This window comes from Musca autumnalis, unplaced genomic scaffold (assembly GCF_047663935.1).
Source record: "Musca autumnalis isolate F117 unplaced genomic scaffold, ASM4766393v1 scaffold_1, whole genome shotgun sequence".
NCBI classification, from domain to species: domain Eukaryota; kingdom Metazoa; phylum Arthropoda; class Insecta; order Diptera; family Muscidae; genus Musca; species Musca autumnalis.
In genome coordinates, this window is record NW_027411644.1 from 1,263,548 (window position 1) to 1,335,636 (window position 72,089).

Below are 72,089 nucleotides of genomic sequence, written 5' to 3' on the forward strand. Positions count from 1 at the left end.
AGACGTACTATAAATAGAAACATTTATTGAATCATCCTGCACGTTCCCGAAGAACATCACTTTAGTTTTTTGTGTATTAATTGAGAGTCCATTGCGAGACAACCAATTAACCAAAATACTAACATTAAAATCAATCGACGACTGCAAAACATCCATAAACACATACTCTCCCTTGAACAAAAGCTGCACATCATCAGCAAACGCAAACGACATACAACTCCTACTACTAACACAACTCAGCAAATCATTAACATACATCACAAACAACAGGGGACCTAGAACAGACCCCTGAGGCACACCACTACTCACTGGCAGAGTACCAGAAACACAACTATTACAACATACATACTGCTTCCTTCCGAACAAATAAGAAAAAACAAGTTTACAAGCTGAGGTAGAAAACTTGAAAAAACGATGTAATTTATTTATACGAATAGGTGTTAAATCGGTCCACTCCTTTCGGTAACTCCCCTCAAAAGTGCAACAATTTCATTAAATTGGACGCAAAATTAGCTTGAACGGAGAAATCGATTTAGTCTAAACTTTAGATCTAATATTTTGTCCAAATTTAGTTTTGCTTCTAAAATGTTCCATATCGATCTTCTCCTCCCCCACAATAGTTGAACATTTTTGGTTAAGTGCATTTTGGGTTTGTTCGAAGATCCTTTAGAATTTTATACCGTTTTTCGTGGGCAAGTACATGCTTCCTGACATAGCAGCCCAAAAGCCGAGATATCTTCCGAAAAAATATGACTCCCAAAATGAGATTCACTTTCAAAATTGATCCATTCCTCCGGAAAAGTCGTATATTAAAAGGAACTACCATACGCAGTCTGAAGTTAGGCTGACTTCCGTATCGTGAGTTGCTTGGCAAATGACTGCAAATGTGTGAATTATTGGGGGTTATTACAGTTGGCGTAGTATGCGTTCAAATGTCGTAGGCGTAGTCGTAGTTTACATTTTTTATATGATGAAAAAAAAGTATATACTACTAACATTTTTTTATTTTATAGCATTATAGATCCATAAAATATCGAAATAAACACATTCCCTGGACGGATTTCTTCGGTTATAAATAACATTTATTATTATTATTATTTTTTTTTTTTTTTTTTTGATACGACAAATCGGTATCACGTTTGGCGCTGAAATACGAGGAAAGAGTCGTGATCGATTTTGTTAACGACTGCATATAAAAATAAAACCAAATAAATTTCAAAAAAAAAAAAAAATCGCAATGATTAATGAAATATATTGGAAAATAACTAAAATAAATAAAAATTTACTTCTTTTATTTATTTTCGTATGAAAAATTTCGTGTTTTTATCAAATGACAAACTTTCTATTGAAAATCTGTTACAGTCCTTGTATAACGATTCAAGCAATGCAAATTTCTTAGTTCCTGTTCAAAAGATGATTTCGAAGGAATTATTTTACAATTAAAAAATATATTTTTTTAATTTTGTATGAGAAAAAAATTGTCGTTGTCGTAAATTTTTCGTGATACCATAAAATAACCCTACGACAATGACTACGCCAATGACTACAAAAACGTTTACGCCAATCAATTATTTTGATTGTAAAAACTGTAGGGTTGGTTTTTCTTTTGGATTAAAAGATTAAACATGATCTACTAACAATTCTATTAATTTTTTACCAAAATAATTCTTTAAAATTTGATGTTTTAGCTTTTAATGACGAATATATTCATAATACCAATCAGTCGTTTCGTCACGTCAACTTACACTTTTGGATACGACTACGCCAATCGTAATAAGGCTGATTATGTTTCTTAACGCCGTAGTTCTTAACAACTGTGAAGCTACGTGTTTCAAAACGTCAAAAATACGGATTTTTAACACAGGTAAAAAGCAAACAAAAGAACTTTATTACATTAACACAAATTATTCATTGAAAAAATTCTCCATTGAATACAATCGCAACCATGCGTGTCTCCACCGCTCTCCATTTAATCCAATCTGAACTGTTTTTCCTTCATCCGCTAAATGGGTTTGAATATTGTCTTCCCATCACCAGTTAAGATTTCGACATGTACTCTAACAGAAAATGTTCTTCTCGTGACTTACCGCAAAAATGTTCGCAAATTATATAAATATTTTTTGTTTTATAGTAAAAAATGTTTGGAAATGTTTATAGCATGTTCCCACGTGCGTCTGAACTACGTTCTTCGCCTGTCGAACTACGTACACCAATTAACCAGTTGCTACGGCACCATTCGTCATTCATAGTAACATGATTCACTCTTTCTTGCTTCTAGAGTGAATGCTAAAAAAAATGTTTCAGCAACATTTAGTAAGTACGAAGACACACCTAATATGCCTACCCGTGTACTCGATAATTTGTAATAATTTGGTGTGTCTTTTTACTTACTAAATGTTGCTGAAACAATTTCTACAGCAACTTTTCCTTTATACAATTGTCAAAATTTGAAACATTTGTAATAATTATTACAAATTACCGAGTACGCAGACAGGCATAATTATTACAAATGTTTCGAATTGTGACAGTTGTATAAAGGAAAAGTGGCTGAAACACATCAGGTGTGTCTTTTTACTTACTAAATGTTGTTGAAACATTTTTTCAGCAACTTTCGCTTTATACAACTGTCAAAATTTGAAACATTTGTAATAATTATTACAAATTATCGAGTACGCAGACAGGCATATTGGTTTCCTTTTTGTTTCTAATTTTTTACGCAATTTTGAACTAATTGACAAGAAATTTGTGTGGAATTAAGTAGGAAATACAACATTCTTCCTTCTGCACCTATGTATATAAAAATTTAGATAATTAATTTTAATTCATCTTTTTCTTTTTTTCTGAAAAATTTTGTGTTTTCAATAAATTTTACCGAATTACTTGTAGGGACCTCTAAGCAAGTTCTAACAAAATGTTACGAACAGAGCGCCTTTGAACTTGGATGCTGTTAAAATTTGAGAAATGCAGTGCGATTGAATTCAATGGAGAATTTTCATAATTTCTGTTAATGTAATAAAAAGTTCTTAATATTTTTGTTTTATGCAAATAATAAATACATTTTATTTGTTCTGGGATATTTTGCAATGACATGCACACATTCCGCAGAATGTCTGTATAAAAAACGTGCTTTGGGATAGTTAAAATTCAGTGTCAAAGGACCAGTTAAAAGCAGTGCCAAAGGGTCAGTTAAAATGCAGTGCCAAAGGGTTAGTTGAAATGCTGTTCTCATGGAGTGCCTCTTTCCGGGGTCACGCTCTTGTAAAAAGAATAAGCGAAAATGCATAATTTGAAGCACTTCCAAATCACTTGTAAATCTGATTTAACTGCCTCTTTGGAGGCAAACTTTTTGCAGGGCCTCTATTGGATTGATGGAATTGAACACGAATTCTTTTGAACCAATGCAAAATCATGGCCTCGAATGAAACCCACTCATAAAATGTTTTTGGGTTACAATATATTTACTCTATGCAACAACATATCTAGTTTGCAGTCGTGATTCGCCCGGTTCGAGAATCTATACCTTCAGTTTTTCCGTGAATTTTTCCCAGTAATGTTGCTATGGTTTAAATGCAAATTATTCAATTTTTTAGATTCTATTTACTGGAAACAAAGCTTAAAATATGTTTATTTTTTGCTGGCGTAAAGTAAGAATTATAGATGTCTGACATTTACTTCTAGATAAATCTAATAAATATATTTGGACATTGCGTAGCAAACCACTGATGTCTCGAAGTATGTTTTATATTTACTTACCAATTGTTTTAACACGGATACAGTTGATTCTAGTTCCATTGATGAAGTCGTCGGCTGCGGCGAAGCAACCTCATCCTGGAGAAACCTTTCATTTTCCATCGGTTGTTTTCCCTGTTGCTTCTGTTTCTCCCTTTCCATTTTCTCTAATCCTTCCCTGTGATATATGCAACAAATTATTATTTGCTGGGATTGCAAGGACATTACATATACAACCTTATCCACGCTGGTAGAGCTTTTCTCTTAGCCGCATCCATTACATTAGAAGTGCTGTTCGAATCACTTTGTACATCGGATGAAGTACGTATTGCATTTGGATGAGGAACATTGATTTTCAACAGAGAAGGGATTTGTACTGGGGGATTTATAGGTCGTTTTGGGAGACAGTCTTGACCCGATTGCTTCGAAATATTCTGGTTATTCCACTTATCCCATTGAATATTTTGAGTTTGAGGGATGACAAAATCTGCAAATGAATACACAATAATACTAGTATCAAGAGTTTGTTTTATCACAGAACAAAGGAAAATTTAATTTACCTTTGTTCATATACCAAGGCGAACTAGAATCTGTCAATGCATGCTGTTGCATAATTGGATCGCTAACACTAGTGCATGGTGTATCCTTTTCCGTTTCCTCGTCATCCATATCCATATCAGCTTCGCCCTTTTCTTCTTCATACCTTGCTACGCCTGAGCCTGATGTGTCTCGCATTTTTATCCACTGCTGTGCTAGACTAGCCCAATCTATATTTTGACCCGAAGCCACGGCGCTTGTTACGGCTGCCTGGTTAATAAATTGATATGGCCCATTCATTGTGCCAGGGAATATCTTCAATATTTTCTAATAACACTAATAAAACTTCGAGTCGAGGTTTAATAATCTTCGCATGTATAAGAAAAATATTTGACGTTTGATGACAATTGTTTACAAGCCGTTATAACGTTGCCACACTTTGGTATATGATTAGTAAAGGTAGAATTAGACGTGACATAACCATAACGCCATCAGCTAATTGAACCAAACCTACGGAAATCAAGAGCTCTGTTCCTTTACGTGCAAGAATCCTCAAGTTTTACAATTTTTTACTCGAAAAGCGTTTCTTTAGAGGTAGTTTACACTATCTATCAATGTCATATGACACGAAATAAAAACATTCCATATCTACCCATGGATGCAATGTGGAGACGTAATTTTATTATATTTTTGTTGGGATGGACGCACAGAATAAATGACGTAAGGAAAATCTCCAATATTCCACATATTAGTGAATATTTAACGATGGAAAATTTCATGTCATATGACATTTACATATAGTGTAAACTACCCCTTACTTCAGACACCATACAATTCATATAGAAGCAGATTACAACTTTTGCTACTTTTGCCGGTTTTACCACTTTCAAAAGTAAAGGAACATACCAAATGTATTCGATTAGTTGTAACCATGGTACAAATACATAGGTATCCGCATCGGCAATTGTAGGTAACATAAGATGTCAAAATTTGACATCAATTCAATGCAATTGACACATTATGTTACCATCAGCTGGCTTGATAATGCTACCTGTATTATTGTACCATGGTTGTAACATAACCAAAGACATAAAATATAACAAGATGGGACATTTCCATTGCTACTATACATCGGCAGATGGTGCTGGAGGTCTAACATAATGTTATGTTCGAATATGGTAACATAAAATTATGTTATACTTGTTTTTGTTGCCGTCGTGTTCTGTTAGTTGTCTGTTATACACAAACACCCTCTATGGTTTAATAGTAAAATTGAACTGCATTATGCACTATGTCCAATCTTTACAGTTCTTTGTCTTTGACATAACCATGGTACAATAATACAGGTAGCATTATCATGCCAGCTGATGGTAACATAATGTGTCAACTGCATTGAATTGATGTCAAATTTTGACACCTTATGTTACCAACAATTGCCGATGCGGCTACCTGTGTATTTGTACCATGAACATAACATAATGCCATAGCCATAACCATAATGGGTAATTTACACGATATGTTATTTTACATATGTGCTGTCACTATGCATATACATGTCACGTCTAATTATACCTTAATGCCTTGTTCATACTAAGGCTCCCAGCAAAATATATTGGAAGTAGTGAAATGTGGACTAGTTCTGTCACGGCATGTTTTGATGCAGTTCAACCGGAGTCGTGAAAAAGGCACTCCAGTCCTCACATTTTAACCGCATTTGGATGCAATCCAAAGAATCACATCCACTTGTCACATTTTAACAACATCCGGATGCAGTTCAGCGGAGTCGTGAAAAAGGCACTCCAATTCCTCACAATTTAACAGCATCCGGATGCAGTCCAAACGGAGTCGTGAAAAAGGCACTCCGTTCGCTACATTTTATTCGCAGTTGTTAGAGATCCCTATATGTACATAAATCAGTTTGTACATCTCTACAGGCAGCGGCATACATTTACAAAAAGAGATAAGCGTGTTAAGGCACTCCATTGCACTGCATTTTAACTGACCCTTTGGCACTGCATTTTAACTGACCCTTTGGCACTGCATTTTAACTGACCCTCTGGCACTGCATTTTAACTGACCCTTTGGCATTGCATTTTAACTAACCCTTTGGGATAGAATAGGAGGCAGTCCAAAGCACGTGTTTTCCCAGCAAAATAAATTGGAAGTAGTGCAATGTGGACTAGTTCTGTCACGGCATGTTTTGATGCAGTTCAACTGCAGTCGTGAAAAAGGCACTCCAGTCCTCACATTTTAACCGCATTTGGATGCAATCCAAAGAATCACATCCACTTGTCACATTTTAACAACATCCGGATGCAGTTCACCGGAGTCGTGAAAAAGGCTCACAATTTAACAGCATCCGGATGCAGTCCAAACGGAGTCGTGAAAAAGGCACTCCGTTCGCTACATTTTATTAGCAGTTGTTAGAGATCCCTATATGTACATAAATCAGATTGTACATCTCTACAGGCAGCGGCTTTCATTTTCCAAAAAGAGATAAGCGTGTTAACATGTGCAAACATTTGTTAATACAAACTAAATAATATTTAATATTTAAATAATATTTAATTTGTGAACATTTTTCCGGCAACTCACCAGAAGAAAATTTCCGAATGGAGTGCTGTTGGAGTACGTCTCGAAATCTTAACTGGTGATGGGAAGACAACCCATTTAGCAAATGAAGCAAAAACAGTTCAGCTTGGAACAAATGCAAGCGGAGGAAACACGCATGTTTGCGATTGAATTCAATGGAGAATTTTCATAATTTGTGTTAATGTAATAAAGTTGTTAATATTTTTGTTTTGCACAAATAATAAATGCATTTTATTTGTTCTGGCATATTTTGTAATGGCTTGCACAATTTCCGCAGAATGCCTGTACCAAACACGTGCTTTGGACTGCCTCCTATTCTACCCCAAAGGGTTAGTTAAAATGCAATGCCAAAGGGTCAGTTAAAATGCAGTGCCAGAGGGTCAGTTAAAATGCAGTGCAAAAGGGTTAGTTAAAATGCAATGCCAAAGGGTCAGTTAAAATGCAGTGCCAAAGGGTTAGTTAAAATGTAGTGCTTTGGAGTGCATCTATCAGTAGTCACGCTCTTGTAAAAATCATCAGTGAAAATGCATAATTTGATGCACATCCAGATCACTTGTACATATCATTTAACTGCATCTTTGGAGGCAAACATTTTGCTGGGTTGATACAGGCATTCTGCGGAAATTGTGCAAGCCATTACACAAAATATGCCAGAACAAATAAAATGCATTATTTGTGTAAAACAAAAATATTAAGAACTTTATTACATTAACACAAATTATGAAATTCAATCGCAAACATGCGTGTTTCCTCCGCTCTCCATTTAATCCAAGCTGAACTGTTTTTGCTTCATCTTCTAAATGGGTTGTCTTCCCATCACCAGTTAAGATTTCGACATGTACTTCAACAGCACTCCATTCGGAAATGTTCTTCTCATGAGTTACCGGAAAAATGTTCACAAATTAAATATTATTTAGTTTGTATTAACAAATGTTTGGAAATGTTAACACGCTTATCTCTTTTTGGAAAATGTATTCCGCTGCCTGTAGATCTCTAACAACTGCTAATAAAATGTAGCGAACGGAGTGCCTTTTTCACGACTCCGTTTGGACTGCATCCGGATGCTGTTTATATGTGGGGAATTGATGTGCCTTTTTCATGACTCCGCTGAACTGCATCCAGATGTTGTTAAAATGTGACAAGTGGATGTGATTCTTTGGATTGCATCCAAATGCGGTTAAAATGTGAGGACTGGAGTGCCTTTCTCTGTATCAAAACATGCCGTGACAGAACTAGTCCACATTGCACTACTTCCAATTTATTTTGCTGGGTACGTTTGCATTTTATAAAAAGCTTTTTTATTATAATAATTGAAATAGTGTATAATTTATATCTCTATAGGGCAATACAAGCAGTAAACAACTTTGTTAATATAGGGAGAATATTGATAGTAAAACAATTGAATAATTATTGTGCTCTTTTAAATGTTTTAAGAACATTGTCAAAGAATTGAAGACTAATAAAAGTATAGACAAAGAAATCGTCTCATCTAAATTATCTCACTAAGTGTGAATTGAGTCAGTTGGATATGCACTCAATTTTTAAAATGGCAATAACTATAAATTTTTACACTATTTATTCTGGTAAAAGACAATATGTGGGTAATCTTGACCGCATCTACATCCTCATATAAAAATACTCAATAAAATATTGCAATTTATCCAAAAACATTGTGCAATTGAGTGAAAACGCTGCGCAGTTTCCGTGAGGGCGACACCTACAAAAACAAACACATTACAATTTCTCTTTCTATACATTTATTAGTCTATGATTGAATGGTTTCAAAGTTTTGTCGAGTATATTAAGAAATGCCATTCAGAAATCGTGGAATTGTTAATTTTTTCCTCTATTGGTTCGCATCAACATAATAGTTGAGGAACTAGGTATATTTTTGCTAGTAGTATTCTGATATGAAGCTGTATTGTTTAAATTGATCTGGGCGTTCCAAATGCCTTTGCAGCAGAAATTTGTGAGTCGTTTTGCTATTTAAGACGATTGTTAAAGACAATTCCAAGATTTTTACTTATTTTACCAGATTATTGTTTGGTTGTTCTAATTGATGCCATATTGCACCAATCATTAGGTATTCTTCATTTTGCCTTATGTTTTTGATATGATCCCAAATACCGTTAAAACATCTAGATCCAAAATTCGACTCCAATCGGATAAAACGGCGTTTTACCACATTTCGCCGGGTACCTTCATAACCTTTGACGTTAGCACTATGGAATCGACATTTGAAATCTAGTGGGTCCAATAAATGCAAACTGGGCATAATAAAAAAAAAACATCTGAAAATCTGATGTCTACTCATCAGTTTATGTATGGATTCCTCGCCATGAATAATGAAAATATGGATAATAAAACTGCAAAGAAAAGAACTTTTAATATTTTTTTCTAATCGCAATTTGTCGGTAGGTATGGTAAGAGTCTTTTCGACGAATAATGATAATAGATAAAAAAATATTTTTATCTCAGCGAAAAAAAATCGGGATTCAAAGTGTTAAATTAATATTTTTAATAAATTAGGCTTATACATATGTATTTTAAAATATCACAAGAGCACTATTAACTACATAGAAGGTTATTGTGGTGTAGTGCGCCAAAAAGCTTTAATCATGTCTGACGCCTTTTCGGCGATCATAATGACGACTGCATTTGTGTGGCCAGCTGGAATTGTCGGCATTATCGAAGCATCTACAACTCGCAGATTGTTAACGCCATGAACTTTTAGTTCTTGATCAACCACGGCGTATGGGTCGTTAGCTGGTCCCATTTTGCATGTACCTGATTGATGTTGAAGACTGGAGCCATAGAGTCGCAAGCAACATTTCCAATAGTTTCTACTGGCAAATGCGTGTTTTTCACAACCTGGAAATTTGTTCATATTGAATTGAGTACCGATACTTTTCATGGATTCGGTTTCAGCAATTTTTAGGATCTGGAAGTAATGGTAATTCATTTATATATTAAAATATAATTTTAACAGAATATACCGACCATCTCTATTCCTTCGATCATTGCCCTTATGTCGTCGGGATCCTCCATAAAATTGGGTTCCATTATGGGCCATTGAAAGGGACTGGTGCTTCTCAAAGATATGCGTCCTCTACTCTTGGGTCTCAGGAGAACGGGAACCATGCCGAACGTTTCCTAAAACACAGAATGTTACACCAATGGGATAATTGTAACGATTATGACTTGGTTACCTTTTGACGTAAGTCGTCAAAGACTGCGTGATAGAATGTGTCCGGAATTCCGACCAAATTTCTCATCGTCCCCATGTAGTCACCAACCAATGAACCAGCACCTAGTACGATTTCCATATCTGAATAATCGGAATCAAACTTTGTACTGGGGGTTCTAACAAATGCCAAGGCTTCTGCACCGCCGGGAATTGTGTATGGACCTTGTCCATGTAGTATGTACTGTAAAATGTCTCTTGTGTTTATAACCTTTTGATCATTAATTGTGCTGTCGTTAATGGAAAAAACTAAGCCATTCAAAGTGATGTGGTCCTGTAAATTGAAACCAACTTTGAGGTCCTTAATTACGGTGATATTTAGTTGCTGTAGATTTTCTTTAGGACCTATTCCCGATAGCATAAGCAATTGGGGAGATGCTATGGCACCTGCGGACAGAATAACCTCCTTTTTGGCTCGGACAATGTACCGCTTTCGATTTTTTATGAATTCCACGCCAACTGCACTGGGATTATTGTGGGAGTTTAACGAATCTTTCACAAGTATTTTGGTTACCCAAGATTTCATGGATATTGATAGATTCTTTCGGAATACAATGGGCTTAATAAATGCTTTACTGGTACTACAACGACGTCCATTCTTAATATTTGCTTGCGCCCTTCCAAATCCCATTAGACTTTCACCATTTGGATCGGTAATGTTGTAGCCCATTTCGAAACTCGATTTAAGAAATGCCTTTAACAACTTTGATTTAGGTGTATTAGAGTAAGCCACATTTAACGGGCCCTTTTTACCATGATATTTGGAATCTCTTAAGTTATCAATATCTATATGCTCAGACTTCTTGAAGTATGGCAATACTTCTTTATAGCTCCATCCATGATTACCCAAGGATGACCAGTGATCGTAATCCTTATGATGGCCCCTAGTGTACAGCATAAAATTAATAAGGCTGGTTCCACCCACACCTTTACCCTTTGGCCAGTTGCAAACTCCACCTTCTAGGCCTTTACACGCATTGGGTGTTGGTTCGCTTTTGTAGCCCCAATTGTATCGTGTAATTTGTGTCAGTGCAGCTGTCAATGGAACATCGCTTAGAAACGTTTCCTGATCCCCCGCTTCCAATAGCAGAACTGTGGCATTGTGTATTTCAGAGAGCCGATTGGCCACAACACATCCTCCCGATCCAGCTCCAACAATAACAAAATCATATTCATCTACAAACTTGTTTGTATCGGGTAATCTAGTACTTAACAAAGTTGTTTCAATATCCCTCACCATGTCTACAATATTCTGATTGCTAACGTAAGACAATAATGTTCCCATCACAAAAATCAGTTGTGCCGCAACCTAAAAATAAAAAAATATATATGTATATAGGTACATCAGGGTTATAATTTTTACTGCAAGTATAACATGACAAAATATAAAGAAATGTTGATTCACTTGTTTCGCTATTGTAAAAAAGTTTGCGTTCCAAAGTTTCGATATAAATTCTTCTGCCCTGTTTTTATAACCACCGAAGAAGAATATCCTAATTTATCTTTTGATAACATATATGGCCTGTTCCCGTACTTTATAAAGTGGTAAAAGTTGTAAAAGTCGTAAACGATTTTCATATAAATTTTGTGTACGGGAACGCAAAATGTGTAAAAGTGGTAAATGTTTTAAAAACTTTTTAGTTCTGGAACAGAGCTATACAGTCGGTCCTCGATTATCCCTAATGGTCGGGACCGGAGATCTTTAATACAAATTTAGTATTTTTTTTGTACAAAAATTTTAAGAATTTTTACACAGTACCAGAAGGGTTCTCCACTGCATACTTATTTCTTATGTATACAAATTGTATGGCCTGCTTCTCTAGGACGATTCTCGAATTCAAATTCGTTCGAAGTTCTATTAAACTCCAGTTGTTTTAGTAAAGTTTTGTTTGATTGAAAACAAAAATGAAACTAATATTTTGCCAATAACAGAAGTTTGGTAGTAGTTCGAACGAGTTTGAATTCGAATCGTGTTAGTAAAACTGGGCATTAAACGATGTGCAAAATTTGGTTAGAATCGGTTGATCCGTTCGAGAGTTATCATGCGCCACATCTACTATACATAGTTCCGTAGGATTTTCATAGCTTTCGGGCCATTTTCTCAGGAAGTATGGACTTGCCCCAGAAACAATTTTACCATCGTAATAGAGGCTGTGAACACATGTTATTGCAAAAAAAATCAAGAATGGAATTTTTCCAGAACCTGCATGAATTTACTATTTTTGATTTTTTGGCAAATAGTCAGTCATGAATACAAAAACGAAAACTATTGCTGTACTGTGCTATGAACAAAATCAACAGCATACTCCCAATTTACATTAGGCGAGTTTACTTGCGGCAATTGTCAGTTTGTAGGTGAGAGAGGGGGCTGAGAGGCAAAGGGTTACCATATGCCTCACCTCTCTCTCCATCAAACTGACAATTGCCGCAAGTAAACTCGCCTAATGTAAATTGGGACATATCATAAAACATAGCCCAGAAAAATGTTTTATGGCAAAGAAGTACATATGTAGTTGAATCGTGAGTGAAAGTGATCTTGGACAACATTTTTGCATAATACGTTCGAGTGACTATAAAATAACTTTGTATTGAGCAGTTAAACCATGACATTTTGTATCACACTACTATTAATTTGACCGTTACTATCGATATGTTCCAGAACCTGCAACAATCTAATATTCTATTTTTAAAATGTTGAAACTTTATAAATAAGTCAAAAAAAAAAAAATCAACAAGTAGAAAAGTATCAGTCGGCTTTGCCGACAGATGCATACCCTCAGCATGTGCGACAAAAAATTAGTGGATTAAAGATCAAAAAAGGAGTGAACCGATATGGCTTTTCTTCAACTTAAACTAAGTTTAAACAAAATATTACGATGGACTTGCCCCTGATGAAACTTATACCGTGGAGTGAATACAAGTTGTTACAACAAAAATCAAAGCGATCCGAGAGCAGCTCCTAAACTGAACTTTTCAGAAATTTTGTGTGGGAGGTACCCGAAGGAGTGGACCGATTGAGTCCATATTGGAACCTTATCTAAATCTGGTAGACATTTCACGATGTGCAAAATATGGACCAAATTGGTTAATCCTTTCAAGAGTTATCGTGCCCACAAAATGTCAGAACATTTTCGAACTTTTGTGGGGTGGAACCGATATCGCCCATCTTCGAACTTAAACTAAGTTTGGACAAAATATTACGAAGACCAAATTTTGGACCGAATCGGTTAATCCGTTCGAGAGTTATCGTGTCTGAAACATATTTCGTCCAAACATATTTGGGGTCTAACACTATTATTTCGATGAGGCACATTTTCATCGTACCAAAGTGTATATACCATAAAGGCTGAGGGTATAAAAATGGTAGATACTTGCAGGTTCTGTAGTGGAATTCTATAACTCATTTTTTGAGTTACCGACAAAAATCGGTAAATTTAAAACGCAAAATATTGAATGAGAAATTCAAATAAAAGTTGACAACACTCTTGCTATTGCTCGAAGTTTACGACTACTTTTTATTCGTCGCTAACTTACCGTCAAACATGGTTAGCGAAATTATAAAAAATTTTAAAATTTAACGATGTTATTTATGGAAGCTAATTTCGAAATTTTTAACTTTACGAAGTTACACGATGAAACTTTCATTCGAAACTTTTTCGATTTTATGGGTAAGAAGGGAGAAAAGAACTCCCTTTCATTTCTATCCCAAAAGCTAAAAAATTCCTGTGAATGTTTCAACGTGTAACATAGAATAACTTCTGAATGTTTGATGGCAAAGAAGTACATATGTAGTTGAATCGTGAGTGAAAGTGATCTTGGACAACATTTTTGCATAATACGTTCGAGTGAATATAAAAGAACTGTGTATTGAGCAGTGAAACCATGACATTTTGTATCACACTACTATTAATTTGACCGCAACTATCGATATGTTCGATATGTGTGGGAGGTACCCGAAGGAGTGGACCGATTGAGTCCATATTGGAACCTTATCTAAGTCTGGTAGAAATTTAACGATGTGCAAATTATGGACCAAATCGGTTACTTCCTTTTCCGAACATTTCCGAACTTTTGTGGGGGAGGTACCCGAAGGAGTGGACCGGTATGGCTTATCTTTGAACTTAAAATAAGTTTGGACAAAATATAACGAAGGGCAAATGTTGGACCGAATCGGCAGATCCGTTCGAGAGTTATCGTGCGTTCCAGCCAGCCAGACAGACAGACGGACATTGCTAAATCAACTCCAAATTGTCTGAAACGGATTTCGTCCAAATATACTTGGAGTCTAAAACCATTATTTCGATGAGGCACATTTTGCCCGTATGAAAGTGTATATTACAAATATTGTCAATTATTTCATATTCCATTTCAAAAAATGGTTAAATTTAAATTTAGCAAATAAATCCTGATAATGCGCTAAATTCGGCTAATGAGGTCATATCTAAATGAGGTCTATCCATAGGTCAAATGAAACTTTCTAAAAGCGAAACGACTAACTATAGATAATACTATAAGAAAACCCACATGCGAATATAACAGAGCTTTATGTCAATTTTGGCAACCATTTTTGTGGCGTATAAACGGACAATGGCAATAAGTGGTTTAATAAAAGCGAATATTTTACAGCATATTCGCTGTGCTTTTTTATTCATTATCTAAGTGCTACAATAGCTCTGTTCCAGAACTTAACAGTTTTTACAACTTTTACACATTTTGCGTTCCCTTACAAACAATTTATATGGATATCGTCTACCACTTTTACAACTTTTGCCAGTTAATAAAGTACGGAAAGTATAAGACTACTTTTGATAACACTGTGATACAAAATGGAACTCAAAGTCTGGGGTTAGAAAATTCCTTTTTGAGATGAAAGCCGTGGTGAGTATATTCATAACGGAAAAGGAAATTTTCGCTATAGGTCAAGTTTCTGAGATATCATGTGATTGAACTTTTTATTTTCCCCCTATAATGTCTCAGAAAAAAGCTTAATGTCTTGAGTCGAATCGAATGGCGAATCGTTCTCATTGGCATCTAATCAATATTGTCCCGTTTTCATTGTCCTTTTTGGCATTTACTCGGTTTTGGTTAGAAATAAACTATGTTTTGTATAGTCGTCATTGGTTATTTATTCATTGGTATGTAGACATACCAATTGGTTATTGCTTATAAAGACATCTGGGGTGCTTCTGAAATATTTACCAAAATAGCTCTTGTAATGACGAACACGTTAATAACAAACTTTCTTGGAGGATAGATCCGGTTATCTCAATTTTTGAATCGGATATTCCGACATTAAAACCGATTTTAAGTAACCTGTTAAACTTATATGTATACCATTAAAAGGCTTAAAGAGTTGTCAATCAAATGAAATTAATTCGCTTATTAAAACTTTGCTAGTTGCAGTTCTAGAACAAAAAAAAAAAACGGTTTTCTTAAACCGTTTTAAGGAAAAATATTAATATGGAGATCAAAGGCTGGGGGCGAAAAGTTCCTTTTGGCGATGAAAGTCGATGAAGATAATATTCCGAACGTGGAAGGACAGTTATGCAATAGGTCAAACTTTTGGGTTATGGCGTGTTTGAATTGTTGTTAGTTTTTTGTCATATATGTAAAGTTCGTCAATAAGGAATAAAATCACGCCATAACCCATAACTGTCCGAAAAAAAATGATGCGTTTTTTTTTTACCGGATAAGTCTTCTACAAAAATATGAAAAAATATTCTAGCTAATCATTTACTAGAGTACTTAAAATTAGTAATACATTTTATCAATTCAAATGTAGGCTTGTACTTTGTAATGGAAATAAGATTTTACTGTGTGGCATAAGTCTTTTGACAAAATTTTTCTATTGATTGTTAGACCTCAACAATTAAAAGTTTCTTATTTATATTTCCGATTTTTGTCAGTAACGGTAAAAATAATATATTTCACACACATCTGTACAATTATGGTCCAACTACGTATCGATATTCCAAGGATATCGGGATATTAAAGAGATTTATCTTTAAACAACATTTTCAATGGTTTTCTTTCATTATCTCGGAATATTTTGCGGATTTCGACTTTTTATGAGAGTAAGAATATTTGTTCTCTCAAATGTGATATTTTAAGGAAATAACTTAAGTTTGAACCCGAAATTAGCTCCAAACGTGCTCCACAAAATTCAGCCATAACATGTAGCAGTTTTCTGCAAATGAATACATAACACTTCGATCAGAGTGCCAAAATATTCATTATAGTCCACAGCATTAACGTTAAAAATTAATTATCGTAGTATTTTAAATAGTGGATCAGACTATTCTGATGCCTGGGAGCATTTGGGCATGGAAAGACATCAGAAGGGCATTTATTTCACAATGATACCCAACTTTTTGGCGGTTTTTTGACTCAAGCTTACCGAGAAGTGTATTTTAAGATGAAGTATGTTCAAATATATTTTTATCAGCCACAATTATTGTGAGGGGTAAATGATTTTAATTAAAAATCTAATTGACAATTTTTCTAACTATGCCTTATTAACAGATTGGAATAGCAAAATATGACTTCAAATTAATTGTATAGAGGTTCTAGTCTTAACAGAGAACTTATTTTGACATCGAAATTGCTCAGAAGATGACGATTTGTATGCATAAGTAAGCTTAGATTTGTGATTCTGCTCTATTTACCGGAGAGCAACGTCTGTAATTTCACATTTTCTGCCTAGATCGTGCATATTTACAGCGATTTCAGTATTTTGATATTTAATCGTTACAAAATAAACAGATAACTGCAGCAATATCTAATCATTAGCTACATTTATCACCGAAACTGTAATTTTAAAATTCGTGAAAACTCTGACACCAACATTCCCTATTTTAATTTAAAATTGATGACCGTCAAGTACATTTTTACTTAAATGCTAATAATTTAGCTAAAGCAATTAATTTTCGTACCAAAAAGTACGATTAAGTACCAAAAGTAACATAGTTATTACGTGTCAAAATACTTATGCCGTTTTGCTTTTGCCTCCCTATTTAAGCATCCGTCTACCTAATCAGAAATTAAGCTGAAATTTCTTTGATCCATTGATTTCTATTTAGCGGAGAGGTCAAAGAAAAACCCTAAGCTTCTATGACAAATGTAGATTTTGTCAAAATAATTATGCCAGGGACTGTATAAGCTTTTTAATGGTATACATATACATAAGTTTAATCGGTTACTTAAAATCGGTTCAAAAATCGGTTTTAAGGTCGGAATATCCGATTCAAAAATTGAGATAACCGGATCTATCCTCCAAGAAAGTTTGTTATTAACGTGTTAGTCATTACAAGAGCTATTTGTGGTAAATATTTCATGGCTAAATCAACTCCAAATTGTCTGGAACGGATTTCGTGCAAACATACCATTATTTCGATGAGGCACATTTTCATCCTATCAAAGTGTATATACCCTCTTTAGCCTAAAGGCTGAGGGTATAAAAATGGTAGATACTTGCAGGTTCTGTAGCGGAATTCTATAACTCAGTTTTTGAGTTACCGACAAAAATCGGTAAATTTAAAACGCAAAATATTGAATGAGAAATTCAAATAAAAGTTGACAACACTATTGCTATCGCTCGAAGTTTACGACTACTTATTATTCGTCGCTAACTTACCGTCAAACATGGTTACCGAAATTATAAAAAAATTAATTTTGCCGATTTTTTGCCGGTAACTCAAAAAATGAGTGGATAACCGCACAATTGGAACAGAGTAATTGTCGGTATACATTTCCAAACGATCTTCGAACAGACTATAAACTGCACTTAGACACAAATGTTGAACTTTTGTGGGAAAGGAGGACAAAATATTAGGAGATCTTAAGTTTGGACCAAATTTGTTCAAGAGACATGGTGCATACCATTTAAGCTACATTTTTTAAATATTCGGGGGAAGTACCGGAAGTTGTCAACCGGTATTGCTTTCAAACTAAAACTATGACAAAATTTGACGAAGGCTATTTGGCCTTTTTGGACCAAATCGGTTGATCAGTTCGAGAGTTATTGTGTGCTCTCCAGCCACTACATATGGTGCTATAGGGATTTTTTACACTTTTTGGGCTGTTTCCTCAAGAAGTATGGACTTGCACCTGAAAAACTTGTATCGTCGTAATTGAGGCAGCGAATGCAAGTTGCTTCAACAAAAATCAAAGTGATTCGGGAGCAGGTCTTAAAGTGAACTTATTCGTAATTTTGTGTGATAGGTACCCGAAGTAGTGGACAAATATAGTCAATATTCGAGTCTGATCTATATCTGGAAGATATAGTAGGATGTGTAAAGTATGGACCAAATCGGTCACTGCCTTCAAGAGTTATCGTGCGAACAATTTTTCCGAACATTTTTGAACTTTTTCTTGATCGAGAGTTATCTTGCGCTCCAACCACTACACACAAGCTATATTCTCATGATGTATGGACTTGCCCCTGATGAAACTTGTACCATCGTATGGGGGCAGTGAATACAAGTTGTTACTACAAAAATCGAAGAGATTCGAGAGCAGGTCCTAAATTGAACTTTTCCGAAATTTTGTCGGGGAGGTACCGGAAGGAGTGGACCGATATAACCCATCTTCGAACTTAAACTAAGTTTGGACAAAATATTACGAAAGCCAAATTTTGGACCGAATCGGTTCATCCGTTCGAGAGTTTTTGTGCGCACCAGCCAGTCAGACAGACCGACGGACGGACATTGCTAAATCGACGGATTTCGTCAAAACATACTTGGGGTCTAAAAACATTATTTCGATGAGGCACATTTTGCCTGTATGAAAGTGTATATACCCTCGTTAGCATAAATGCTGGGGGTAAAAAAATATAATAATAATGTAATAACAATAGGTTCTTGAAACGATGTTATTTATGGCAGCTAATTTCGAAATTTTTAACTTTACGAAGTTACACGATGAAACTTTCATTCGAAACTTTTTCGATTTTATGGGTAAGAAGGGAGAAAAGAACTCCCTTTCATTTCTATCCCAAAAGCTAAAAAATTCCTGTGAATGTTTCATAGAAAACTTCTGAATATTAAACCTACAACAAAGTACAAATGCAGGTGATTGCCACGTGTACCTATTTTAACATATGTACATTTCATTCCCGCTTCCTCAGTGTACGAAAACAATGAACAACTCTCAGTAGGTTTGCTGGGTTAATATGAATGATGCTATGCTAGGCTAGAGCTGGCAAACCATCGATATTCCAAACATTAGATATTTTCGATATAATAGTTTAAAATATCGATTACTATCGATATTATCGGTAAGCTATCAACACCATTAATTTGGAGATGAAAATGGCGGATATGTCAATGCTTTTCTTGAAATTTTGCAAAAGTAGTTCACAGAAATGCAAAGGAGAATAACAAATTGCTTTTATCTTATAAAAATATTAAAAAAATACATTTTACCTTTCCGAAAAACATGTACGTGTGACTACGGGCTTATTTTCTCACACATACAAAACCGAAAAGCAGCGAAATTTCCATTTATTTTAATGAGTTTTGGGTTGGGGGTTTTGTTCCGATAATATCGATAGGCAAAACTATCTATCGATATTTAATTTTTAAAAAACAATCGATTTTATCGATAGTGCCATCGATTTTTTGCCAGCTCTAATGCTAGCACATCAATCGTTTTTTGATTTCATGACTGTTGCTTTGTCTTATGCCAGACTATGAAAATTTTCATTGAAAACGTTTTGCCATTTTCTTCCAAATTTTCATTGGCGTCCACACACACATATGAAATCATATGAAAATTTTGATATTTTCATTGCTTTGCATTGGTTTGAGTGTTACGAATTTAAGCGCAAAGAATAATTTCAGATTACAGAACCTTGTGTACAGAGTTTCACCCCCTTCACACCTCTTGCCTATAAACTCATTTTCACGTACATGAACATTTTCATAGTCTGACATAAGTCTTTGCTGTTTGTGCTATACTGTGAAATTTTCATAGCCCTAGTATAGTCAAAAGCATTTTATGTAAAAATATTCGTAGCACAGCACAGCAATAGTTTTCGTTTTTTATTCTCATGACTATGCTATGTGCTGTGAAGATTTTACAAGCACAGCTCTGGTAGATTATCGGCGGATTTAGCAATTAAATCCTGATAATGCGCTAAATTCGGCTAATGAGGTCATATCTAAATTAGGTCTATCCATAGGTCAAATGAAACTTTCTAAAAGTGGAACGACTAACTATAGATAATACTATAAGAAAGCCCACATGCGAATATAACAGAGCTTTATGTAAATTTTGGCAACCATTTTTGTGGCGTATAAACGGACAATGGCAATAAGTGGTTTAATAAAAGCGAATATTTTACAGGATATTCGCTGTGCTTTTATTTATTCATTATCTAAGTGCTACAATAGCTCTGTTCCAGAACTTAACAGTTTTTACAACTTTTACACATTTTGCGTAGCAAAAGCATCACAAGATGAGATTTTTCAGCATCCAAATATTCTACTGTTCTCATTGGCATCTGATCAATATTGTCCCGTTTTCATTGTCCTTTTTGGCATTTAATCGGTTTTGGTTAGAAATAAACTATGTTTTGTATTTCTGTATATTCGACATTGGTTATTTATTGGTATGTAGACATACCAATTGGTTATTGCTTATGAAGACATCAGGGGTGCTTCTGAAATATTTACCAAAATAGCTCTTGTAATGACGAACACGTAAACAACAAATTTTCTTGGAGGATAGATCCGGTTATCTCAATTTTTGAATCGGATATTCCGGCATTAAAACCGATTTTTGAACCGGTTTTAAGTAGCCTATTAAACGTATATGTACTCCATTAAAAAGCTTATAGAGTTGTCAATCAAATGAAATTAATTCGCTTATTAAAACTTTTCTAGTTGCAGTTCTAGAACAAAAAACCGTTTTTTAACCGTTTTAAGGAAAAATGTCAATATGGAGATCGATGAAAGTCGATGAAGATAATATTACGAACCCGGAAGGACAGTTATGCCATAGGTCAAACTTCTGGGTTATGGCGTGTTTGAATTGTTGTTAGTTTTTTTGTCATGTATGTAAAGTTCGTTCCCATAACTGTCCTTCCGGATTAGTCTTCTACAAAAATATGTAAAAATATTCTAGCTAATCCTTTACTAGAGCACTTAAAATTAGTAATACAGTTTATCAGTTCAAATGTACGCTTGTACTTTGTAATGGAAATAAAATTTCACTGTGTGGCAAAAATTGCTTATGTCTGAAAACCCCCACAAAATACCTATAACTGAATTTCTCACAATTTTCAAAATAAATATTGAAATAACCAAAAAAACATTATATTTTTGAAAATTATGAGAAATTCAGTTATAGGTTTTTTGTGGGATTTTTCAGACTTAAACCACTATAAGTTAGCCATTTGTTAACCGATTTAAAACATGATAGGTTATTCAAAAGATATTATTCACCCCTTTAAAAGGAAGAAGCATCAAAAAAATCCGTTGTGGAAAAAATAAGATATGCCCGCTTAAATTTGAAAATATAAGAAACCCAGATTTTCACTACTTTTACCGTTATAAAAAAATAAAACGAAATTACCCAAACGAACTAAAGGCATTTTCGTTCTCCATGGATCCCAGCACGATGGAATTTTGCATCAGAACGCTTGAATATTTTTCTGGTCAACTTTTGTAGCACTGTGTCATTTATCGATATTTTCCGAAAAGTTTGCACTTTTTCAAGACCAAAACTGCCTGAAAAAGCGTTCCAATGCTTTTGCGATGTATTAGAGAGTTCTTAATTACTGTCTTTTTTGTCTTTGTGTTGGCTCGAAAATCTCAATGGTTTGGCTGTTATATGCCAAGATGTCAAAAAAAACGTAGATAAAAAACTTAAAGTCAAAATCGGGAGGCTCGATTTTCATCGTAGACATATCGTCCAGTAGACTTTTTGCTCAGTTCAATCCCAGGAATCAGAAACGCGAAGGGCCTATTAAGGTTTTTTCCTTCCACACAAATCGCCCCGGCCTAATGTCTACATACCAATAAATAACCAATGACGAATATACAGAAAAACAAAACATAGTTTATTTCTAACCAAAACCGATTAAATGTCAAAAAGGACAATGAAAAAGGGGAAAATATTGATTAGATTAGCCAACGAGAACCGTACATGAAATCTTCTGAGCAACATTTTTTTAGAATATTTGGATGCTGAAAAATCTCATCTTGTGGTACTTTTACTATGAACAGAATTGAGTTAAAAAGATGAAATATTCTACGAAAAGATTCGCCATTCGACATTTAATCTCAAAACAAGACATATAATCTCAAAACAACGCTACAATAACGCCAAACAGAGATATTAAGCTATTTTTTCATCACATGATACCTCAGAAACATGACCTATGGCGAAAATTTCCTTTTGCGTTCTTAATTTACTCACCAAGGGCTTTCATCTCCAAAAAGAATTTACCACCCTCCAAAAACGCTTTTGCACTGTGTAATAAAATAAAAATATAAAATAAATACCACACCCATATCACTGAGCTATACTCGGAATAGTAACTGGAGTTGAAATCTACCCGGTTCCACTATACATCTTATTAATGTTGGCGACATTTCCTAAGTATTTCTACAAGTTGTGTCTTAGACACGCCGTTCGGACTCGGCGATAAACAGTAGGTCCCATATCATTGAGCTAATATGAATCGAGTGCATTCATTGATATGAGACAAGTCGCACGTGTCCCTTCTGGTATGTTAGTGGAACAATAACAACAATATATATTTTTAATTATTCCATGTGAAATTCGAATTATTTCATTTGTAAAAAGACAACCAACTTTTGCAACTTTCCATCACACAGTCCCAGATCTGTTACCAACAATAACAAAATCATATCAATCTACAAATTTATTTGTATCGGGTAATTTTTACTCAACAAACTCCACAATGTTCTGCCTACAAGTGCATGATAGAAGCATTCCCAGCTCAATAATCGTTTGTGACGCATCCTAAATTATGAAACAGTAGTTAGTTGGCTTTGCTACTCAATTGTACGTTTGAATGTTTGTTTACAGACTTATTAACAAGAATGTTCTAAAATGCACATCACGTATTTGTCATTCCAATTTGTTAATTTACACACATCTGTTTCATATGCATAATTTGTACATACCCAGCAAACCAAATGTCTGATGTCCGACACGTCTGAACAATTTCGGAAGCAACGTCGTTCAGATTTCGTTCCGATTTCTAAACGATTTTTCGGATAGGAAATAGTTCAGATTTTGTACCGATTTCGTTCCGATTTCGGAAAGAAATTTCCTTTCCGAATTTCCCAAGGATTTTCTTCAGATTTCGTTACGAAATCGGACCGAAATCGATCCGATGTCGCTAAGACATTTCGTTCCGAAATTATGTCAACCACTTCATACAACTTTCGTTAAGATATCGTTACGATTTCGGATCAAATATCGGACGTATCGTCCGAATTTTGTTCCGATTTCGTTACGATGTCGGTACGATTGGTTTGCTGGGTATTTACGTATTCGGAAGAATTCCGTCATTTCAACGGAGAATATTTAGTGGGAAATATTATGTGTGTTCCCGTACCTTTTTAATGGTAAAATTAGTCAAAGATCGAAGTGTGAAAAATGAGATACATATCGTCATACATGTCGAGAAAAAGTTAAGTAGCCTATTGATTTTGGTGATGCTCGGATAATATTCAGAAGTCGGAATGGACAAAAAACTTATTTGGGGAAAAATTCAACATTTTATTTCAAAGCGAATATCTCCGCTTCTATATGGGGTATATCAAAAGCTAATGAAAGTAAAAAATATCACCTTTGCAACGATGTAACGTCCCAGCAAACCAATCGTACCGATATCGTAACGAAATCGGAACAAATTTCGGACGTTACGTCCGATATCTGATCCGAAATCGTAACGATATCTTAACGAAAGTTGTATGAAGTGGTTGACATAATTTCGGAACGAAATGTCGGAGCGAAATCGGATCGATTTCGGTCAGAATTCGCAACGAAATCGGAATAAAATCCTTGGGAAATTCGGAATTCGAATTTCGTCCTCCGAATTTTCGTACAGATTTCTGAACGATTTCGGAATAATGTCGTATGAAAATCGGAGGTACTTTCCGAACTTTCGTAAAGATTTCTGAACAATTTTGGAATAATTTCGTATGATTATCGAAGGAAAAAATTTTTCTCTCATGCCTCTTCTTTATTGATAAATTTTCTTTGTTATGTTTTTTATTGGAAGTTTATAATTTCAAAGATATCTAATGATTTTCATTGTTGTTATCATTTTGTAATTATAGTAGAACAATGTAAACTTTGTGTACAAATATGTTGAGTCTATCAGCACTAGCTTGAATTATTATATGTTGCATTTATATTTAAAATATTTAAAAAATGTATATGCGAATTTTATAGCCAACCATTTTGTTTTTCGACAACAAACTAAAATGTTGCTTGTTAGATATATACAAAAGGTGGTTGTCGTGCGAAGTGAAATTTGTTTCCGACATATCGATCCGAATTCGTAACGAAATCGGAAGAAAAACATTAGCAAATTCGAAGGGAAATTTACTTCCGACATTTTCTCCGAAATCGGAACGAAGTCTGAACAAATTCCCCTACGAAAAATCGTATATAAATCGATACGAAATCTGAACGATTTTGCTTCCGAAATTGTTTCGATATGTCGGACATCCGACATTTGGTTTGCTGGGGTAGTATGTCGTAGGTGGTCAAACAAAGAAGATATTGCAATAGCACCTAATAGAACCCAACTTTTCATTTTTGACATTTTAATACTAATGACGAATATCACAGCTTTGGTTGGGGACATTCCAAAAACAAAGTAGGTTAGCGTAGGTGGCCAAATAACGGAGATATCGCAATAGTCGGTAGTGCAACCCATTTTTCCATTTTTTTTGTAATCACGAAATTTTGGGGGTTAATGGGGGTCCTACAGAGGAAGAAGCCTATTGATTTTGGTAAGGGTCGGATAATATTTAGGGGTCGGAATGGGCAAAAATCTTATTTGGCGAAAAAGTCAACATTTTATTTCAAAGCGAATATCTCCGCTTCTATATGGGGTATATAGTAACCAAAACCTGGCAAGGAAAGTAGAAAATATCACCTTTACAACGATATGAAGCAGGTTGTCATAGGTGGTCAAACAACAGAGATATCGCAATAGTCGGTAATGCCTCCTTTTTTCCATTTTTCGTGCAATCACACTACAGGTCGAAATTTTGATCGGATCCTCACGAAATTTTGGGGGTTGATGGGGGTCTCACAGAGAAAGAAGCCTATTGATGGTTGGCGTACATAAACATTTCCATTTTTATTCGAGTTGTACTGACGATGTACTTAAATGCGTTTCAACAAAATTAACCTGTATTAATGAAGACATTCAGAGCAAAGGCGCTAAGCTATCCCAATTTTAATATTTTGAATTTTACCAGTAAAAATCTTATGCACAGGGGTAGTGGTGAAGGGTATCACATAGCCGGCCCAGACCCGACTATAGCCTTGGCTCACTTATTTTATAATAAAATGGAATGAATGTAATTTAGGCATTAGTAGGCAAAAGTTCATTCATTCTCACTACAGGAAATAACTCTAATACACATACAACTTTATTCAAAAAGTACTGGAACGGAAAAATGGAAAAAAAACTTAAAAAAAAAACTGGAACAAATGTCAATGCCGGCCTACCAGCCAATCTGAAGACTGCAATCATGATACTATTTTTACACGCTTAAATTTGTCGTGTAAAAAGTTTTAAAGAGAGGGCCATTCAGAGCCATTTTTGTTTAATGAGAGCCCAGCAAAAAAGTTTGGAAGTAGTGCAATGCAGAGTTATGATTTCAATACATCTTTCGACGCAGTCTTTCTTTCGACGGAGTTATGAAAATGCACTGCGCTCGATACATTTTGGAAGCACTCGCTTAAAGATCCCTAGTCAAGCAAGCCAATTTTTTGATCCCTACAGTCGCAGTCTTTTTTCTGAACACAAGAAAGAGTGTTAAAATTCTAAGAATTTGTTTTATAAAAAATAAAGAAATGCAAACTAAAGTTATGAACATTGCTGTAATTCACGAGACGCAAAGTATTTTTGAAGTGGAGTTGCAGTTTTTTGGAAATCTGAACTGAAGTAGGAGGAAAAATGAAAAACCATTTGGATGATGAAGCAGTATCAATTTCGATGTCATAAAAAGCAGAGTAGAGGAAGTAATCTTAGTTACGATCAAATTTAATGGAGAGTTTTTATAATTTGTGTTAATGTAATAAAGTTAATATTCTTGTTTTACACGTATAAGCAATGTATGTTATTTATTTTGGGATATTTGCAATGCCTTGCATTTTATAACAACTTTAGACTGCATTTAAATTCAAATCCAAAACACTACATCAAAGGCTGTGATTTGGATCGAAAATGGAGTGCATCCTAGCTGTGTGCCGTGGAAGCAAAATGGCTGCGCGCTCTCTTGTAAAATTCATAGGTGAATTCATAGGAAAAGATGTACTCCAGCGGCAATTGTTCTAGTGGTTTAACTGCATCCGCGGATGCAAACTTTTTGTTGGGAAGTGAACATTTTACAACTTATTTGTGTACGGGAACGGTTTTTCGGGTAAAATGGTAAAAATTGTAAAAACTTTTTAGTTCTGGAACAAAGCTATAGTTGTGTTCCTTTACCCTGCGTTTACACATGACAGGACAGTTGAGTACATGTATTGATTGTCAAAAACCCAAAACTTGCCTGTGTGACGTAGGCGTCCAGACAACTGCAAAAACAGTTGTAAAATTATGAATGAAAATCATCGATTTCTTTTATTTTCCGTTCACATATTTTGTTTTTATTCATATTCTTTTGTTTTCAACACATTTCAATTATTATCTCACACATTTTTAGAAAACATGTCAAAAATTTGTTAAACCTACTGTCTGTGAAAAAATGATGGACAGCTGGGAGACAAACGACAAATATATGTATGTGTTAGTAAATCAGAGTTGTATTTGCAGACAGTCTGTCTTGTGTAAACGCCTAGTTAGTCTTATGCCAGACTATGAAAATTTTCATTAAAAACGTTTTGCCATTTTCTTCCAAATTTTCATTGACGTCTACACACATATGTATATGAAATCATATGAAAATTTTGATATTTTCATTGCTTTGCATTGGCTTGAGAGTTACGAATTTAAACACAAAGAATAATTTCAGATTACAAAACCTTGTGTACAGAGTTTCACTTCCTTCACACCACTCGCCTATAAAATCGTTTTCACGTACATGGAAATTTTCATAGTCTGGCATAATACTTAATTGCCTGAGGTTACCATTTTTAACCTGCAAAGCGTTTCTTAACCCCAAATAGTGGTAAAACTGGTAGCAATTTTTAAGAGAGAGAGAGAGATAACAAAAATTACGTTCTTTTCTACCACAGGCTACCAGACAAATTTCTTCTGGTAAAAAATGGTAGAACTGATTTTTCAACATTTGTTTGACAAAAGAATTAAAGACAGCGAAATAAAAAATGAAGTTTTTGTTTCTTTTTGACATTGTTAGCAGTAGTGCGATTCTCTAACTCATTTTTTGAGTTACAGACAAAAATCGTTAAAATTGAAACACAAAATTATGAATAAAAGTTCAAACAAAAGTTGACAACACACTTGCTATCGGTAGAACTTTACAACTACTTTTTATTCGTCGTTAAATTATCGAAAAATATTATTAATTACCGATGTTATGAGCATTTTAATTTTACCGATTTTTGTCGGTAACTCAAAAATATGTTAGAGAATAGCATTGCAGATCTACCAGTTTTCGTTCCTTTAAGCTGGGCACTCACCTATCAGTCTGCCCGACATCATTTGTGATAGTATGTGTAAATTTTCGAAAATTTGAGAATGTATGTGTGACTTATTCAAGACTGATGAAAATCAAAATAGTTTTGAATTCAATGAACCCCCATCAGTCTGGGTGAATTGTGTTTATTTTCAAATTGTCAATAAACAATTTTGAAGGACAGAAAATAATGTTGGTGTAGGAAGACAAAAAACGTAGAATTCATTCATTTTTAGAGGAGAAATTCAAGATTTTTAGACTTGACTGATGGTTCGTGCTACATACTTGTCAGTCACACATACAGAAAGGGTTCATCGGACTGAAGCACAGTGTTGCCGCTTCCATACAAATGTGGACAAAAATAGAAGGCGTTGACCTAGGTTGATGAATTTTTGCACAAGTACTTATGAGGGCACAGGAAAATATCAACTTTGGTCCATATAGGGGCTATATCCAAATCTGAACCGATTTTTGCCAAAAACGATGAAACTACTCAGGAGCCTAAGAAAATATCACATATTAAATTTGAAGTCCATTCGATTAAAATTGACCGAGTTATAGCAAAATCGGGAAAATATATATATAGGGGCTATATCTGAATCTGAACCGATTGTTCTAAAAATCGGTGTAGCTACTCAGGGGCCTAAGAAAATAACACATACTAAATTTGAAGGCTATTCGATCAAAATTGAACGAGTTGTAGACAAATCGGGAAAATATATATATGGGGGCTATAAAAAATCTGAACAGGCATTTCTCAGAAGGTTGCAGGGATGGGCAGAATGTTTTTACACATTTTGATTTGGAAGAGATGTCCAATTAACGGAAAGCAGGAGCCAAGGTGGCAATCAAAAGATCTGCTCTTGATAACGGTACATTGCCCGTGTGCAGATAATTTCAACTTTTTGTACTAAAACGTTATATTTATAGTCCACTCATCAAATCCCCATCCAAAACTTTTAGTATTATCAACAATTTTTTCAGAAAATGTTAATTTAAATGTCGTCTAATTTTCATATGATTATCGCCTTAGATCACCTGCGAAATATTTTTCATATTTATAGAGCTATAACTTCATTATAGATGCACATATCGACAAAGTTCTTTCAGATTCCTTGTATCGGATGTGTTTACTGTAAGAAAAAAACATAAACATATGTAAAAGTTAACATCACATTTTTTGATTTTTGTCCACGCGGCAACACTGTGTGACGGCACAGACTGACATATGAATGGGGGCCTTTACTTTTGTGGTAAAACTGGTCATGAGGGAGCAATTTTGACAGTTTTCTCTTTTACCACTTTTACCGTTAAACAAGTGAGCAAAGGCTACAGTCGGGACGGGGCCGACTATGTGATACCCTACACCACTACCCCTGTCCATAAGCTGGTAAACATATTTTTGGGGCATATTGTCCGACCTTCATCAAACCCAATATGCGTCTTCCTCTCTGGGACCCCCATTAGCTACCGGAAGGAGTGGACCGATATAGCCCATCTTCGAACTTAAACTAAGTTTAGACAAAATATTACGAAAGCCAAATTTTGGACCAAATCGGTTGATCCGTTCGAGAGTTATCGTGCGCTTCAGCCAGACAGACGGACGGACATTGCTCAATCGACTCCAAATTGTCTGAAACACATTTCGTCCAAACATACTTGGGGTCTAAAACCATTATTTCGATGAGGCACATTTTGCCCGTATGAAAGTGTATATACCCTCGTTAGCATAAATGCTGAGGGTATAAAAAATGCCAATTTTTTATATATGCCATCGTAAAGGCAATTTTTCAGCCTACAAAATTATTTTTTGAATTGTTAAAAAATCTCAACTCGTTTCGAAGTTATGGTTTTTGTAAATAATAGGCCTGTTCGAAAACTTTGCAAGTAAAAAGTATTTGCAAGTTCTTGCAACTACTTGCAAGTACTTCTCATTTCTCTTTAACTGAACAAGTTTATTATTGTAAAAGTTTGTACAAATTTTCGGGTTATCGAACAGACCTAATGTATTACCTAATATATACTCTTTATTCGAAAGTACCCCGTTCGATAGAATTGACGCTTATCTTTATAGTGATTGAAAATTTCCACCAAATATTCAAAGAAAAGTTTTCATAGAACATCCGCTGTACAGTGATGTTGTCATAATATATAATACAATTGTTCCACAAACATCCCATAAGGGACAAGGGAGACTTCTCTCATATCAATTAGTGCACCCCGATTCATATTAGCTCAATGATATGGGACCTACAGTTTATCGCCGAGTCCGAACAGCGTGTCTAAGACTTTTGTGGAGAAGTTTTACATGTCTGAAATACTCATGAAATGTCGCCAACATTACTGAGGCGTATTTTGCCACTGTTGAAAAATTTTTTGATGTTGCCTGGCCGGGGAATCGAACCCCACGACTTTATGTGTGCCTATTAAGCCCATTATTTTCTAACTTGGCATTCAAACTTGTGTTTTAGATATTTAGATGTTCTGTACCCACATTATTTTGCCATGGGCGTAGCTGCCCCCCCCCACTCTATATCCTAAAAAATTTTAGGGGGGGGGGGGTTGGGGAAGCTGCACCCCCCTAGATCCTACAAAAAATTCTAGAAAATTAAACTGTGATACAAAAGTTGAAAAAAAATGTTCAATGGTTCTCCACCATAATATGGAGGGTATATTAAGTTTGTTTTTCTTTTTATAACGCATTGAAATAAAATATTGAGTCAATCCACCATGCATCTCCGTCTGCGGTAATTACATTAGCATCCACAAAAATTTAAATGGAATGCTGAAACTTTCGCACACTGCTTTTGCAGGCAGTTCAAGTCCGAGTTTGAGCTGTGTCGGTCCATGTTTTTGTATAGTCCCTATATAAGGGTACCGTCCGATTTGAGGTATTTTGACGGTTTTAGCCACATTTTTAGAACGAATTAGGAATAATTTGCATTCAGGCTTACTAGTGGTCAAAAATGTTTCGATATAGGCTTTATATAACAATGCCGTCCGTATCGAGCGCATCACCAATTCGGTCCAAAATTTGACAATATGTCGCAATACGTTGTTAAAAGTTCGTTTAAGTTCGAATATGGGTCATATCGGTCTACTTTTTCACTAAAATGGCACGCGCGATGGTCTTGAATGGAGCAACCGATTTGCTCGCAACTTTGGATCTCCTAATATTTGGTCAACATTTAGTTTAACTTCGAAAATGGTCCATATCCGTCATCTTCTTAGGTCACCTCCCCACAAAAGTTCAACATTTTTGTTTAAGTTCAGTTGCTTTTTTGTTTAAGTCTCAGTTTCCAAACTGGGATATGCCGATGCATTCCTTCAGGTACCTCCGCAGCTTAAGCTTTAATCCAAATATATTTCTGCAAGTTCATACTTCCAAAAAGGGCTACAAAATGGGAAAACCTTCTAAATATGTATGTATAAAATTATTGGGGAAAAGAAGTATTCGATTATATTGTTCATAGATGAAAGTTTCAACTCACACAGGCTGAGTTATATCTCTGTCGGCAAAGTTATACTTTTTACTTGTTAAAATAACACATTCATATCTTTTCTAACTAATCTAAACGTTGGATGCATACATACTTTTTTTCCTTGTAATAGTACGTTTATATATAGCCGGATTTAACAAACCCACTGGGTTTCAAATGCCATTTCCTTTGCGTAAACGTCAAATAAATCCTCATTAAGAAGGTTAACCCTGCAAAAGGCTATAATATAAACATGGTCTAAGTAAATAAAAAAAACTTTTTTTCGAAACGAGGGCTGACTGATAACTATCTGGCCTAACAATGAAAACGCGAATTTTTACCATGAAAAATAGTTTTTTTGGTTTCTTAAGTAAACCAATTGTTAAATTCCTTTTTCCACTCCCATTTAGATACCTCCAAAACATGTTTTTTGAACGTTTTAATAGCAACTTCTGGCTACGAATACGTTGACCTCGCCTTTTTTCTTGATACCTATGCTGGAATCAAATAATGACACTCGATACCCAGTCAGTTCTGTACGGCGAATGACCCATTAATTCCACGTTTTGTCCGGTCAAACAGGCGCCGGTTTGAATCGATGTGTGAGAGCTCGCATTGTCATGATGAAGAATGATTTGTCTTCTCTTGTTCGTTTTTCGAATTTCTCAGGAGACTTCTGGCAAACAAATTGTAGTGTACCACTCAGAATTAACCGTCCTACATTTTTGAAGCCAAATAGTCGCCACACTGTCAGTTTTGCTGAAAAAGAAGGCGAACATTTGATTCGAAGTGATTTTTACATAAACAACTTTCGTTGGATTTGACTCGCTTTCGAAGACCAAAACGGTCGAATCTGTTTTGGGCTCCTAAGAATAGATCCAAGATCCGTCGTCTGCACACGATCGTTTTTATTCACGATTTCTTTGCACCAATGCACGAGAAAAATCTATTTTTGCGGCCAGGTGAGCCAAGGTTTTAGCTACATTATCCCACCGAAATGACAATCACTTGGTATTTCGTCTCCCTTGGGGGTATAAAACATTTCTGCAGGAAATTATCGACATAGGCCCACGTTCTAATACAGCTACCATAGCACGGTACCTTCCAAATTTCGTTTTTTTGGAGTTTTAGTCTCATTATCTCAGCGAAATAACTACAATATGGCATTTATGGGTAGTTTACACGGTATGTTTTTTACATATGAGTTGTCACTTTGCATATACATTTTGTATGGGAGAAGTGACAACTCATATGTAAAAACATACCGTGTAAAGTACTTATTAGTCTTCATACTTACTTACTTACTTAGCTGGCCCATTACAGAACATTTGTTCTATAGGCCGAACTAAGAAGAGATCTCCATTCCTCTCTATTTGTTGCTTTGCTCTCTGGAATACCGCGCCTTTTCATCTCAACATCCACTTGTTTGCGCCATCTATTCCTTGGCCTGCCAATTCTGCGTGCACCGCCATGTGGCATGTATTCATACGCCTTTTTAGCGGGTTCATCATCGCTCATTCTTATGATATGGCCTAGCCAACGCAATCGCTGCATCTCGATACGTTTAACAATATTCATGTCGTTGTATAGCGGATACAGCTCGTGGTTCATGCGACGTCGATATTCACCGTCAACGCAGATTGGTCCGTAGATCTTTCGAAGAATTTTTCTCTCAAACACACCAAGCACTGCCATGTCTGCTTGCGCAAGTACCCAGGCTTCGGAGCCATACATCAGCACGGGTAGTATCAGTGTTTTGTAGAGCGTTATTTTTGTTTGACGAGATGTGGCTTTGTTTTTAAACTGCTTACTTAATCCAAAGTAGCATCTGTTGGCCAATACAATTCTTCTTTTTATTTCACAACTGATGTCGTTTGTTGTGTTGACGGAGGTGCCGAGGTAGACGAAGTCTTTTACTACCTCAATATTATAGGAACCAACTTCCACAGTCGGTCCGAGCTCAATGGACGCATTGCGCGTCGACACCATCAACTTGGTCTTCTCACCGTTTACCGCCAGACCCACTTTAGCAGATTCTCCTTCGACCTTTATAAAGGTATCAGTTACTTCTTTTACTGATCGACCCATGATGTCTATATCATCAGCATAAGCAAGTAACATGTGACTATTGGTGTAGATTGTGCCACTTCTTTTGACGTTTGCCTCTCGTATAACCTTTTCTAGCAGGATGTTGAAGAGGTCACACGAAAGGCTGTCTCCTTGTCTGAAACCTCTTTTGGTACCAAACTCTTCGGAGAGGTTCTTTCCTATTTTAACTGAGGACCTCGTGTCAGTTAAAGTCATTTTACAAAGCCGGATGAGCTTTGCGGGAATACCAAATTCAGACATGGCTTGGAATACCTTTGAGCGCAGCGGACTGTCGAAGGCTGCTTTATAATCGACAAAAAGGTGGTAGGTGTCGATCTGCATCTCTTGGGTCTTCTCCAGGATTTGCCGCAGGGTAAATATCTGGTCAATGGTGGACTTGCCAGGTCTAAAGCCGCATTGGTATGGTCCAATAATCTCGTTGACCATTGGCTTTAGTCGTTCGCACAATATCCCTGACACGATCTTGTAGGCAATAGGGAGTAGACTTATGCCCCTATAGTTAGAGCATACAGTCTTATCTCCCTTCTTGTGGACGGGGCACAGGATACTCAGGTTCCAATCGTCGGGTACTCGTTCTTCCTGCCAGATGGTGCTAACTAGCTGATGAATACACCTTATCAGCGTGTCGCCTCCGGTTTTGAACAGCTCGGCTGGTAAGCCATCGGCCCCTGCTGCCTTATTATTCTTCAGCCGATTTATTGGTGTCTTTACCTCATCTTGGCTGGGCAGTACACATTCAATACCATCTTCTGGGATTGGGACTGTGGTATCTTCGTCTTCTTCGCTGCTATTGGATACCAACAGATTTGAAAAATGTTCTTTCCATATCCTGAGTATACTATCTGTATCAGTTACCAAATTACCTTGCTGGTCTCTACAGGAGGATGTGCCTGTACCAAAGCCATCAGTTTGATGCTTGACTCTTTGGTAGAATTTTCGGACTTCATTCTGGCTCCTGTACATCTCGATTTTTTCACACTCCCGCTTTTCCATCTCTCTCTTTTTCCTGCGGAAAAGACGTTTCTCCTCTCTCCTTTTCTCCCTGTATCTCTCTCGTGCGCTACGCGTTGCTACGGATTGTAAAGTAGCCTTATATGCCGCATTTTTCTCTTCGGTGGCAGCACGACACTCCTCATCATACCATGGATTCCTTGGTGGAGGTCTCTGGTATCCAAGTATGGATTTTGCGGCTGTTTGCATGGAGTGGGCAATGCTTTGCCATTGCGCTGATATGTTATCGGGATGAGGAGGGCTTTGATTAAGCAATTGGGCTAGTTGAGTGGAATATGCTGTGGCTATCTGTTGTGATTGCAGCTTACCGATGTCTAACTTTCGTGTTGTGTCTGCTCGTACTTTGTTTGCTACGTTTAAGCGGGTGCGTACCTTTGCTGCAACAAGGTAGTGGTCCGAATCAATGTTTGCGCCTCGGAACGATCGTACATCCAACACGCTCGATGAATGTCTTCCATCTATCACAACATGATCAATTTGGTTTCTTGTTTTCTGATCTGGAGACAGCCAGGTGCCCTTATGAATATCGAGATGATTAAATCTGGTACTGCTAACTACCATGTTTTTTGCAGCTGCAAAGTCTATCAGTCTCATACCATTGTCAGATGTTTCACTGTGGAGACTGAATTTCCCGACTGTTGGGCCAAAGATATTCTCCTTTCCAATTTTGGCATTAAAATCGCCTAGAATGATTTTAATGTCATGGGCAGGGCAACGGTCATATGTTTCTTCTAAGCACTCGTAAAATATATCTTTGGTCTGTTCGTCCTTTTCTTCAGTGGGAGCATGAGCGCAAATAAAGCTGATGTTGAAGAATTTAGCTTTTATTCGAATTGCAGCAAGTCTTTCATTCACTGGAGTGAAGCTGGATACAAGATGTTTTAGTCTCCGACTAACTACGAATCCACAACCAAACTCATGCTTTACGTCATGGCAGCTATAATACAGTGCGTCACCTTTAGGTGTTGTTGTGACGCCTTTCCCAATCCATCGTATTTCCTGTATGGCAGTAATATCGGTCTTGTACTTTTCAAGTACGTTTGCCAATGCGAAGACTGCACCTTCTCTGTAAAGAGTGCGAACATTCCAGGTGCAGATTCGCAGATCATGGTCCTTAAAACGTTTGCGGGGTTCGTCAACTTTAGAGGGGTTTGTTTTTCTTTTCTTTCGTTTTTTCATAGTAGGCTGTTTTTTCTAGGGGAGGGTTACTAACCCGACGCCCAAACCCAAGTTTTTAACGTTCTTATGGGTGAACGCGCGGCACATGTTAGCTCACTACCTTTAACGGGTGTTAAAGGCAGTTCCCCAGGTGACACCACGGGGAGGTCAGTGTCCACTTGGGATGAAAGAGGGACCAAGATAAATCCTGGGCTTTGCCATGTTAAAACCGGTCAGGACCGTTCCTTGGTATCTTCCATCCCCTACGTCACCCTATTAGTCTTCATGGTGGGTATAAAACATTCCCGTAGAGAATATTTGGTAGAAGTTTTTTATGTAGCCACCATAGATTTTCGGTATTTTCAAGGTTTTTGCGGTATTATTCAACAAAAATGGCTATATTTAGTATTTAGTCTCCCTTGGAGGTATCAAATATTTTAGCAGATAATTGTCGGTATAAATCCACGTTTCCATCCATCTTTTTGTGGGGGCGATGTGACTCCATAAAAAGATACGTACCAATTTTTTGGGGATTTTGAATGTTTTAGCCACATTATTCAACCGAAATGGTTGAAACCTCATTTCAATTTAATTTGTGGTGGTGGGTATAAAAGTTCTGGCCGGTCGAAATTAACGTCGTTTTTACTTGTTAACAAAGTGTTCTTTCATTGATACGTTACTATTTTACATTCCTACATCAGTGATTCATAAAAAATGATTTCAAATTGCTAGTTGGATTTATCTAGACTTTGTTGTATTAAATAACGTGGTTTTGATTGAGCACTGAAGTCAATATTCATGGCGTGTTTCCTGCCCCACTTACTAAATTTGTAAATCTAATAAGAAATCTTAAAACCCTTTATGGGGGAGGTACCCCAACCCCTCCATTTTCAGTATTTTCCCACCTTATGAACATACACACAAAATTTCATCAACATCGGTTTTCCAAAGGATATATTAATTCATTTAGTTAACTGGTTTCCTTTACGATGTCTCCAGATAATAAATAAAATGTTTAATTCACAATATATTATCAAAACAAAAATAATTTCTTCAGATTTTTCAGATTTTTCTTCAGAACCAAAAGTGAGTTCGAGCTTTGTTTTGTATATTTTTTGTAAAATAAGTGCAATTATGCAATTGCAATTATTACAAAAATATTTGCATTTCTAATCCACAAAACACCTCAGAACTATATAAAATATGAACTAGTCATTCCAGTTGTAAATGTTTTGAGCAGTACTGTAGCTCAAACTATTACTTGACATCCAATTCCATTAAACATCTTAAATTTAACATGAATGCATAGCATGGCTCCTTCGTTTCGAAACAAAATAACCTGACCTTGAAGTAGGTCGATAAACTACATTATCAAATGTCATTAACATTTATTATGGCCAGAAATTGGAGCTTAATATGTAAGCATAAATAGGATGATTCCTTTATAACGTGAAATTATATACACATATACATACATGTATGTACACTAAATAACGAGACAGGTTTACAACTGGTTCCGTAACATAATACAAGATTACGCTCAATGATCTTCATATTAATTTAAAGTACCTAGAATTTATGTGATTTTGTATAAAATTCCGTAGCTAAATGTCCTACCATATCATAAAAGTTTATTGTTCTCCAATAGGGTGTATTTATGAGTTAATAAAACACGGTGAGGCAATCGTATGCACATCTGCATTGCACGCTGAATGATCGGGTTCGATTCCCAGGCCAGACAACATACAAGTTTCAATGGTGGCAAATACTCCTTAGTGTAATGTTGGTGACATATCTTGAATAAGACTTCTGTACAAGTGATGCCTCAAGACACGCCCCAAAAGGAAAGAAAGCTCAAGCAAGTTCAACTACCACCATTCCAAAGGCCAGATCATGCTGATGTAATATAACAACACTAAACTAATAAATACCTCGGCCTAAATCCTGAGTCCATTTTAAGAAAAAAGCTCGAAAATGATCCTAAAAATTGGGGAACCAGTACCCTTAGAGTGGACCATGCCGAGCCTTAAGTTTGGAGCTCATTAAAGCTCCAATAAGTGTCTACAGTGGATAAACAACTTATTGTGGAACACTACTTTGGTAGTTCTCCAAGAAACCATAGATTTGGAATTTTTGCATTTCTTTTATTGTCACCCCCAAGTAGTAGATAATTCTTAATTTATAGCTCATTTAGACTAGCCATAAATCCTCAACTGGATTTAATAAATCCAGTACAAATCTCATTGCATTTAGATATACCTTTGGAGGATTTAAATGGCAGTCAGCCACAATTACCAAGGTAGATGCATCAGCTCATCTGATCGAATTTGAAACGTCAAAAGAAGTTGTTGTAAATTGAATTCGTCTCAAAAAACATACGGCAAATTACAAAATTATTGTTTAATATTGAAAATAATAGCACATTATGCTACTAATGCTAACTAATGAGCAAATAATGCATTATTTTATCGCTTACACATCGTAAATATTAGTCTTGTTTTATTAAAATCAACTTTGTATATCAAAGCAAATTTAATTGTTTCGCCTAGTTTGCAACCTTTCGTATTTTCTAGCAACATGTTGCAAAAAACAGAGTTGTATACGAGGATTTATGCCGGATTTAAAATAAATCCACTCAATATGAGGATTTATTTTTGTATGGGAAATCTGGTAGATTATGGCCGGATTTAGCAAATAAAACCTGATAATGCGCTAAATCCGGATAATGAAGTCATGGCCTATTTGTCTACATTTGTTATAAATCGCAACAAACCTTTGTATATTTTAACGTTATATTATTTTGAGGATCAATAGCAAGCAAACCGTATAGTTTTTTATATAAACAAACGAATAATATGAAATTTTTTACAATGTATTGCAAACATTGGTTGTAATACTGTAGCTCGATTGATTAAAAGTCTCACAAATAATTGCCTTCGCTCTAAAAAGGCAAAACTTAAAAATGAAGAGTATTGATTTTTCAGGATTTTGCTTGAAAACGGCAAGTCCTATCGAAATGTTGCTGTTGTTAAAATCATCTACAAGATTAACCTTCATGACTTTTTTCTAGGTTTCACAATTTTTGAGATATGGAAGTTCAAATTCGGACAATACACTGACTTCTTCGCCTCCTTCCTAAAAATGAACTTCCATATCTCAAAAAAATGGTAAGACCTAGGAAATAATGATAAAGGTCAATTTTGTAGAGAATTTTCACAGCTACAATATTTTCTCTAGTCCATCGCAAAATCCTGATTTTTCTCATCTATAAACATTGTTGTTTCAGAATCTGTAAAATCTTCTCAGGTGTAAGCACTTTTAACTTAATGTTATAGTACGGTTACTCTAGAGTTTTTTGCCGGGTTAACCCACTTCATGAGGACTTATTTGACGTTTGCGCTATGTAATTGACATTTGAAACTTAAACCCACTGGGTTAATCCGGTTAAGTGTAACTGGGGTATTATTTAACACCACCGTGACATTTTTTCAAAGTTAAATGTTGCTGAAAAATATTTTGGCTTAATTTTATTTATTTGGAAATTTGTATTCGTGTTGATTTGTTTTATATCACACAATAAAAAACGGCACATATTTAGACAACTATTTGTTTCCACGATATTTCACAATTTTTTTAAAATTTTCACTTTTATTTGAAACAAAAAAAAAATAAAAAAAAATTTGTATTAATTATTGATTTGCTTCAGAATCTGTAATAATTTTTTTCTTTATAAATTGTTTTTTTAGCACTAATTTAGAAAAAGGCTGGAAAATATTTTATATAGCAAAGCACATAACAAAAACCTTGTTTTTTTTCTTTTGTTCTCACAATTTTGCTCGCTTAGGCTTTTGATAGCAAATGGATTAGGATCATGGTAGGTCGGTACACACTATATTTGTATGTTTAAAATGATTTGTCAAAACACTGTCTTCAGTTATCACATTTTTTCTGCACCCATCCTTTTGTGGGATTACATCGTTTATACCTTTTCGCGCCTCGTCATTTTAGAACGTCTGTTTTTAGAACTCGTTTAAATGCGGATTGTGTAATTTTTATTTCATTTACAATTTAACTAGCCTATTTTAAATTCAGAACTGCGAAACGCATGCGTGTGTCTGCTATGAGACCCACTCAACTATTGATTGTTGATGAGAACACTGCTCTAAGATAAAGTCGATCGACAACAACATGATGCTTATTGTGGGGAAGTATCGGCATTTCAACGCTTATACAAACACCGACAGCCCTTACAAATTTATCTGTATTTGTGTTATTCAGTAGATCAATCAATTGGTGTTCGATGACGTTCGCTAAAAATACATACCAAATTCCAGTAAGATTTTCAAGTTCAAGTTACAACACGCTTTAACCTTCATACATATGTATGTAAACAACAGTATCATTAACTGGACTGGGGGAGATTATTTATTTTGCAAAAATATTTTAATGTTTAGGGTGAAGAAGAAGATTACAGATTAGCATATGGATGTGTTTTGGAAAGTTGAGTGGCTTGTATGCAGAGTTTCTCAAATAAGACAACAAACAATTTCATATTAATAGTTCGTTTATGGCAACAAATTATTTAAAAACTATACGGCTTTTTTTGCAAAACTCTTGCTATTGGTCCGTCAATATTCCGCCAAAATATACAAAGTTTATTTGCAATTTATACAAATGCGGACTAAAATAAGAATTAACTACTGCTCTGAGGTGACAATAAATGTATTGCAACGGAAAGAGCAGTACTATAAAACTAATAACTTTTTCAAATTTTTGTAGTCATTATGCATTTTTATGACTTTTGCAGCTAATAATGGACTAACAGTATTGAATGTGATAAAGTTCAGTGATAATAAAAGCCGTCATGGAGGGTCTTCAGACAGGTAAAACACGCATTAGATCATATTAACAATAAACAATGACTCAATATGTACTGTTAAATAATGGACAAATGCAAATCTGTCCGATTTGCAAATCTGTCCGAACATCAAAATACCTCTGAAAATATAGGGAAAAATTATTGTTTTGGGGACCAATAGCAAGAGATTTGTACAAAAAACCGTATAGTATTTACACAATTTGTTGCCATATACGAACAATTAATATGAATTTTTTTACTTTGCAGTACATTTATTGTCTAACTGCACATAAGTATGTATATTTGCACAGTGCTGCTCAAAACATTTGCGACTGACTATTTCAAATTGTATTGTATTGCATATTCTAGAGTGGAAAATATTCTCTAAAATGTATGGGAATGATTTATGCGTAAAATGTACGACTAAAGGAGACAGCAATCTTCCAAAAATAAACTTGTTGAATAAAAAAAGCAAGCTTTGTTGGGCATTACACCCGATTATTTAAAGAATCCTTGCCAAAGCAGGATATACGGGTGTATCCTTAATCAGGAGGGATATACTTTTACTGAATATTACTGAAAGTACTTCGTTTTCAATATAGAGTAAATATGCATCGATATTCTACTACAATCTTTCTGTATTCCCAAGTTTTAAAGGGGGGTTCTATTCAAATGAGCCAATTTTTTTAATTAAATTTTTGACTTTATTTTGTTTTCCTTGCATAATTCTTACACAAATTGGATTTGAATGCAAATGAATGACTAAGTTTACTCCAAACACATGAAGCAAAATACACTCCACGTCAGTAGAATAGAACACCTAATTTTTTGTTAATGTTAGCTTATTTATCCCAAAACGAATGAATCTGCGTTTTCAGTCTTGTGGGGATTTAAAGTCTATGATGTTCCGTATCAAACACAGAAAAAATTATGTTTCTAGCTTTTCGCGTAATGATTTTCTGATCAATTTTCCGATAGTACTATGTAAAATATGCATTTATTTTTGGTCATCAGGATAGAACAGTCACTATATTTTCGCGAATTTTTGAGATATTAACGCCGAATTTTCTTTCAGTCGATAAAGCAAGGCTTTCTAATAATTTTCACCAAAGAAAACCTATAAAATATTCCGCGGACACCGAAATAACAGCGTTAAAGGGTTCAAATTGACAGATATTTGAAACATCTCGGAATATCAATAGGAGTCGCGCAGTTACGTCATATTTCTTCACAATAATATAGAATATGACACAGACAACTTTGACGGATACAATCGAGTGCTTCGGATGCTGATAAGATGGAGCATTTTCAAAATAATTATGAAAAACGTCAACATTTCTTATAAATACCTTGATGTTTTGTTCAATAAAATGGTTTTTCCGCGAACAAGTCCGCCGTTTAAAGGTTTGGAAATTTGCTCCAGATTTGGAGGAAGATAATCTGATACGAAAACAACCGTTATTTTAATACACTGAGGGAAATTTTAGTACTTTTTAAAACAACATAAGAAACCTAAAACCTCAATTTCCATGACTGTGTTTTCCCGCGAAAACGGGGCTTTTTCATTTGCGAGTTCAGTTAAAAAAACTACTAATTCGTAAAATCCGGTATAGAGAGCATAACCTGGTCCATTTATATTGGAGCATAACACTGTTGAGAACAGTCGCGGACACCGAAAAAAGAACACATATAAAACTCGAAGTCCAAAGGGTGTGTTCAATTTGAAAAATGTGCTAAAATTTCCCTCAGTGTATTAAAATAGCGGTTGTTTTCATATCAGATTATTTTCCTCTTAATCTGGTGGATATTTCCAAACCTTTAAACGGCAGACTTTTTCGCGGAAACCCCATTTTGTTGAACAAAACATCATGGTTTTTATAAGAAATTTTGACGTTTCTCATAATTATTTTGAAAATGTTCCATTTTATCGGCATCCGAAGCACTGGATTGTATCCGTCGAGGTTGTCAGTGTCATATTCTATCTTATTGTGAAGAAATATGACATAACTGCGCGACTCCTATTGATATTCCGAGATGTTTCAAATATCTGTCAATTTGAACCCTTTAACGCTGTTATTTCGGTGTCCGCGGAATACTTTATAGGTTTTCTTTGGTGAAAATTATTAGAAAACCTTGCTTTATCGACTGAAAGAAAATTCGGCGTTAATATCTCAAAAATTCGCGAAAATATAGTGACTGTTCTATCCTGATGACCAAAAATAAATGCATATTTTACATAGTACTATCGGAAAATTGATCAGAAAATCATTTCGCGAAGAGCTGGAAACATAATTTTTTCTGTGTTTGATACGGAACATCATGGACTATAAATCCCCACAAGATTAAAAATGCAGATTCATTCGTTTTGGGATAAATAAGCTAACATTAACAAAAATGTAGGTGTTCTATTCTACTGACGTGGAGTGTATAATAAAACTTAATAATTTCATATCTTGTATAATTTGGAAAAAATTGAGGTTGAAAAAAATTTTGCAGGGGGGTTCTATTCAAGTGAGCGGTAGTGTAACTCATGTTGATCCTGCTCAAGAGATTTGCAACGGAGAAAATTTGATTGAAAATCTGAGGAAAATGTTGGTAAGCACATTTATTTTATGTATTTTCTGGACACATCATAAAGGCCTCCAGTTGACTAAATACATTAATATATTATTTGAAATCCTGTGATCTAAGGATAATTGTTAAATGCCAAGGTTTTTCCCGGTATATAAATGTCTAGAATTCATTTTAAAGTCTCGGAACGTACTACATATGTATGTATATGAATTTATATCATTCAAGCTGATCAACATTTTTCTATAATAAATTTCGACGTGATCACCAAGTACATACTTTTAAGTCATATAACTCAAATATATATTTTACTCAATGAAAAGTACACGGTTTCACAAATCCAAAAAAAAAATGCCAAACATATTTTGAAACATATTTTTGTGCAATATTTACAGAAGTTAAAAAAAAAAATTTTAAATGAATGTTTATTTTTTCTAATTTTGTTACCAGAATTCCTTCAATAAAAACCACAGTCTTGAAAAGTTGGAAAAAAGCCAACGAAACGAAGCGTTTTTATTTTCATTTAAACAAAACTGAACAAAAAGCCCATCTACAATCAACATAAACATATTTTGAAAAATTTCTATGAAAAATTTAATTTTTCATTGAAATTAATGTTTTCCTAAAATTGGTCTATCACTTAAATAAAACATGTAAACGTTGATAACTTCGAAACGAGTAGAGATTTTTTTAACAATTCCAAATATAATTTTGCAGGCTGAAAAGCTGTCTTTAATATGGCACAGACAAATATTTCATTTACAGTAGCGTTATACTAAAATTTTACCGAAAAACAAAAAAATGCGTATTTTTAAATTGAACATTAAAAATGTTGGACCACAATAATCGATTAATAATTTCCAAATTTTTAGATTTTTATCATTTTAGTAATCAGAATGGGGGACTTATTGGTTTCCCATCGTTTTCAGTAGTTTTGTCATTGATTCCGATAGAAAGAATGATGTTCCTGATGTAATTTTGGCATGATTGTAATTGGTGTCCCTTTGTACGCAATTTGGCTAGAAATTTCTAGTTTTTGAAGTTATTTTTCCAACAAATGACTATGGAAAATCATTATCGGTTATGTCTAGAGTATGTACAAATAATTTAATGGTAAATGGAAAGTCCTGTGTAAAGAGAAAGAGATATGCCCCGATTTTTAGATTAGAGGATAATCTAAAAATCGGGGCATATACACATTTTTTGCACTTTTCTTTGAAAATAGTTTTTAGAAACATTCTTAACTATATCTTGACCATGTTTGCTTTTATAAAAACAAAAATATGAACACCCTTTGTTGCCATACAAGCTCAAAAATACTACTTCCTTCGACGAGTTTCAAATAATTTTCTATGCCATCTTAAAGACAAATTTTCATCCTACAAAATTTTATTTTGAATTAAAAAAACTCTACTCGTTTGAAGTTAACTACGATTAAATTTGTTATTTCATGTTGCATAATTTTTAGTGACACCCACTGTATATTCGTACATGGGTATCCATGGTGTGTATCCGAGGGGTTTGTACAGATTTATCGGGGTTAAGTTTGTTTAACTTCTATTGATGACCTACGAGAGGTCTAAGATTTTCCAAAAATTTTCCCCAATATGTTCAAAGATGAGAAAAACAAAAAAATCGACAGAGCGTTTTTTAAATAAATCGCGTTCAAAGTTCACATTTTTAGGGTTTTTTTTACGATTTCACGATTTTGCTTGGAATTGCGGTTTACAAGCAAAGTCGTGAAAACCTAAACTCCTGTCGAAATCGGATTAGTGAAGATGTTGTAGCCCTGAAAATTATCTACAAGATTGACCTTCATGGTATTTTCGTAGGTTTTACCATTTTTGAGATATAGAAGTTCAAAATGGGACAATACACTGACTGTATCGCCTCCTTATAAAACAATGTCATGTACGGTGAGCCTTAACTAACTTTAAATGAAAACTAGAAAAAATCGCTGGAGGGATTTTGAAATAAATCGCGGTTACAGTTCATATCTTTAGGTTTTCGCGATTTTGTTTGGAAACCGCAAGTCCTATCGTAATCGAGCTATAAAAAATGTTGTAGCTGTGAAAATTCTCTAGAGAGAGTTTTACCGTTTTTGAGATATAGAAGTTCAGGTCACATTTTTATGTTTTTTGTTAGGATTTCTCTATTTTGTTTGAAAATGGTAAGTCTTATCGAAATGGGACTAGAGAAAATCTTTTAGCTGTGAAAATTCTCTACAAGATTGGCTTTTGTAATTTTTCCCAGGTTGTACCATTGCACTATAGGTAATTTGACCAGATTTGAGGCAAAAAGTAGATTTTGCAACGTTTAATAATAATTTTTTAGTTGGCATTGAAAAAAGAACATGTCAAATTTTATTAATATGAATGATATTTTTCAAAATAGCGCCATTATCGCGGTTTAAATTGCAGTCAAAGTGAGAATTTCGAAGAAAAACAAAAAAATATATATTATAAAATGGAATAATTGGCAATTGCGAGAGGAATTTATTTAATACATAATATAGCTTAAACATTTAGTGTAGCGACCAGAAAACACAAAAAGCCAGAAATAAATATTTTATTTTTCTTAAACTCACTTCATATAGACTTATACTAAATTGGCCGTGTTTGGCCGTGATTTTGCCACCTAGAACACATTACTGAAAGTCTTTTGCATTGGTATTACTAGGTTTCAAAATCCGATTTAATTGGATTAATTGGATTAATCGAGCTAACATGGCCTAAGGAGTTTTGTATTGAAAAATGAATTCTAGCGAAATACCACACACACTCAACCATTGGTTTGAGGAAATAAATAATAAATGTAAAAAATGTTATTGTTTACAATTTCATTGCAAGTAAAATAAGTAATGGCGACAAATTGTTCGTTATATCCGTGGTTTTCTATAAATGGCGCGGCAGTAGTAAGCTTTATTTTATCTCTGTTTTACATATTAATCCTTGATACGGTTTAAAGGAGTACTAAACGCGTATTTATTAACGTATATTCAAAAAGTATGCAAAATGGTAATAACAATTCGTTTGAAAATCTACTCGCGAGGACAAAATTTTTGTTACTTGTTTGTTGTGTATGAGAAAACTAATGGAAATGACATTGGAAGAAATAGCTTTGTTCGTTATATGCGTAGTTGCTTATAACCGTTGTTCGTTATATCCGAATTTATCTGTAGAAATCTTTGTTTTATCTCACTTTTACACTTAATAATTTAAAAAGTTTATAAATCCTATAATTCTGCTGTTAATCATTTTTGCCTCAAAAATATGGCAAATTACCTATAGTGTATTGTTGAGATATGCATATACAGTATGCAAAGTTCATATGAAACTATTGATGGGAATTACTGTAACGAAGACAGATTTAAGAATAAGGAAACAATTTTTTAATATATCCCGTCATATAGGTATAGATGGGTCCTGTGTGGGTGGCAAAGTTCGTATTCGTACACCTATAAGCACTATATATTTAGGATTTTTAGAGATTTTTAAAGCAAAATACAGTAAATTTTTGTTATTTTCTTCTTTTGGAATGCCTCTGCTATAGAAATGTGAAAATAACGATAATATTATTAAAAAATTTGCATGAATAAAAAGTCTGACGAACATTTGAAATTCTTAAGACAAATGTGGTAGATATGATTAACTATGACAATTTATTCCCGAAGTTTGGACGGAAATAGCTAAAAGCAGTCCTTCGCCAACAATAATTGAGGCGTTTGGAAATGCAAAGAAACGTAATCCGGGCTAAGGTAAAGTTAACACATATTTGGTTTTACTTGGTAGAAATCGCAAGTTTCGTTTTATATTTGACATAAAATGTATTGAAGTTTTAGAATGCGGTTTCGAAAATCATTTTATGTCTATAACTGTGAGAAATTATGAAAAACAATGAAACTGTAAAAGTTGTCATCTGCCTGCGTACGATTGAAATTCTACGCTTACTATGAAAGAGGGTTACGGCTGCCAAAATTGCAAAAATAATAGTTTTTACTTCTATAAAATAATATTTCTTTACCGAAGGATCCAAAATGAGTACAAAAATGTCAAAAGAATGAAGTAAATTGTGCAGGAAAGAACGTGGGGTAACCTATTGAAGAAATGCATTATTTTCGGGGAATTTTTTTCCTTAATAATTTATTATTCCTCCAAGGGCGTAGCCAGGATCAAATCTAGGGGGGACAGGCAACTTCTTTTTTTGTGATGTGTATAGTTTTTACATACAAAATTTTAAAACCTTTATTTAGGTATTTACCTAATGAAAAACAAGTAAAAAACGTCCACCATGAAGTATTCTGAACTAATATAGAGTAAATAGTTTTCTTTCCGTTACGATTGCCCCCAATTTTAGGCGAATTTGTTTAACCACTTCATAAACCAATTACCTACTACCTAACCTTATCTGGTCAGCTAAAATTTTGTACAATACTGTAAATTGGGCGGTTTTGTTGTTTAGGGGCTATACCAAAACGTGGACCTATGTCCACAACTATTGGTGGAGAAGTATTTTGATCACTACCCAGCAAACCAATCGTACCGACATCTTAACGAAATCGGAACAAAATTCGGACGATACGTCCGATGTCTGATCCGAAATCATAAGGATATCTTAACGAAAGTTGTATGAAGTGGTTGACCTAATTTCGGAACGAAATGTCGGAGCGACATAGTATCGATTTCGATCCGATGTCGTAACGAAATCTGAAGAAAATCCTTGGGAAATTCGGAAAGGAAACTCCTCCTTCTCCTAGATGGTAGGGGTACATTTTTGAAACCTATATTTTTGGAACTTTTTAAATTAATTTAAAAAATTAATAGAAATTAAATTTAAAAAGTAATCATGTTGAATTATTGCCAATATATGGAACCGTTTAACAAAATATAAAGAAGATGATTTAGATGCTCAAGCACCACTTTACATATGTGCAAAGTTGACTGATCGAAATTTCGAACACTGGTACTTATCATACATGTCAGTGGCTATATCACAACGTGGAAATGTACTGATAAATAAGGGGGAAAAGTTATTATAGCCCCATAGAAGACTAAATACTAAATATCAGCTATTTCTGTAGGAGAGTACGGCTAAACTCCTAAAATCGACAAATTTCTGAAGGGAAGTTAAGTAGCCCCAAAGAAGACTAAATATGTATTAAATTACAACCATTTCTATAGGATAATGCAGCTAAATCCCTGAAAACCCCCCGAAAATCGGGCCGTACCGTTCTATGGTGGGTAATAAAAACGTGGACCAGTGCTGACACATTTCCGGGGAAAAGTTTTGTAGGCCCAAAGAAGACTCAATACCACTATTTAATCATTTTTTCGTTCAAAAATCACGGTGCTCTTGAATCAAATTTAAATGGAAGGTGCTTACACCTGGGAAATTTTTGCGTATTCTGAAACTACAATGTTCATAGATGAGAAAAATCAAAAAAACTAACAGAAATCGCTGGAGCTCTTTTTAAATAAATCGCGATTCAAGTTGACATTTTTAAGGGTTTTTTAGGTTTTCACGACTTTGCTTGGAAACTGCAAGTCCTATCGAAATGGGACCGATTTAATGTATTTTTCACCTATTAGCCACATTTTACAACCAAATTGGCTGTAATTTGGCACAGTGAGTCCTCAAGAAGTATAATATAGCCTTTGTCAACGTAGGTCCACGCTTTCTTATAGCCCCAAATAAGGGTACCCCGATTTCAAGTATTCACCCATGTTTTGATATAGCCCCCATATAGCCGTACCTCCCGATTAAAGGTATTTTTTACCTATTAGCCACATTTTACAATCATATTGGCTGAAATTTGGCACAGTGAGTTCTCAATATGTAGAAAATATCCTTGCAGAGATATAAGGGGGCCATAAGAAAACGTGGACCAACGTTGACAAATGTCTGCAAGGATATTTTATACTCATTGAGGACACCCTGTGCCAAATTACAGCCAATTTGGTTGTAAAATGTGGCTAATAGGTGATAAATATCTTTAATCGGGAGGTACGGCTATATGGGGGCTATATCAAAACATGGACCCATGGACTCCATTTTCAATACCTTTAATACTATTGATATAAGAAAGTTTTGAGCCAAATTTCGTCAGCCTACGTCAAGTGGTTCGACAGTTAGTCCCAATTTACATTAGGCGAGTTTACTTGCGGCAATTGTCAGTTTGATGGAGAGAGAGGTGAGGCATATGGTAACCCTTTGCCTCTCAACACCCTCTCTCACCAACAAACTGACAATTGCCGCAAGTAAACTCGCCAAATAAATACCCACAAATGGGTATTTACCCGGTATTTACCCAATTTATCGGGTATTTACCCATTGGGTATTTACCCACTGTCCATCTCTATAAATATTGACTTTTTAAAGAAATTCTGGGCTATATCTCCGAAACCTATGTGAATCTTCATGTGACCTCTGAACCAAATTTGAAGATAAGGGCAAGAATAAAATATTTGGAGAAAAAATTAACTCAAAAAACTACATTTATTGCCTCACATTTTGTAAACTATCGAAAGTTTCCATAATTTGTATAGATTTTGCACCATATCTCCAAAACCGTTAATTTTTTCTCAATATTTTCTTTTGGAAGAATATTCGCTGTTATGTAATACACAACCCATTAGAACATGTCATTATTGTAAAATGCTTCTATCACGCTGTTTTTAGCTTATTTTTCAAAGACGATTTAATAAATATGTCATAATGCACAGTGGTCCCACTCGTATGGAAAGGAGTGCCAAAAATAGTTCTAATCGAGCTACCGCCTAGGAATTTTAAACATAGTCTTATAACGAGCCCAAAAGAGAGAAAACCAATTTTAATGGATATAGGTACACATTTGGATGTAGCCCCCATATAAAGGTACCGCCCGATTTTTTATATTTTGACGATTACATTTTGAAAACTAAATTTACAAAAAAGTATGAATACAGCTGATTGTCACTTCTACCTTATATGAATATGCCTTGCCATCAACTATAAATTTCATTTTGGAAATTGAACAGTTAGGAATGCTTTGCGCAAGGCATATTCATATAAGGTAGAAGTGACAATCAGCTGTATTCATACTTTTTTGTAAATTTAGTTTTCAAAATGTAATAGGGTCTACTCATGAAATTTGAAACCTCGAAATCTGCTATCATAAAATACTGCTTTTCATCCTAAACGTGTAATAAAGATGACCTACGAGAGTTATGAATGCTTTATATTTATATTTTGCTTCAAATTTGTTCTATTCTAGAGGATTTTCAAAATGCATTTATGTTTTTCCCGAAAAAAAATTTTGGAGCGACCCTATTATTCAATATTTTCTTTGACAATTAATTTTCAATAACAACAATGTTGTTTTTGTAAATTTTTTAGTTGTTGTAATTCATGCATATACCTTATAATAAAAATACCTTGGCTTTGCGGATCTATTTTTCGGTTTTAAAGCACCACATACAAATCTCAACTTCTTCGGCTTAACTTGATTTATTACCGCTGTAAATTGGCAAAAAAAATACTGGATATTAAAAATTTAATGTGTTTAGAGAATATTTTTTCAATCGCAATCAAATTTGTCGCCATAAATTTTTCGGTTTTTGTCCACGGGCGGAACCACAGTGTAATTTGGTGAAATCATCAATGGAATTGACAGCTTTTAATCGAGTGGATTTCGCAAATGTAAACGTAATATAAGTGTTGTAAAAGATATGATGCAAAATACCGCTGAAACAACATGAAGTAAGCATTTTAGAGTTTCAGAATGTTCTGAAGAATTGCTGAGAACTTTTTTTGGATGATTTTTGCAAATGGTTATTTGGTTTAGCTCCCAATAGTTTAGCTGATACTGACGTAACAAACATTAGTTGTTCGTATAAATTTGTACAAACTTTTGGGTTATCGAACAGACGTAATGTTTGTAGCTATCTTTGTTATTGTCTGTTCAAAATAGTGTCTTAAGTCTAAATAGGGGCCAAATACGTGAAGCTCAATTATCTGTATACGAACAACTAATGTTTGTTACGTCAGTATCAGCTAAACTATTGGGAGCTGAACCAAATAACCATTTGCAAAAATCATCCAAATAAAGTTCTCAGCAATTCTTCAGAACATTCTGAAACTCTAAAATGCTTACTTCATGTTGTTTCAGCGGTATTTTGCATCAAAATGATGTTCGATAACAAACTTGTTCAGTAAAAGAGAAATGATAAGTTGTTGCAAGTACTTGCAAATACTTTTTACTTGCGAAGTTATCGAACAGACCTATTTTCATTCGTCACCCTGTATCGTGTTTTGATGAGTTTTTATTTATGTTTAGATAATGACTCTGACAAATATACAAGAATATACAATTTTTGAATTTTTTGGGTAAATTTATAAAGGAAAATTGAACCGCAGACCTTCTGAATGCAAGGCTACACATGTAATCTTTTTTGATTAGAGCACGCTCTCTTCTCATTGGCAAAACACAAAGAGAACAGCTCATACGCATTTTTTTCATTTTACAAAGCTTTTGTTTAGATTTTTAACAGCAAAAATTATAAATTGTATGTAAAATGACAATTTTGCCGCACATAACGAATTACATGTGAATACAAAAAGCAACAAAACAAACGTAAAACATATGCTCCGGTATATTCTAAATTATTCCTTTGTCAGTACATGTATTTGCTTATGTTTCGGACATTTGCAATGTGAATAAGTAGTTCGAAAAATAATGTATCACTTTGATTATTTGACCTTGCTGGTTGTTATCATATTTTAACATTATATATACGAGTAAGAACTGTGTTTTCAATTACATGTACGTTCTCAAGATTTTATTCGAAATAGTCAAAAACTTCGTATCAAAGCAACATTAATGATTTAGCAAGCTGGTGTAAATTAAATCGTATTCGTTTTTGCTTCCGGATTAATTGAATCAATACGGTACTATCATTATCAAGATACTACCTATTTATTTACATAAATATTTATACATAGTTATTAAAAGATTAATAAGACTTATGATGAGGCGTTCGCCCGCCACGCATTCAGGGTCAATGTTTAATGTAAAACACTGGTCAACACGACTTCTGTTCCGTCCGATGTTTTTTGTGTTTCGAACTCAATTTGTCGAGTTATTTTCAAATTCGGAAGCAGTTTTTTCTATCAGCTCATGTTTCCGAGATATGTGCAGTTCAAGATTGTATTTTACGCATTTTACCCAAATGTTCGTTATCCTTGGCCACCAGAAATATTTTTTGGTATTTTTTAAACATGTGATTGTTAAGAAGATGCCGTTTGATCGATCTAAACAAGTTTTGTTATATTCATGGAGAATATAGGTGGTCAGACTTTGCAAAAACATTTTATTTTGAGTACCTTAAACCATATTTACGTCATCAAGACTCTCGCCAAAAATCTGAGACGTTATACCCCATTTGACATCTTTATTGTCACTGGAAGGCAGCCAGTCGTGTACGTCCCACTCATTTTGATATACAATATGGTTTAAAATACTCAAAATACGCAAGTTTTACAAAGTCCGGCATGGGTTTTCTATATTTTGCCATGTATGTTCTAGATGAAAATAGCAAAACCTGTTTAGATCGATCACACGATATGTTTAAAAACACCGAAAAAATATTTTTGTAGTGGAATTTTGTAACTAATTTTTTCAGTCACCGAGAAAAATAGGTAAAATTAAAACGCAAAATTATGAATGAAAAGTATCAATAAAAGTTGACAACACTGTTGCTATCGGCAGTACTTAGCGATAACTTTATTGGTTAATAACTTACCGAAAAATTTCGTTTATTACCGAAATTATAAGCATTTTAATTTTACCGATATTTGTCGGTAACTCGAAAAATGAGTTAGTCCCAATTTACATTAGGCGAGTTTACTTGCGGCAATTGTCAGTTTATAGGTGAGAGAGGGTGCTGAGAGGCAAAGGGTTACCATATGCCTCACCTCTCTCTCCTATAAAATGACAATTGCCGCAAGTAAACTCGCCCAATGTAAATTGGGACTTACAGAATTCCACTACTGGTGGCCAAGAATAACGTGGTCATAAAAAAATCGAATGAAACATCCAACTTTTTTATATAGAATAATAAATACAAGTTTGTTAACCCTGTTTTCGATGCGTCAAAAATATTCGGGTTTTAAACTTTTTTAAAATATTTTGTTTAATATGTAAATGGTTATTATCGATCTTTTTCCGCAATATTAGTATACAGTTTAATAAATGCGAATAGAAGCTTTGCTCCTGTATGCAAAAATAATACAGTTTATATCAAATTATTGTAATTAGGCGTCAAGGAAAAACGCTATCCTAGAAAGGGAAAAACCTGTTATATTTCATTATATAAACGGCAGAAATAAACAGTAATTTTGCTTATTTTTTAAAACTTAGTCGAATACAGTTGAAAACGTGCGCAAAAGTCACAAAAATATAGGAATAATAGTTTTCATGAAACTAATAATTCAGCCAAAACCAATGATGGGTTGAAAGATAGTGGAATCTTGTGAAAAATTACATGTTATGCATTTCAACTGCCACTGTTTTTTCGCCCATATGTAATTCCCTCTGCACAGCAAAATTTTTTATTTTTCATTCGTTTTCTGTTTTCGTTTTTTATATTGCGAACAAACGAAACAGCTGTTTTCCTTTTGTTGTACAGACGAGAATAGAACGCGTTCTATTTGCAAAAAGTAGGTACTTGTCATGACACAACAATACAGGTGCAGCGGCAAAAACAGCTGGTTATCACACTAGTTGTTAAAATTCATTATTGTGAATAAAAACACATACGAAATATAAACAAGCAATTCCAATACATTATTGTGACCAAATTTGACGTTTGGTATGATTTGATGTAACACCTTCTTATTCCACCATGGTACTTGTGTATTGCTATATCAATTTTATGCACTGACATTTCTTTATGTTTCACACGATGTGCACAAAATTATGATCTGTAAAAAGTGACAGTCGTTATGTAAAATACAGTCCGTGTAGAAGCCGCATTACACCTTATGGCTATATCACACCATATGCTTTTTACATGTATGACATCAGCTGGTCTGTATATTAGTATACCCAAAGTGACAACATACACGTGAAAAAGCATATGGTGTGATATAGCCATTATTGGCAATAGAAAAAAAATTATTCCGATGATGTCATTAGGTCTGTACGATAACTCAAAAGTTTGTACAAATTTGCACAAACTTTTACAAAATGCTGTTCGATAACAAACTTGTTCAGTAAAAGAGAATTGAGAAGTCTTGCAAGTAGTTGCAAGAACTTGCAAAAACTTTTTACTTGCAAAGTTATCGAACAGGCATATTGTCATCGCATTGAAGTCTGTTCTCAGACTTAAAATGATCAAAAACTTAACGTACAGTATATTTTTATACCCTACATCACTATGTGGGGAGGGTATTATATGTTGATTTTGGCCAAAAAGTTTATAACGCATCGAAATAATGGTCGTAGACCCATACTTATATATACCAAAATGAATGTCTCGCGAGCTGAGTCGATCTGGCTATGTGTGTCCGTCCGTTCGTCTGTCCATCTAAACCTTGTAATCACGCTACAGGTCGCAATTTTGATCGGATCGTCACCAAATTTTGTGTGTTGATGAAGGTCCCGGAGGGGAAGAAGCCTTTTTGGGTGATGGTCAGATAATATTCAGGGGTCGGAATGGGCAAAAAAACTTATTTGGAGAAAAAGTCAACGTTTTATTTCAAAGCGCATATTTCCGCATCTATAAGGGTTATATCAAAAGCAAAACCTGCTAATGAAAGTAAAAATAAATATCACCTTTACAACGATGTATAGTAGGTTGTCAAACAACTTTTCATTTTTGCGATTTTAATTATAATGACGAATATCACAACTTTGGATGGGGAACTTCCAAAAGCAAAGCCTGACTATGAAAGTAGAATATCTCACCTTTACAATAATGCAAAGTAAGTTGGCGTAGGTGGCCAAATAACGGAGATATAGCAATAGTCGGTAATACATTCCATTTTTCGAAATCGCGCTACTCGTCGCAATTTCGATCGGATCGTCACGAAATTTTGGGGTTTGCTGGGGGTCCCACACAGGAAGAAGCCTATTGATTTTGATGGGAATGGGCAAAAACTTATATGGAGAAATGTCAACGTTTTATTTCAAAACAAATATTTTTTTTTTGGGAGTTGATGCGGGTCCCTCAGAGGAAGAAGTCTATTAAGTTTGGTGATAGTTGGATAATATTCAGTAGTCGGAATAAGCAAAAAGCATTTGTGGAGAAAAGTCAACGTTTTTTCTTATGGGAATATCTCCGCTTCTGGTAGTAGTATTCCAAAAGGAAAGCCCGTCAATGCAAGAAGAAAAGATCCCCTTTATATTGATGCAAAGTATGTTGGCGTAAGTGGGGCAAACAACCGAGATATCGCAAAAGTCAGTAATTTATCCAATTTTTCCAGGTTGAAATTTTGATCGGATAGTCACGAAATTTTGGGGGTAGATGGGGGCCCCACAGAGGAAGAAGCCTATTGATTTTGGTGATAGTCGGAAAATATTTAGGGGTCGGAATGAGGAAAAACTCATGTGGAGACAAATTCCAAGATTTATTCTTTGTGAATATATCGGCATCTAGTAGGTGTATTTCGACGGCAAAGCCTGTCAATGGAAGAAGAAAACATTACCTTTACATAGGTGTAAAGTAGGTTGGCGTAGGTTGTCAAACAAGGGAGATACCACAATAGTTGGTAATGCATCCATTTCTTAAATTTTTTGCAATCACGCTACAGGTCGCAATTTTGATCGGATGGACAGGAAATTTTGGTTGCTTATGGGGGTCCCAGAGAGAAAGAGACATATTATGTTTGGTGGTAGTCGGATTATATTCCCTAAAATAAATGTTTACCAGTGAAAAGCTCATGCACAGGGGTCGTGATGTAGGGTATCACATGGTCGGCACCGTCCCGACTATAGCCTTTGCTCACTTGTTCAAATTATAAGTTTTTGCATGTAATATATTGGTCTGTTCCTTTACTTTTAAAAATGGTAACAGTGGCAAAAATCGTAAAAGTGGTGAACTGGGCTGGATTCTCGTTCTATGAAAATTTGAAATGAAAAATATTTTCTTTATAATATTTTTCATTTGACATTTATTTGCATTATAAAATTTTTCATTTCACATGTTCATAGAAACAGAATTGAGTCCCTGCTCTCATATAAATTGTATGTTTTTCATATAAATTGTATGCCGTTTTCACGGTATGTCGTTCGTTCTCTATCGTTGTTCGATCCATAACTACGAATAAATTACTTATTTCCCCGTACACAATTTTTGTGAACGAACGACGATTTTTCTACGTTGTTCAAGTTAAAATACTCTCTGAACGACGAATAAATATGTCCCATCCCTAAAAAATGAGAGAATTTTTCGAAAAAATAAATTATGACATGTCTGAATTCAAAATTTATTGAAAACACGAACATTTTCAGAAAAAAAAGAAAATGATGAAAATGAACTAAACGTTTTTAAAGGTGAAGGAGGAAGAAGGTTGTATTTCCTTTCTAATTCCACTCAAATCAAAATCGCGTAAAAAAATGCGAAGCAAAAGTCTGTCACTGAAAGTGAGTATACACAAATATTAGGACTGTACGATAACCCAAAAGCTTGTACAAATTTGTACAAACTTTTACAAAATGCTGTTTGTTCGATAACAAACTTGTTCAGTAAAAGAGAACTGAGAAGTACTTGCAAGTAGTTGCCAGAACTTGCAAATACTTTTTACTTGCGAAGATATCGAACATGCCTATTATGTCTCTCTCTCCTAACCCAGCAAAAAGTTTGCATCCGCGGATGCAGTTGAATCACTACAAGTGTACAGTAGAAGTACCGTTAAGGCCAGAACAGAATCAATCGTCGCTTGCTTTGCTTGCTTCCCCAAATGTCAAATTATAAAGGAATGCCAGAGCCTCTTTGCAAATCCGCCTGCGTTCTCCTTTAGGCATTCCTTTATAATTTGACATTTGGGAAGCAAGCAAAGCAAGCGACGATTGATTCTGTTCTGGCCTTTAGAGTACATTTTTTTATGAATACACTTATGAATTTTACAAGGGAGTGCGCAGCTAGGATGCACTCTATTTTGCTTCCACAGCACACAGCTAGGATGCACTCCATTTTCGATCCAAATCACAGCTTTTGATGTAGTGTCTTGGATTGAATTTAAAGGCACGCTTCTGATTGCTTTTTTACTCAGTCTAAAGATGCAATAAAAATGCAAGCCATTGCAAAATATCCCAGAATAAATAAAAAGCATTTATTAGCTCTGTTCCTTTACCTGCCTGAGGTTACCATTTCTTACCATTTTTAACCTGCAAAGCGTTCCTTTACTTCAACAAGCATACAATTTATATGAGACCAGTTCACCACTTTTACCATTTTTTGCCACTGTTACCATTTTTTAAAGTAAAGGAACATACCAATTATTTGTGTAAAACAATAATACAAAGGACTTTATTATATAAACACAAATTTAAAAAAGTTTCCATTAAATTCAATCACATTTGAGTTTTCTTTCTCCGTTCTCCAATTAATCCAAGCGCCAGAGACCTGCGCCGATCGGCTCGCAGCCGGCTAAGCCGAGCAGCCGATAAAATTTTAAAGCCGCTACCGCCAAGAATTTTGTCGACTGAGCCGTTAAATACATATTAATAATAAAAATATGAAAATATTAAAATATATTTAATGCTTAAATATTAAAAACTTGCTATTAAAATGAACTTCGGCTCGACTTAGCCGGCTGCGAGCCGATCGGCGTAGGTCTCTGCCAAGCGCATCTTATGTTGCATTCCCATCACTAGTTCAGCTTTCGACTCCAACTCCACTCCATTAAAAATTTCCGTCCCGTAAATTACCACAAAAATGTTCGGATCTTTAGTTTGTATTTTTTTTATTTTATACAAATTCTTTGAAATATATTCACACTTGTTTCTCTTTTGAAGAAATTAGGTCTGTACGATAACCCAAAAGTTTGTACAAATTTGTAAAAACTTTTACAAAATGCTGTTCGATAGCAAACTTGTAAAGTAAAAGAGAGCGAATTTGGAGAGAATTTTGGAGAGTCTTGGAGACTTTTGTTACTGAGAACTTACAAGTTTTTGCAAGCAAAATTTTCCTTGTAAGAATTTGCAAGTTTGAACAGCTGATTTAAATTCGAACGTCCGCCACGTTGCAATTCTTGGCAAAAACATAAACAAACATTTGGTTATTAAAATAATTACAAGATTAAAAATAGAAGAGATAACTAAATAAATTATGGAAAACGACTTATTTTGTAAAATAACTTATTTTGTAGTTTGTGATGATTGTTTTATTTCTAAGGTATCAAATCCCAGCAAAAGCGGCGCATCCATGGAGTAGGAGGAACACCATGTGGACAGCCAGTCGTTAATTTATGATATGGAAAGATAATTGTTTTTGTAGCAATGGATAATCAAACAATTGTCGTAAACAATCATCGATTGTTAAATTAAATCTTATCCGCCAAACTTCTTGTTTGTCAAATCATCTGACTTCTTGCAAGTTTTTGCAAATTGTTGTTCGATAACATTCTGCAAATTTTTAGCTTCGAGAGAGAAAAATAAGTGGAGAGAAGTTACTGAGAACCTGCTGAGTACTTGCAAGTACTTTTTACTTGCGAAGTTATCGTACAGACCTATTATGTCGGCAGCGACGGGTAGGGATCAACCAACTGTTTTGTTTTGTAGGGATCTCTAAAGCAACTGCGTATAAAATGTATCGAACGGAGTGCATTTTTCATAACTCTGTTGGTCTACATCGAAAGATGTTCTGAAATCATAACTCCAATTTCACAACTTCCATTTTTTTTTTGCTAGGATGTTGGGAAATCATAACTGGAAGTAGTGCAATACTTCCAAACTTTTTTGCTGGGAAAAATTTTGTAAATTTTCTACAAAACTAAGCAACAATTGAACAGTAATGGCAAATTTTGGATGGATATTGCTACAAGTAGCTAAGGCCCATATCTATATACGGACGTATACCCAGGGCGTGTGTGGTGAAAAAAGTAGAACACATGTATTCTTATGAGAACTACCGAAATACGTCGAGCGCATACTTTTTGTAAGTGGAAAAAGCCTAACTTTGACAGAACGTTAATGTTTGTATGTGTGTGTGTGTGTTTTGTATTTAAAAAAAGCCCAACAAAACATGAAATACAATTCATTTCAAAGGAAAATTATTTGTTTTACGAATGAAAACATTTAAGTAAGTTTTGGTCGCGGATTTTGTGTTTTAAATGTGATTTGGGACTCAACGTATTTGGGTAATACGGACGCTCAGAGAGCGTTGTTTTGGTAGGTTGGTGAAATATTTGTGTACGTCCCGTCGTTATTTAGGTTTAGCAGTAATAGTAGTGTTCCTTTACGTGCCTGAGATTACCAGTTTTTACCAGCAAAGTGTTCCCTAACTTTTAAAAGCATACAGTTTATATGAGAACAGTTCACCACTTTTACCATTTTTTGCCACTGTTATCATTTTTAAAAGTAAAGGAACAGACCAAATATTAGCTGTTCTATGACAAAACAAGTGGTCCCTGTGGAAAAAGCCTAACTTTGACAGAACGTTAATGTTTGTATGTGTGTGTGTTTTGTATTTAAAAAAAAATCCCAACACAACATGAAATACAATTCATTTCAAAGGAAAATTATTTTTTTACGAATGAAAACATTTAAGTAAGTTTTGGTCGCTGATTTTGTGTTTTAAATGTGATTTGGGACTCAACGTATTTGGGTAATACGGACGCTCAGAGAGCGTTGTTTTGGTAGGTTGGTGAAATATTTGTGTACGTCCCGTCTTTATTTAGGTTTAGCAGTAATAGTAGTGTTCCTTTACGTGCCTGAGGTTACCAGTTTTTACCACTTTTTACCAGCAAAGTGTTCCCTAACTTTTAAAAGCATACAGTTTATATGAGAACAGTTCACCACTTTTACCATTTTTTGCCACTGTTACCATTTTTAAAAGTAAAGAAACAGACCAAATATTAGCTGTTCTATGACAAAATAAGTGGTCCCTGTAAAAAATAAATGAGAATTTAAATCTGTCTAATACTACGTTTACATAATCCACTCGATTTCAACTGTCAATTCCTTTGCACATACGTCAAAACTCATCTGAAAGCCATTGGATTTAATTTGACGTTTAACCAATGGAATTGACAGTTCAAATCGAGTGCGCATACGTCAAATGAAAACTCATCTGAAATCCATTGGATTTCATTTGACGTGGTAGGACATTTCTCATGTATATATCATGGTTTAAAGCTCATTACGAGTATAATTATAGAGTACAGTTCTAACCCTGCGTTTACACATAACAGGACAGTTGAGTATTGAGTATTGATTGTCAAAAACCCAAAACTTACCTGTGTGACGTAGGCGTCCAGACAACTGCTAAAACAGTTGTAAAATTATAAATGAAAATCATCGATTTCTTTTTGTTTTCCGTTCACAAATTTTGTTTTTGTACATATTAGTTTGTTTTCAACACATTTGAATTATCATATCACTTCTTTTTCACTAAAATGTCAAAAATTTGTTAACCCGACTGTCTGAAAAAATGATGGACAGCTTGGAGACAAACGTCAAATGTATGTATGTTTTAGTAAATCAGAGTTGCATTCTAAGACAAATTGTCTGGTGTAAACGCCTAGTAAAATGCATTTTACAACAATAGGTGTGTTCGTTTACTCAATAATTTGTACAAATTTGTACAAGTTCAGTAACTTCTTGTAATCGGCTAAGGTCTTTTGCATTGTACTGTAGAGTAAACGAACAGCATCCAGTAACAATTTATACAAATTTTGTGTAAACGAACACACATAATAATTATGGATAATCGCAACGAGAAAATAGTTTTTGAAAGTAGTAATATTGGAAGAGTAGAGCTGAATTTTTAGGTAAGTAATGAATTGGGGTAATCTTTTCCAAAAAACTTTACAATAAAGATTTTTTATCTGAAAACAAACACATTAAAAAAATATATGTATATAAATGTTTCATATGCAAGAACATATGGCGAATAAATATCATAGATACTAGGCAAAGTGAATAATCAATTAACGAACGAAATACATTTTCACGACTATGTTTGTTTGTACTGTATGTTTAACTTCCAATTTAGTGTAGTAGTAGTTTATATGTATTCATTAACGAACAAAACGCTTTAATTGACCTCAGTAGGAATGACCTGAAAGGTAAAACCAAATTTGGATGCGGCTATTTCTTATGGTCTAAATTGCACAATCACGCAGGTGGAACACAAATGATTGATTATCGTCAGTATTTATATTTATAGCAAATTCATTATCTATGGAAACTAATACGTTTTTGGGTCATATTTGATTTTTGTTTAATTTCAAAACATTGATTTGACTTTATTTTAAACGTTAATTATTTGATTTTGTTTTTTACCATTATTTTTGCCACTTAATTGTTTTAAATTTTAACAAGTTTTTGCTCTAATTAAAAAATGCTTCTAAAATAAATGCATAAACAGGGCTGCCAGATTATTTTTATGGAAAATCGTCAAAATGACGATTTTTAATATTAAAATCGTCAAATCTATTTTACAAAATCGTCAAAAAAATCGTCAAAAATTAAAATGGTAATATTAAGTAATATTTAAATATATTTTTAATTAAAATAAACATTAAATGGCTATTCGAGTTAGTAAACATATTTTTACTTTAAATCAGTATTAAATTAAATGATTAATTAAACGATTTTGTAAATAAATATTTGAGTTAACATTCTTAACAAGTCGTGTTTAATCAATGTGTCAAACAATTTATTTTGTTGATACAAATTTCGTTTTGTGAAGATTTACTTGGCTGAAAACACGTTTAACATTTGCTAGCGAATGTGGTAATACCTATCATTATTTTCATTAAAAATTTTGTTATTATAGGAAAAACATATGAACCATCAACAGGTTTCAAATCATATATTAAAATGCGAAATAAATCCGTTTCATTATTTTCAAACATTTCCTCAAAATCAAAAAGCTTTAGTTCACGAAATTCTGAATCCAATTTTTGCTTTTCCTTCTTGTTGACAATCTACTATTGTTGAAATTTTGACTTTTTGTTTCTTTATAAATTTACCAAAAAATAGGAGATTGTTGCAGGTTCTGGAGCAGTGCAATTATATTATTTTTCTTGTTCTCATTGAATTCAGTTTGGTTCTAGTTAAAAATTCCTTTGCGTATGAACCCAAACATTCTTCTTCTTTATTTGCACATTCGTTTTCCGAATATTAGCGACCAATACAATTTAATTACAATTATCATATATGTATACATTATTTGTTTTCATACATTATTTATCAAATCTGCAAATCCCTCTCTGTCTCTCGCCATGCTTAATAGATTTGTGACATCTCGAATACCAGTCCATTCCGAGATGTTATCAAGCCATGTTAACTCTTTTCTTCCTCTAATGGGGTTTCCTTCAATTTTTATGCGGGTTATATTTTGTAATAATTTATCCGTGCGGAGTTGTTTTTTTTCACTTTTTTTCTCCCATCGGACGCCTCCCCAGGTGGTGGATAGGGGAACGCCCATCAGATATGACGGGTACCGCAGAAATAAAATATGCGGGGCGAACCAAAAGAAAAAAATGGAAAACGGCAGCGTCTGACCAAAGGATTGGCGGCAGCAAACAGCGTCTGAACTTCAGGAGGAGCGGCTGAATACGGAGACGGAAACTCTAAACCTTTCAGAAGGCCACGGAAAACCACTGAAATATATTTTCCTTGAAAACCACTCAATTTAATTTAATGAACCCAAACATATCGTAACCATTGATGAAATCTGATACATAAAGCTAAAATACATGTTCTGGCAAAATTTCAAGCTTATACGTTCAAAAATAACGATTATTGCGATTATTGTTTAACAATTAAATTTTAAAATCAACTAAGTTTTTACAAATTCATATTTTACAACATTTTTTATGACTGCATTAGCAAAATATCCAAAAATCTTCATTTTTTAGGTAAAAATCGTCAAATCGTTATTTATTAATTTTTGACCAAAAAATCGTCAAAATGACGATAAATCGTCAAATCTGGCAGCCGTGTGCATAAATCAAACACAAATTTTCAAAGTCTAGAATTTTAATTTTTTTAAGTTTCAGAATTTCGGATACAATACCAATGTATATTAGGCCTGTTCGATAACTTCGCAAGTAAAAAGTATTTGCAAGTTCAAGAAGAAGAAGCAACAACTTCTCTTTTATTGAACAAGTTTGTTATGGAACAGCATTTTGTAAAAGTTTGTACAAACATTTGGGTTATATAACATGCATATTGTATGAAAATGATAACTTATACCCTAGACAGACAGCGTTAATTTGCATTAACTGCCTTAATTCAAATTAATTCGTGCATTATCTATATTCTTAATGCACAAAATCAAACTGAATTTAATGTGCATTTACATAGGCATTTCAATATGGAAATACCGTAAAAGAGAGCTATGCCTCAATCGCTCGGATGCTACATGTGCCGTGATTGATAAAAAAAATTGCTGACTCACTCAACCACGATTCCAACGGACTCAGATGGTGCTGTGTAAAATGTCGAAATATTGATATTGAGTTTTATAATTTTGCTAATGATCTGTCAATTGAAATATCTGAAATAAATAAGGAAATCTGGAACGCGTATTTACGAATGTCTCGTTTTAGTTCAATTTTTGAAAAATATCCAAATTTGGATGGATTGTTGTCATCACCCGTCATATCTCAACCGAAACGTAAACTGTCTAAAAAAACTTCAAACAAATCGAAGTCTTCTGATACACCTAACGTTAGTATATATTTGATCAATCGTATTAAAAGATTTTTGGCCTCCTAAAACATTTGTTAAAGAATTTGTTGAAAAATCAGAGAATTTAGTACACTTACCTCATAGACCGGAGTTGACTTCAAAAAACTAAAAAACTCAATTTTATTTTGTTATCAGAACGTGAGGGGACTAAATACAAAATTGTCCCGACTGTTCACTGTTAGTTTCGAGTTTGATTTCCAAGTCATTGTTTTTTCAGAAACTTGGCTAAAACCTAATATTTTAAATAGTGAAGTTTCATGCTCATAGTATAAAATTTTTAGAAAAGATCGAATCACCAAAAAAGCCCTTGGTGTTTTAATTGCTGTCGATTGCAAGTTTCATCCAATATAATGGCAATAAATGACACGTATGATATTGAATTTTTAAGTGTGTGTATAGAATTAACCAATTTCAAATTATTTGTTACCTGTTCATACATACCACCTGCTTCTGATCAAAATTTATATTTTCAACATTTGTCTGCGATAGATTCAATTGTAAAAAAGTGAATGATACTGATATCATTCTAATTCTATGAGATTTCAATTTACCCTCAATAAAGTTGCTTTCTTTTGAGAATTCTGACGGAATGACCATTAACCTCGAGTGCAAATTCAAATCAACTTGCTTTTGATGTTGTAACTCGCTTCTCAGATATAAATATGTATGAAATAAATCATTTAACAAATAAGTTTGTAAGATACTAGATTTAGTATTTGTGAATAATACACTTAATTTTGAAATCTGGAGAATTCATCCTGTAATAAATCCTGAGGATGATCACCATCCCGCACTATGCTTACAAATGGTTTATGAATCCCCAATTACAAGACATACCCCTCTTAGTATTTTCAAATATGTTTTCAATTTTAAAAAAACTAATGCAATGTTTTTATTGTAGCCATTTGCAGGGTTAACCTTCTTCATGAGGATTTATTTAAAATATAAGCAATGGAATTGACATTTGAAACCCAGTTGGTTTGTTAAATCCGGTTATATATAAATGTAATATAACTTTCAAAAGCTGAATCATCTAATTTCTACTATAGATTGGGTCTCTTTGTGTCACTGTAATCATCTTGACCTCGAATATGCTGTTAAGAAATTTTTCGACGTACTGAATAATATGCTTAATGATTGGTACACATTCAGTTAGCATAAATTCTTCTAAAAAATTGCCATGTATTACACCTAAACTATCCGCTCTAAAAATAGATTTTTCAAAAAATTTAAAAAATCAGGATCTACCTTAGATTCCGTTGCTAGATCTAAATACACCATTGAGTCCCACAAGTCATATAAAGCTTATATTGATAGAATTAGATAAATATTAAATCTGGTCCAAAATCATTTTACGGCTTTGTTAATTTAAAACGAAAAAGTACTCGAAGACCTTACTTATTAAAATATACAAACGAAGAATTTGTTAGAGATCATGATATCGCTGAGTGTTTTGCATATTTCTTTGCCTCAACATATTCATATAACAACAGTTCCTTGAATATTTCATATCCATATCAGTTATCTAACATGGATAATATTTGTATGTCGCTTCTCTCAATGGAAGATATCTCAAAAGGTTTATGTTGCCTCACACCTACAAAAAGCCCCGATGGAATCCCCAGCATAATTCTTAAAAACTGTCACAACTCCTTAGCTATTCCATTATCTCTTCCTTTAAATCTTGGTTATTTTCCCACATTTTGGAAAAAGTCTTATTTGGTACCTCTTCATAAATCTCTTTTGAGAAACTTATTACTGATGTAATTCCCATAAAGTCCAAAACAAGATAGATCACAAGTGGTTTTATTCGAGGATTGTTATTCTAAATTAATAAAAGTTCCATCAGGCGTTCCTCAAGGGAGTCATCTGAGTCCTGTACTGTTTCTATTGTTTGTAAACGATTTACCAACGTCAATAACACATTCCAAAGTACTTATGTATGCAGACGATGTTAAAATGTTTATAACTTACAAATCTCAAGAACTTCTTCAACTACTACATGAGGATTTAAATAGCTTCTCCCGTTGGTGTGACATTAATAAAACGGATGTAAATTTAAAAAAAATGTAAGCATATGTGTTCTTCTAGAACCTCACCTTTAAAACATGTCTTTTGCATTAATGAATGAACTCTAATATCTGTGGATTCGTTTGTTGATCTAGGAATCCTAATGGATCCCAAACTAAATTTGATTAATCATGTAATATCGATGGTTAATAAAGCTCATGGAGTTCTAGGATTCATCAAACGGCGGGCAAAGGAATTTTCTGATCCTTATGTCACCAAACAATTGTTTATGTCACTTGTTAGACCCATACTAGAATATAATTCTGTAGTATGAGATCCTTATTACACGATAAAATTGAATCTGTTCAAAAGCAATTCTTGCTTTTTGTTTTAAGAGGCTTTCATTGGAACAGTGATTTTGTCTTGCCATCGTATACCAGCAGACTTAAGCTAATTAGATTACCAACATTAAAAAGCAGACATGTAATGTTTAATACAATTATGGTACACAAAATACGATATACCTTCAGATTTCCTTATTTCATCTATTAGAGTAAATATTCCTACTAGTTGTAGAATATTCTGCAGCTAGTATTCAATGCTCACTTTTACCCGTCATGCTCCGGATCATGATGTTTATGCGATCCCACGTAATGGGGTGGTCGTCCCCACGGTCGGAAGGGGTGGGAAAGAGTGGCGTTGGGAACGTTCGAAAAAAACATCGTATAAGTGTATATTCTAAGCCAAGCTTTACTCAACTTAAGCTGAAAACATATCCAACGTTTGAGTAAAGTTTTGTGTCATTTCTGGTAGAAGAATAAAGAAATGCAAGTAAGGTATTTTTTCAAAATATATATAGATTTTGGTTTCAGCGGCTTAAAGCCCGCGGCACATATGTCCCGTTGTGAGTCGCGTCATGCGTCGAAAACAACAACCACATGACAAATTTATAATTGGTGCTAAGATTGCTCTTGACGTTTTCATGTGGTTGTTGTAACGCGGCACACAACCGGACGTATGTGCCTAGACCATACATAATGTATATTCGTTTACTCACAATTTGTACAAATTGTTACTGGATGCTGTTCGTTTACTCTTCAGTACAATGCAAAATACCTTAGTCGTTTACAAGAAGTTACTGGACTTGTACAAATTTGTACAAATTATTGAGTAAACGAACACACCTATAGTCAGTTTTTAAAGACGGTTTTTTGTAATTATCGATATCTGCACAACCGTGATTGTAAGCCAATAATATAATAATAATAGATACACCTACAACACAGTTTATATGAACTGTGCGGCGCGTCACGCGTTAGAAACAACAACCATATGAAAAAGGTGTACGTGATGCCAAGTTTGTTCGTGAAGTTTTCATGTGGTTGTTGTAACGCGACGCGTAACGGACCGTATGTGCCGCGGCCCATAGTGCGGCATGCTTAAACAGCACATTTTCTTTTAAGGTTCATCCAATGTTGCCTTATGGGAATATTGATTTGTTTAAATTTGAAACAATCCAGACGTTTGCCCTAAGCGATAACTAATGATGATTTTGCACATTTTTAATTTTAATGCATACTAGTTTTAAGCTTAGTTGGGGCGGTGTGTGTGATTATGAATATGTGTGCCCATTCATTCGGCATAGTGAACTTGAATTGTAAATTATAACATTCACTTGACAAACCTGATTGGCACAACCCATATCATTGAATGGTAAGCGAAGTAAAATTTTTGGTCTTGAGCACAATATAAAACTGGAAAAATATTCTGTTTGCAATTGAAATTATGGTTATTACCTTTGCAATAAACTATATTTCATTTGAATTCCAAGCTGTTTAACCTTACGGTCATGTTTATATTATAGCCTTTTGCAGGGTTAACCTTTTTAATGAGGATTTATTTGACGTATACGCAAAGGAATTGGCATTTGAGACACAGCGCGTTTGTTAAATCCTGTTATATTTAAAAGTACTATAACTTTATTTCATGACATAATTACCAGGCAGATGTATCAGCCAACAACTACAACAAATACCAATTCAGTACTGTGAAATGTCAAAAATGTTTTCAAAAATAAAGCGACTCACATAATTTTTTCTACAAAATTCCATTAGGCCATGTTTATATTATAGGTTTTTGTCGGGTTAACCTTCCTTATGAGGATTTATTTGAAATACACTCCGTTTCACGTCAATAGCACATTTCAAATTGCTTTTTGTTACTTCATATTACATAGTCGATATCCGTGGAATAACCTCGGGAATGTTTATATATCTTGGTTTGTAATCTTATGAAGTATCTTTCAACAAAAAGTTTGGATTCTATAACGTACCGTTATAATTTTTTGTTAATTTTCTTTCAAAAAGCCCAAAATTTGTACGTTTTAAAGTGTTTCATCGGAATAGCACATTCTTTAATAACTTGAGTAAAAATGCAAATTTTGAATGCTTCTGTTCGATTCTTTAAAATTGGAACAAATAAAAGCTATTTTAAGTTTAAAATGCTAAAATTGGTCGAACTATGACTTAATACCGGGTAAATAAGACCTTATGAAAGCTGTGGACTTTAATTGTCTATAATACGTTAAAAATTTGGAATAAGTTGGCAGTTTCTTGTCAGATTTATAAAGATTTAATGAAAAATGAATGATAGAAGACAAATGGTGCAAAATAAAATTGAGCTTCTACTGAAATTTGGGTACTTTTCTTCCTGAAACTTCAAAATCCTATTGCATAATAGGGTTCAATGTTGGTCTTAAGATAATTTAACCGTTAAAATATTGGACGATTTTTATTGCTCTAGGTCTGAGCCAATATACTATAAAGAAAAAACCACATCCTTCCTATACACAGAAAGAAAATAGTTTGAATTTATGGGACAGACATAAACTGGAAATATTCGTAAATTTAGTACAGTAATATTTTGTACCGTTCAATTCCATGAAGCGATCCACTCGGCAATATTGATGGTCTATTTAGTTCATCTCTTTCCAGAGATGCAAAAAGTAATAGATTTTGCCATCGGAAACCTGCAAATAATGATTAGTTGCTTCGGGAAACGAATACATGCTTTTCCTTATAATATTCAGTATAGCTGCCTCAAAAAATCCAACCTATTTTCTTTCTGTGTACGGGAAGAATCTGTTTTTTTCTTTACAGTATGTTGGCTCAGACCCAAAACAATAAACAATAACCTGATATTTTAATGATCAACTTATCTAAATGCAAACATTGGACCCCATTATGCAATAGGGTTTATAGGAATTTAAAGTTTCAGGAAGAAATGTACCCAAATTTCAGTAGAAGCTCAAGTTTATTTTGCGCCATTTGTCTTCTATCATTCATTTTTCATTAAATATTTATAGGTAAATCCACAGTTTATACAGTTGGCCATTCAGAGTTCTGTTAACAACATTTGACAACAAACATAATAGATTGTTCATTATTGTGATTTGATTTCCTTTGTATTTTATGTATTTGACAGCAAACTTAATAGTCAGGGCTAACTAGTTTGGGCTGAATGGCCAACTGTATAAACTGTGGGTAAATCTGACAAAAAACTGCCAACTTATGCCAAATTTTTAACGTATTATAGACAATTAAAGTCCACAGCTTTCATAAGGTCTTATTTCCCCGGTATTAAGTCATAGTTCTACCAATTTTCATTTGAAACGCAGTGGATTTGTTAAATCCGGTTATATATAAACGTACTAATATAATAGGCAGGTATTAATAAACAAATTATTACAAGAATTCACAATTTTCCATTTGAAGTTTTGTTTTTTTTTTTTATTTTTGCGTTCTCAATTACAAAAACTTTTTTGACAGCTCGCAGTAAATCGGCTTTATAAAAAATAAAATGGTGAGTAAAGTTATAGCTATGTTCCAGAACTAAAAAGTTTTTACAATTTTTACGACTTTTACACATTTTACCCGAAAAACCGTCCCCGTACACAAAAAAGTTGTAAAATGTTCACTTCTCTTTGAACAAAAATGGCGCTCTCTTTAAAAACTCTTATGTTACACGCTAAAACTTTCATAAGAATCTTTCCCATTATTTTGGCGTTCATAGATCGAGTTCCATACAAAAGTAATTTTATGAAATTACTGTAATGGGGAACTCGACCTAAGAACGCCAAAATAATGGGAAAGTTTCGTATGAAAGTTTCAGCGTGTAACATAAGAGTAAATAAGTCCCGGTCCACACTAGCGTGAATTTCATTAAAAAATTTCATGAAATTAGGCGTTCTTAAATCGAATTCCTCACTGCAGCAATTTTAAGATTTTACTCTACTATGGAAGTCGATCTAGAGACGCATAATTTCATGAAATTTTTTCAATGAAATCACTCTAGTGTGGACCGGGACTAACGACGGGACGTACACAAATATTTCACCAACCTACCAAAACAACGCTCTTTGAGCGTCCGTATTACCCAAATACGTTGAGTCCCAAATCACATTTAAAACACAAAATCCGCGACCGAAACTTACTTAAATGTTTTCATTCGTAAAACAAATAATTTTCCTTTTCAATGAATTGAATTTCATGTTTTGTTGGGCTTTTGTTTTTAAAATACAAAACACACACATACAAACAATAACGTTCTGTCAAAGTTAAACTTTTTCAACATACAAATAGTATACGCTCGACGTATTTCGGTAGTTCTCATAAGAATACATGTGTTCTACTTTTTTCACCACACACGCCCTGGGTATACGTCCGTATATTGGGCCCAATGCAAGAAAACAAGTTCCAAAAAGGTAGCAAAACTTCACTTCTCTTTAAATTTCTACCACTCTCTCTGCTATTTTCCACCACACAAATTTGGGAGAGTAGAAAGTTTCTACTAGAAACTAGCAACCTGCGTGAAGTTAGCGACGTCGCTAACTTTCGATAACACATAGTAGCTTTGTTCCTTTACTTTTTTTAATGGTAAGAGTGGTAAAAGAGAAAAGTGTCAAAATTGCTCTCTCATGAAAATTTTTACCAGAAAAGTAAAGGAACGGAAAAATGGTAGATCTGGCAGCAATGTCAAAAAGAAACATAAAAAATCAATTTTCGTCTTTTATTTTTACAGTTTTTAATTTAGTTTTAACAGCGTTCGGCTTTTTTTCTGTTTTCTGCTACCTGATTCATTTCAATTAGGTAGTACTTGTCCTTTAATCTCTTACATGAAACTGAGCGTGAAAAAGCGGCGTATTTCATTGTGTTTCTACCTTTACCAAACCAGATCAAATTACGCATAATTTGTACGGTGGTCAGGGGCTGGATTCTTGTTCAGTGAAAATTTGAAATGAAAAATATTTCCTTTGAAATTTTTTTCATTTGACAGTTTTTCTCCTTTTTAAAAGTTTTCATTTTCATAGTAAGAGAATTGAGCCCCGGGACTTATATAAATAAGCCTTGGTTGTACAATCAATTGTATAATGTGAACCACCAGTTTACTGCAACTGGGTGTGCGTATATTGAAAATTCATCGGCGTTGGTTTCTTATCCCAACATTGGACTATGTGGCGTTTTTCAAATTTTTCATTCGAATTGAAAAAATAAAACCAAGTGTGCTTTATTGGAATATTTAAGCAGAATTTAAGTTGTTTGCTTGATTTGCTGAACTGATATATGGCCGTACCGTAAGTGTAAATCAATAGTTGATGACCCGACATTAGACATTCGGAAATTATGTTTGTGTGCTGTCGATGGCGCCATTGTTGTGTAGTGTATATTTTTTTAGTGGTATTTGATTAAAGATTATGAAATTAACTAGGTCCAGGAGGAAAAGCGACAGCTTAGATCTGTCGGAATACTTCAACAATGACGACAGTGAAGGATATCGCCTGGCAGAATTCCTACAGAAAAGACGTGGTTGCGTACAACGTCAGAATTTTCTGTTCGTAAATAATGAGCCATTTCGACTGAGCGTGGATGTACAGACAGAGAAGGCTGAAGATGAAACAAACAGAAAAGAGGAAGAGACTAAAGCCGCAGATCAAAACAAATTACAAACGTCACAAGAAAAGACAAAGGAAGCG

The 72,089-nt window shown here is 34.3% G+C and overlaps 3 protein-coding genes across 5 annotated transcripts in view; 1 reads left to right on the top strand and 2 right to left on the bottom strand.

Moving 5' to 3' along the window:
- Nucleotides 1-4,714, bottom strand: part of LOC141402306 (uncharacterized) — an 18,286-nt gene extending 13,572 nt beyond the window's left edge. The window contains exons 1-3 of the mRNA XM_073983282.1: nucleotides 4,290-4,714; nucleotides 3,967-4,216; nucleotides 3,754-3,907 (exon numbers count right to left, since the gene is read on the bottom strand). Coding sequence (XP_073839383.1) covers nucleotides 3,754-3,907; nucleotides 3,967-4,216; nucleotides 4,290-4,566 — 681 coding nt within the window. The 5' untranslated portion in view covers nucleotides 4,567-4,714. The remainder of the gene's footprint in view (nucleotides 1-3,753; nucleotides 3,908-3,966; nucleotides 4,217-4,289) is intronic.
- A 4,638-nt stretch (nucleotides 4,715-9,352) lies between these two features.
- LOC141390289 (glucose dehydrogenase [FAD, quinone]) lies at nucleotides 9,353-39,886 on the bottom strand. 3 transcript variants are annotated; one of them, XM_073963202.1, is made up of 5 exons: nucleotides 39,703-39,876; nucleotides 11,340-11,411; nucleotides 10,068-11,285; nucleotides 9,859-10,011; nucleotides 9,353-9,799 (listed from the first exon to the last, which is right to left on the bottom strand). In XM_073963202.1, the coding sequence occupies exons 1-5, from the start codon at nucleotides 39,718-39,720 to the stop codon at nucleotides 9,443-9,445; spliced, it is 1,818 nt and encodes a 605-aa protein (XP_073819303.1). In that variant the 5' UTR covers nucleotides 39,721-39,876; the 3' UTR covers nucleotides 9,353-9,442. The 3 variants fall into 3 exon arrangements, with proteins under 3 accessions (XP_073819303.1, XP_073819302.1, XP_073819304.1); XM_073963201.1 differs by having other exon boundaries at nucleotides 10,068-11,411; nucleotides 39,703-39,886; XM_073963203.1 differs by lacking the exon at nucleotides 39,703-39,876 and adding an exon at nucleotides 39,546-39,674 and having other exon boundaries at nucleotides 10,068-11,411.
- Nucleotides 39,887-71,195: 31,309 nt separating this feature from the next.
- Nucleotides 71,196-72,089, top strand: part of Cenp-C (Centromeric protein-C) — a 13,164-nt gene continuing 12,270 nt past the window's right edge. The window contains exons 1-2 of the mRNA XM_073990176.1: nucleotides 71,196-71,690; nucleotides 71,825-72,089. The exon at nucleotides 71,825-72,089 is cut by the window's right edge and continues 297 nt beyond it. Coding sequence (XP_073846277.1) covers nucleotides 71,680-71,690; nucleotides 71,825-72,089 — 276 coding nt within the window. The 5' untranslated portion in view covers nucleotides 71,196-71,679. The remainder of the gene's footprint in view (nucleotides 71,691-71,824) is intronic.

Excerpts from the sequence above, each read along its gene's own strand:
- LOC141390289 (XM_073963201.1), bottom strand. Across the intron at positions 10,012-10,067 it reads TTGACGACTTACGTCAAAAG|GAAACGTTCGGCATGGTTCC; the intron begins GTAACCAAGTCA and ends TCTGTGTTTTAG. Across the intron at positions 9,800-9,858 it reads TGATCGAAGGAATAGAGATG|ATCCTAAAAATTGCTGAAAC; the intron begins GTCGGTATATTC and ends CATTACTTCCAG.